General features: G+C 32.8%; 5 protein-coding genes and 1 pseudogene across 18 annotated transcripts; 3 read left to right on the forward strand and 3 right to left on the reverse strand.

Annotated features, from left to right (window-relative positions):
• Window positions 1-21712: 21712 nt before the first annotated feature.
• Window positions 21713-27512, reverse strand: LOC108461607 (probable protein arginine N-methyltransferase 6). Of its 2 annotated transcripts, none has more exons than XM_017761500.2 (13): window positions 27062-27512; window positions 26487-26552; window positions 26114-26182; window positions 25656-25691; window positions 25291-25356; window positions 24187-24255; window positions 23935-24012; window positions 23654-23732; window positions 23390-23484; window positions 22928-23012; window positions 22418-22623; window positions 22141-22259; window positions 21713-22047 (listed from the first exon to the last, which is right to left on the reverse strand). In XM_017761500.2, exons 1-13 carry the CDS (start codon window positions 27317-27319, stop codon window positions 22005-22007), a joined length of 1269 nt encoding a protein of 422 aa, XP_017616989.1. In that variant the 5' UTR covers window positions 27320-27512; the 3' UTR covers window positions 21713-22004. The 2 variants fall into 2 exon arrangements, with proteins under 2 accessions (XP_017616989.1, XP_052880424.1); XM_053024464.1 differs by having other exon boundaries at window positions 25291-25359.
• A 783-nt stretch (window positions 27513-28295) lies between these two features.
• On the reverse strand, window positions 28296-32674 carry LOC108463619 (uncharacterized). Of its 3 annotated transcripts, XM_053023892.1 has the most exons (10): window positions 32153-32674; window positions 30633-30832; window positions 30005-30107; window positions 29828-29893; window positions 29531-29686; window positions 29339-29435; window positions 28883-29023; window positions 28720-28812; window positions 28602-28627; window positions 28296-28452 (listed from the first exon to the last, which is right to left on the reverse strand). In XM_053023892.1, exons 1-7 carry the CDS (start codon window positions 32485-32487, stop codon window positions 28901-28903), a joined length of 1080 nt encoding a protein of 359 aa, XP_052879852.1. In that variant the 5' UTR covers window positions 32488-32674; the 3' UTR covers window positions 28296-28452; window positions 28602-28627; window positions 28720-28812; window positions 28883-28900. The 3 variants fall into 3 exon arrangements, with proteins under 3 accessions (XP_052879852.1, XP_052879850.1, XP_052879849.1); XM_053023890.1 differs by having other exon boundaries at window positions 28296-28627; window positions 28720-28799; XM_053023889.1 differs by having other exon boundaries at window positions 28296-28627.
• Window positions 32675-34794: 2120 nt separating this feature from the next.
• LOC108461999 (14-3-3-like protein) lies at window positions 34795-38807 on the reverse strand (annotated as a pseudogene).
• Window positions 37080-43769, forward strand: LOC108464043 (transcription factor SRM1-like). 11 transcript variants are annotated; one of them, XM_053024136.1, is made up of 4 exons: window positions 37080-37289; window positions 37453-37704; window positions 39070-39490; window positions 43014-43769. In XM_053024136.1, exons 3-4 carry the CDS (start codon window positions 39105-39107, stop codon window positions 43519-43521), a joined length of 894 nt encoding a protein of 297 aa, XP_052880096.1. In that variant the 5' UTR covers window positions 37080-37289; window positions 37453-37704; window positions 39070-39104; the 3' UTR covers window positions 43522-43769. The 11 variants fall into 11 exon arrangements, with proteins under 11 accessions (XP_052880096.1, XP_052880094.1, XP_052880098.1 ...); XM_053024134.1 differs by having other exon boundaries at window positions 37453-37639; XM_017764114.2 differs by lacking the exons at window positions 37080-37289; window positions 37453-37704 and adding exons at window positions 38056-38242; window positions 38737-38842.
• Window positions 43770-50380: 6611 nt separating this feature from the next.
• LOC108463079 (putative GEM-like protein 8) lies at window positions 50381-52081 on the forward strand. Its single transcript, XM_017763022.2, has 4 exons — window positions 50381-50799; window positions 50889-50969; window positions 51054-51328; window positions 51417-52081. Exons 1-4 carry the CDS (start codon window positions 50649-50651, stop codon window positions 51618-51620), a joined length of 711 nt encoding a protein of 236 aa, XP_017618511.1. The 5' UTR covers window positions 50381-50648; the 3' UTR covers window positions 51621-52081.
• A 1604-nt stretch (window positions 52082-53685) lies between these two features.
• On the forward strand, window positions 53686-55534 carry LOC108461705 (GEM-like protein 4). The gene is made up of 4 exons (XM_017761622.2): window positions 53686-54235; window positions 54327-54407; window positions 54508-54782; window positions 54872-55534. The coding sequence occupies exons 1-4, from the start codon at window positions 54085-54087 to the stop codon at window positions 55073-55075; spliced, it is 711 nt and encodes a 236-aa protein (XP_017617111.1). The 5' UTR covers window positions 53686-54084; the 3' UTR covers window positions 55076-55534.
• Window positions 55535-72089: the final 16555 nt, after the last annotated feature.

Here is a 72089-nt window from a genome sequence, read left to right on the forward strand (position 1 = left end):
ACAAAGAAGAACCAAAACTGATATGCTAGAAAAATAAGAAAGAAAGTGTAAGTGGGAATTAAAATAAAAATAAAAAAGAATAAAAGATGGAAGTTGGGAATACGTAAGATAGGCACCATTACCCAAGTTTCCCAATAATTGAACCATTATTACCACCTAAAAGTTGCCTAACTATATTTTTATTTTTTTTTGTGGGCACTGAATTACATTATTTTGGCTTTCTAAATCTCATCCTAACTCATGCACGTGCATTGTTTAAGAAATGAAATTTAGGTTTACAAATTTCTTTTATGCCTAAAATAGACTTCAAGTTTGTATATTCAAATTTTGTTTTTTTTATTTCTAAAAGTTTAATTTTATATTTTTAAAAGTTTAAAATTCAAGTTCAATTATTAATGCTTTAAAAATATTTTATCAAATTTATTGATTTAACATTTTAAAATTAAAAAATATTCACTTAATAGTCATATAAAAAATATATATTGTAATGAACTTGAATTTAGTAGGAATTATTAACCGTGTTTGGCAATTGGACTCAACTTTTTAAATTTGAAAATTAAATGAACTAAATTTCAAATGTATAAAAAGTATTGTGACTTAGAGTATATTTTAACACACACACACACATATATATATATATATATATATATATATATATATGTATAAAAACTAAATGGGAGCAAAGTTTAACATTAGATAGGTAAGGTAAAATGATAAATTTAGTCCTTAATGTTAATTCATTTTGTCACTTTAACCCTTATCCTTTTCTTTTCATCACTTTAACCCTCAACTTTTAATAAAATTTAGCTAAAATGCTTCTTTTATGGACAAAAAATTTGACTAAAATGTTATTTTTTTAACAACACTAACGTGGCAAGCTGCATTGCAGTTCAAACATATTTCATTTGTTATGTGTACAAATTTTAAAAAATTATTATGAGCTTTTTTGGAAACTTTTTGAAAATTTATTTTTTAAAATTTTTTGAAGAATACATTGAATGCCATGTGAGTTGCCACATAAGTGATGTAAAATTCTAGGACAAAGCAACATTTAATCCTTGGACTTGGCAACTTTTTCCACCTTGGTCCTTGAACTTTTTATTTGGCCAACATTAGTCCCAAAACTTGACAGGTTTTCTCGATATGGTCCCTCATTAAAGTGTAATGATATGGCACTCTGAGATTAAACCACATCATCACCTATTTTTTTACAAAAAAAATGTAATTTCTTTATTTTTTTTGTATTTTTTAGCTTTTATATAATTTTTAATTTTAGAAATTTTAACAATTTAGTCAACTTTTCATCAAAAAATACAATTGGACTTAATTTTGAAGGATAATGGCCAAAATGATATAGAAAAAATTGAAGTTCAAAGTCACAATTATTTCATCCTTCCGTTAGGTGATAAAATCATGCTATGAACTTAAAATCATGCTATTAACCAAAGAATATATATATATATATATATATATATATATATATATATATATATATAAAGATTTTAATTTTACTAATGAAATTAAAAATCGTGATGTGTGTTATTTATTTATTTTTCAATTATCAACTAAGGATACAAATAGTTTCTTAATCTCGTGTTTAGAGTTAAAATATCCATTACCAATATATCAAATAATTATATACAATATATAGGAGGATTTATTTACACTAGTGCAAATTTTAACTAGTTTTACACACTTCTATAATTTTTGTAAGAATAAATTTAACAACCAAACTATTATATTTATTAAATATAATTGTGTTTGCCATTGGTGTTATTTTCAGTATCGATTCAATATCTTCATCATATTGATTTAAAATATTACCTTTATTAATATAAATTTAACGTTTGAAAGTTTTTTTCCATAAATTTAATAGTTAGTCCATTTTAATTTATTAAAAATCAAAATGGATTATTTCCATAAATGAAACATGAAATATGTCGATTGAATTGTAAATATTAATCCTACAGGTAGGGGTGAGTAAAATTCGATTCGATTCAAAAAAATCAAAAAAATTTCAAATTTCGAGTTAATCGAATCAAGTTATTCAAGTTATTCGAATTATTCGAGTCAACTCGAATAAGAAATTCCGGATTTCAAGTTCGAGTCGAGTTGAATTGTAATGAACCGAAAGTTACAGTATCGGAAATTGAGTCTTGAGTACTGTTTCCGTGAAATTTATTCATGAATATTTATTAGAAATATTTATGAATTATAGTTGAATGGTTATTTAGTGTTTAATTAAGTGAAGTAGCTTGAATTTAGTTTAAAGGGCTAAATTGCATAAGGAATAAAAGTTTAATTATAGATTAAAGAAGTAAAAGGACTAATCTAGTAATTAGACCCTAAGTGCCATGTGTGTGTTAATATTGAATAACGTGTGTAATAGTTGGTATATATGTGTAATAGCTATAAGATATTTTATGTTATAGCTATTACACATGTTAGTTTTATATTTATTATAGGTTAATAATAGTATAATAAGTAAAATTGATAAAATAGAAAAAGAAGATAGAAAGACTAACAGAGAGCAAACGTGAAAGAAAGAAGAAAGAAAGAAAGAAATAAAAAAGGGAAATTTGAGGATTAAGGCCCTAAAGTTTGATTGGTAAGTTGTTTTAGCTCATTTTCTTATGATTTTTATGTTTATGGATGCCTAATTCAAAGTTCTACATCTATGAGGTTAAAATGAAGAAAAATAGAGAATTTTAGATATTGATTTAGTTGAATAAATTGAGGTTTTATGGGTTAAATTGATAGAAATTGAAGTTAGAAGTGATTAGTTAAAGGAATTTCTAAGTTAGGTTTAAATAGGGACTAAGTTGAATAGAGCTCAAAATTTATGTTTTATAATGAATTTTATGAGTTAGAAATTGTTAATGAGTTGATTAAAAGAGAATATGAAGCTTAAGTTAAAGAAAAAAGATTAGTAATGGAAAAAGGACGAAATTGGAATTTTGTAAAAGTTTGGTAGAAAGTGAAAATGTGTTTTATGAATTAATATATTGATGATTTTTAATTGTATGATTGTTAGTAGCAAACGTAGCACCGGATACGTCATCAAAGAAGGGAAAAGAGAAAGTGAACGAAGATATCGATTAAATTCGATAAATAGTGGTTTGTATTTCTATAAACCGAGCTTAATCGTTATTGCTATATTTGATATTTATATTGTATGAAAATGTGAATGAGGTAAGTATTTTTACCATATTGAAATGAATGTGATTTTGAATACCCTATTAACAGTGTCGGGCTAGTCGGATATAGTTGACATGTCATAGGAATTGGAAGTATTGGGATATTTCGACATTGAGTCGATGAGACACTATGTGTCGACTACTGTTAAAGTTTCGGATTTGTTCCGATGAAGTACTTTGTGTACTATAATGTTAAAGTTCTGGATTTATTCCGATGAAGCACTATGTGCTTATCCCGGAGTGTAGGTTGGATCCGTGTATCCATCAGTGTCCGAGTTTTGTTAATAAGGGTAAATAAAGTAAAGGTTTTTAAAGTACTGATTGATATTAATATTGAATAATAGCAATAATGTGTTTGAATTACCATGTTTTAAAGTTGATTAAGCTATTGTTTATAGAAATACCATTGAGAGTATTCTCAGCGTACGGTTTGTTTCCGTGCGTAGGCTAGGTATGAAAGTATAAGGACTCAGCATACAAGCCGATGCCCAAACTCAAATTGGTGAAGTTTCTATCTTTTTGGAAAATGGCATTGTACCTAGGATGTCTTTTGGTCATTTTGAAAGTATCTAAGTTGTTAAGTGATATTTTGGTATGTTTTGTAAATGTTACCAAAACCTTAAGTATGGTATGTTTTGATATGTTAGTGAAGAGTAATAAGAGGAAGTGTTGGTAAATATTGTAGAGAGAAGAAATGAAGATGTTATAAACTTAGTTATCAACATTTTATACTAAAACAGATTTGGACAGTAGTGGTAGTCCAACTTTGAAAATATACCAAAAATAGTATAAAGTGAATTAGATAATGAATAAAATTTGTAATTGAAGCTTAATGAATCTATTTTATATGGAAGAAATAAAATAGGTAAAAGAGTTGTATTTTATGAGATATTTACGTTTTGGTGAAACAGGGTTAGAACAATTTCTGGATTCCCTGTTCTGACTTTAAAAATTCACCATAAATTGTGTATTAAGAATTAGGACTCAAACTTTATTTGTATGGATTCCTTATTGAGTCTATTTTTAATTGAAAAAATGGAATAGTCATTGGATTTCTGTACAGGAAGAAATTTGATTCGTAGTGCACAAGGGTCAGAGTAGCCGAACCCTGAAACAGGGGAGACTTTTTCTAATAAACTGTACTAATTGGCCTAACCAAAAATTATAGAAAAAAATTAGTAAGTATATATATGAGTTTAGTTTCAGGGAAAATTTACGGAATTAGATTTAGAGTTTCATAACTCGAGATATGATTTTTTTAGCGACCGTAACACAGATGGATAGTTTACTACGAAAACTGTTTAAGTGCTAAGATAAGTTTTGTAATGTCTCCTGCTCGACTCCGGCGACGGTCTCGGGTAGGGGACGTTACATGAATTTTTACAATTCGAATAACTCGAATAATTAGAATAACATATTAGTATAAATACCGTTTTGGCCCTGTCAATTTTGAAAATAAGCAAATTGGTCTCTCTTAACAAAATTACAAAAAATCAAAGTAATTTCCAAGATTTGAAAATAATTTTAAAATTCAAAATATTTATAGAAATTCTAATATTTATATTTTAAAAATTATAAATTTAAAAATTAAAAATATATAAAAATTTAATAAAATAATAATTTTGGAATCTAAATAAGTGATTAATGATTCAAGTTTATCATACTAAAATATCTTCTTATTTTTTATTTTGGTTAAAAAAGTTTTCAAATATATATTGTTTCAAATTTTGTGTTCTAACATGGAAATAGTTATATTGTATAAGATTTTAATTTAACATTATTATTTTTTCTAATTTAACTAAAACGGTTTCACTTGATTCAATCGAACACTCACCCCTAATTCGAGTTATCCAAAAATCCAAAAAAAAAAAAAGAAGATAAAACTACATTGTTTTGATAAAAGTTTATATTTTTCTAAAGTTAAAAGGTAAATGTTTTGATAAATGTTTACCCATTAGTCTTACTTTTCTTCCTCAATCGCCCCACTCTCCTTTTTTTCCTTTACTCAAAATTAATCTAAAAGCTTGTACTTTGTCTACTTGTAAAATAATCAGTCCATGTAAACGGAACATTGAGAATAAATAATAAGATTCGTTAATTTGACTCGACTCGACTCGAAATTTTTTAACTCGATTCAACTTGACTCGATCGAATACTCACCCCTACCTACAGGCAAGGTCTTTGGCCTCTTTAGCTAAATGGAATAATAACAACTTTAGCCCCCAATTAAAAATAATTTAATTTAAATTTTTTTAAATAAAAAATTTAACTTCGACCCAATCTTTTATAATTTTATTTTGATTCGCCCTAATATATATTCAAATAGTTCAATGAGGATGGATAAGATTTTTCTTTTTTTTCATAATAGATGGATATGAATCTTGAGATAGATATTGGCGTATAATGGGTGGTTTAAGGAGGAAGATGACAGGTTTGGGTGGAGATAAACCCTATCCAATATTCTTTTTAAAATTAAAAAAAAACAAAACTTCTTTTTCCCCTATAATGAAGGTTTCTAGAAGAGAATTATATTATTAAATTACACAATAATTGGAATTTTGATTGATTTGCTCTGGGTTTATGAAAATTATAAATGATTCATTGAGAATTGAAAATAATCAAAACTTTTTTCCATAAAAATATAGACATCAATTTTAATTTCATATGAATTTTTAATTTACTCGATATCTCTATCATATTGAAAATTTTAACAAATAATTAGATATTTTAATTTCACTCAAAATTCAGCATGTATGATCTAAGTGAATAAAATGTTAAATATGACAGTTGAATTATTAAGATATTAATCGTACAAAAGATAATCGAAATATACTAATGTAAATGAATCTCTTCTTATATATACAAGAATTGTCTTCCTTAATTAAATAACCTAATTATATTTTTAACCCTTCTTAATAATATTTCAATTAATCCACTTTAACCATTTGATTAAATAAAAATTAATTTTACCCTCTCCAAAAATACTTAATAATTCAAGTTAAATCATTTTAAAACTAAAATCTATTTATTTTTAATTGCATCTTAATTCAATACAAATTTTGACTACTTACCTGCATATATATATATATATAGAGAGAGAGAGAGAGAGAGAGAGAGAGAGAGAGAAATATAATATAGAAGGTTTGAATTTTAGATTGGTGGAATGGTATTAGGTGCAACAACTATTGCTGGAGGTGACTTCATGTCTTGAAATAGTAGGAATGTTAGGCTAGGCTTGCACACGTGATACATGAAAATGATATCCTATCAATTTATTCTTTTAGGTTTTCCAATTCTTGGTATTTGAGTTATACACTTTTTCAATATATTATCAGTAGTTTTTATTTTAAATGTAGTTGGTTAAAGTTATTTGGATAAATAGATTGTTTTTTAAATTTAGGAAAATAAATTATTTTTAGAGTGTGTGTAAAAGTACGTCTAACTCGACATATTTGTAATTTTAATATATTAGTTACCTTGGTTAAATAGTTAAATAATAATGATTTCGTCTTTAAATCTCAAGTTCAATTCCTTTTCGAACATATTTGTAATTTTTATTTTATTTTATTTTTAATATATTAATTCATTTGGTTAAATGTTTAAATAATAATGATTTCATCCTTAAATCTCAGATTCAATTCCTCTTCTAAAAAACACATTTGTAATTTTTATTTTATGTTGTTTCAAGCTTTTTATTTTTAAATAATAAATATATTGTTTTAATTTTTTATTTTTAATTCATCTTTTAATTAATAACTTGTTTATTTATAAAATCAAATTCATCAAATTCAAAATTAACATTAAATTTATTTTATTGGAAAGAGTTAATTGCTATAAATATCCCTAAACTATAGTTCTCATTTTGAATTGGTCCTCAAATTTTAAAACATTCTAATTGCATCTTCAAACTATCAATGTTATATCAATAAGGTCCTTCCATTAGTAAAACCATTAATTAAATCATTAAATGAAACATTAAATCTTATATGACATAATTTAAAATAAAAATTTAAAGAAAAATAAATATTGTAAACATGGATGTAAAAAATTTGGTTTCGTGATTTTAAGCTTTTACGAAATTATTGTTTGCTCTTTTTCAATTTTACTTTATTTTTAGTTTTAATTTTAAAAGTTATGCAGCAACATTCCTTCAAATTTTTATTTTATTATGTCACATAAGATTTTATGTATCATTTAATGGTTAAATTAACGGTTTCAATAACGGAAGGATATGATTAATATAACATTGATAGTTTGATGATTAATATAACATTAATTAGATGTTTGGTGCAATTAACTCTATGAAAAATCATGAAAATTCAAATTTGATAATATTAGAAATTAACTTTCATAAACTCAACACTAAAACTAGAATTAAACACCAAAAAGTTAATATTATTACCTTCAAGAACAAAATGTATAATTTTGTCAAATATAAATATCACATTGAAAAAAATACTACACTAAAAAGTATTAAACTCAAGTACTAAATGAGATATTATTTTTCTATGAAAATGGATGTTAGTTGCGAGATAAAAAAAAATTAATAACTAGCTCCATTTAAAAAAAAAATAGAAGCCATTTTTCTTTTTGTATTCTTGGAAAATAGAGTAGATCGAATAAACATATTTGGTTGAAAATTTTAAAACCACATAGCCATGTGTCAGGCCGTGTCAATTTCACGAATTGCACTCCTAACAGTAGAAAAACGCGATTTTTAAGGTTTTTCGAGCATTCTAATACCTATATATGACAAAAATAAGAATATAGGAGTGAGCCATCATAAAATACTTAAGAAAACAACTCAAAAAACATCATTGAACTATATTCTAAAGCATATTTCCATCATGATTGAAGATAATCGTTTGATTTCTTTGGAGATTATTGTAACAGCCCGTTTTCAGTGAAATTGGAACAGTAGTTCCGGGACCATAAATTGGAGTCAGAAATAAATTTTATTTTAATAATATTGCATGGTCTGCATTATGATAGGAAAGACGTATGAAAATTTTGATAAAATTTTTTTACCGATTTCATGTTTAATTATAGAAAGGACCAAATTGTATAAAATGTAAAAGTTAAATTGTAGTAGCTAAAAGGATTTAATAGCTATAGAATTCAAAATTTGAGGTCCTTATAGGGCAATAGACCATTAAGAGAAGTTAGTAGATATTTATGATGATTCATCCATGGAAAATTAGCAAAAGAAAAGAACTAAATTGGAAAGTTGAAAAATTAATGGATGATAAGTTAATTAATTGAATAAAATAATTTCATATCATCATCTTCCCCAAAATTTCTATAAAAACCCTAGCTAAGAGAGAGAATTTCAAGCAAGCTTAATTTGGTAAGTAATCATGTCCCGTTTTTAGTAATTTTTATATTTTCGAGATCGTAATAACCTAATCTATCTATTTTGGGGATTAATTTGTAAAGTTATCAAAGTATTAAAATTTTTTCATGGATGAGTATGCTGAAATTTTAAAATTTATGGTAGAAAATGAAAGGTTGTTGATAGATAAACAACTTTTGTAAAGGAAATTTTCTTGAATTTATGATTTAGTGACTAAATTGTAAAGATGTAAAATTCATGGAAAATTTCTGAATTTTATGAATTTTATGGGCTTTAAATTTTATATGAAATTTTTTGTTAGGCTTGGAATAAGGATTAAATTGCATGAATTTCATTTTCAAAGCCTAGGGACGAAATTGGAATTAATCAAAAGTATAAGGGCAAAATGGTACTTTTGCCTAAGATGTAAATTGGATTGAATTGGATATAAAATGTGTTAAACTGATGTTAAATTTGTTTATGTAGATCTAGAAAGATCAAATAAGGAGTTAGATCGAGGAAAAGAAAAAGTATCAGATTAGTAGATTTTCGAATACGAACAAGTGTCGAGGTAAGTTCATGTAACTAAATCATGTATATTAATATGTTTGAATTGAATGTTGTATTTGTGTGAATTGTATAAATGTCTTATCTTATGTATGAAATTGATCACATGTCCGATAAAGCCCGATAAGTAATAAGTCCCGTTTGAATAAATAAAATTTGATGGATATAGTATTTCCCATATTGGTTGTGGTCCTGCATATGTTGTGGACACACCATAGCTATAAAGAGCATCCTATTATAAGCCTTCTCGAGCTTCCCGTCACATGGTTCCTGCAAGCATCCCGATCGGTATTGATTCTGCATGTGTTGCGGATATACCACAGCTTTTTGTGAGCGTCCTATAATATGATCGATATTGATCCTGCATGTATTGCAGACATACCGCAACTCTTTATGAGCTCCCTGATATAGGCTCTTTATGAGCTTCTTGATATCGCTCGTTTGAACTTCCTGTTATATGGCTATCCACAGCTCCCTGATAATAACTCTTCGGAGTTACCTGTTAAGCTTAATGAGCTTTTTGTTTTAAACTCTTATGAGTTTCCTATTATAGCCCGGATAAGCTTCCTGTTACATGGCTCACATGAGCATCCTGTTATATGGCTCGAGAGAGTGCTTCCTGATTATGTGCCCTAATGGGTACCCCTGAACATGAGTTGACGAATTATAATTTTGTACACTTCGAGTGTACTACATGAGTACCATCGATATTTTCAAATAAATTCAACGGGAAAATTTCTGACATTTTAACACTCTAAACCCGGCCTAGACGTTATTGCCGAATCTGGTGATGTCACATAAAAGTGCTTTCGAAAACTAAGTCGTTGATAAACCATTTCCCCGTTTAACCAATTTTTGTTATCTTATATTATCTCTAAATCAAGTTATTTGTTTCCAAATCATTATCCATTTATTTACAAGTCGTTATAATTTGCAGAAGCTTTTAAAACGGTTTGCGTAGTGGTGAGTATTTTAAAAGAAAATATTTGTAACTTTTGAAAACCCATGTTTCCCTACCACTGGTGATTATAATTCATAAGCAGCGACAAACAAATCCCAAATTAAGGTAAAAATCCATAAAGGCCTTAATACAGTAAAAATACCCCAAATAATAATACTTAAAATCATAATCAAGTACGAAAGTATATGCGATCGTATAGCCACCTCTGAGTCCATCACTGCACCGATCCACCTATGACTGGGGGTTACTTGTACAGTAAAACACAATGGGTGAGTTTAAGAAAACTCAGTGTGTAATCTTCATGCAGTTATACAGTCAAAATGTAAATGGTAACAGACTGGGCCTAAGCCCTTCACGATATGATGTCGATTTGGGCCTTAGCCTATCACGATCTCGATGTCAGTAGGGTTCGCCCACCACAATAACGAGATATAGTAGCGAGATCTGATTGTACAATATGCAAGTCCTACCCAACCAACCGTTATACACCATCTCCTGTCCAACCCTGCACTCCTATGGGGAATAAATTGCCCATCCATCCCTACACTTACAAATTAACACCGATTGCGGCATTAAACAGTATTTGCAGCAGAGCTGCCAGTATAATAGGCTTAAAGCCATCAGTGATTTGCAGCTAAACTGCTAGTACGGTATACTTCCTCCAATCATATTGTCTCAACCCCATGCAACGTATCATACAATCATGACATGCCATCTCATGGAAACATGCATATAATCAGAATAGTATAACTATTATGCTCAGTATATAGTCACACATATTTTAATGTCACACAGTCAATTAGGGATCTAGGGAAAGCTTACCGACCCTACAGTAGGTCCATAGTCGACTCGGGCGACCCGTGCAACTTTAACAGCCAAAAAGTGAAAATGAGCCCCCAGACCCATGTTGCATACCCACGTGGGCTCACACGCCCGTGTAGCCCACACAGCCCAAAATGGCCTTGGCCGTGTGAATCACACGGCCTGGCCCAATATTCTCGCATTCTCGTGTGGTTCACCCGTATGGGGCCCACACGCCTATGTTTGATCACGCGGCCTACCACACAGACAGTCACACGCTCGTGTGGCGTCGACAATCACCTATTTCGGCTTTTTATCGAATTTTACTTTTAGGGTTGTGTTTACACACCTGAATTCGTTAGAAGTTAACCCACACTCCTGGTACACCAAAACCTAAATTCAACCAAAACATGATTTAATCAAGTACATAATTCGTTAATCAAACAAATCCAAATGACGTTAAGGAATGATCAGCAACTGAAACCCCTTACCCAAAATCAACTGAAACTGCACCCTCAATTTCTTGATGAAGCACCAACCAACCCTTGATCTTCACCTAGCATGAGAGCCACAAAAACCTTTTATTTAAACCCTTAATCGCATTTCACTTAACAATTCAATTAACCCAAGAATATATATATAACCTTTCATTCAGCATCTTATAGAATGAAACAACAAGATACCTACTCACTTACCAAACTGTAGACAAGGTAGAATGCAATTTGGAAATGCAAGCAAGAGCAAATAAAAAAGGGGGTCTGAAAACTGAAAAGAGGCAAAACAAGGAAAAATAGATCAATAGAAAGGGAAGTGCAAAATCAAAATAAACAAAGGGTAACGTAGAATTCACCTATCAATATTCGCTAAGGAGAAGAGCCAAAATTACGCACGGCCGGCTTGAAGGGAAGGGAAGCTAGCGTCAAAAATTGAGAACAGAAAGAGGGAACCGAATTTCTGAAAACAACGGCAGCAAGTGGGGGGAAACAACTAAAACAAAACCGAAAAAGAGCAAAACAGATGGAGAGGAAGTAGTCAGCAAAAATCGAATGACACAAACGGCATCAAAGAACTTGGAATCGTCAACAAAAAAAAAAACAAATAAGAGAAGAAAAACTAAAGAAGAAATTTGGCAGCAATAGGGAGGTTTTAGGGGAAGCAAACGGCATAAAAATTGAAAAATAAGGGAGAAAAAAACTATATCAGCCACCGAAATTTTGAAACAAAAAGAGAGAGAGAGCTGAATTCAATATCCCCCAAATCAAGATAACTTCCCACATCCCATAATTTCCTCCTAAAATCACTCTAACCTTCCTACTACTTAGACTTTTAATGAAACACAAACTCTAGCCGTCCATCTCTGAAAAAATTTAATCCCTTCGCGCATGCAAGGATTAGAACTTCAGACCTCAGGAAACAATAACACGCCACTCATCCCTTAGACCAGCAGGTCCATTCTAACATATTTCACCAACATTTATTTATAAGCCTATTAATTAAAAATAAGGATTCCTTCAATTAAAAACAAAATTTTGCCCACGCTAAAGCTTGAATTTGGGACCTCTCACACACACTCAGAACACATAACCACTAAGGCAGATTATTATTTGTAACAACAACATACGAAAATAATTATAAAGGATTTTTGGGTGTTACAGACATGGTTAAATTGAGCTTAAGGTCATGGAAATGCACATGTTAAACGAAAATATGATATGAAAAGTATATGTATATGAAAGTTATTACATGATGAGCTCATCCTTGATTCTTGGTGTTTACATATAAGACATGACTAATAAGTTTCTTGAGATTATATGTGTTTAGGCCAATTGCCACATTTATCTGGATGAATTTTGTATGCTTATCTTAAATGTAAATGAGTGGTAAGTAAATTTTCTGTTATACGAATTTACTATGCATAATATGATTACTCTATTTTACTTCATTTGTTTTATAGTGCTCAGAAGCTCGTGAAGGTTGGAACTTGGTCAGAGACACATCACACTATCCCTTAGACTCCTCGGTACATAAATCAAGCTAACTTTTGGTGTAATGACATGTATAAGCTAAGTAAGGCATAATGAGGAAATATTTTTGTTATAACTAGCCATTGCAATGGCTAGTGTTAAGCACATTTTGATGCAGTTATATAAGGCATTATCATGCTTGATGTATGTAATGAAATGGTTGAATGATGGAAGTTACATAAATATATTAATGGTTGCATGAATGGGTAAAATATACTCATATGTTTATATGGCCAATTAGGTAAAATCAAATACTTGGTTAAATGGGATGTTATGACATGTATTGAACTTGAAATTGGCTTGAATTGAATGTTCTATTGTGACTTGTATTGGTACAAAAATTGGTCGGATATGTTGATGTCAGGTTGGGTGAGGAATAAGGCGCGGAAATGACCTTATTTTGTCCACATGGGCAAAGACACGGCGTGTGTCTTAGCCGTGTGTGACACACGACCATGCGTACGGGCGTGTGTGGCCGTGTGTCCCCTGCATCTTAAAATTTTGAGAAACAGAATGCTTCAAATTGCTCATACTGTGTAACGACCCGAATTTTACAATTATCAAAAAAGTGTATTTTCGGGTCTCCGTTTCTGAAAAATGGATTCAAAAATATTTATTAGAAATATTTATGAAGTTAATTATGAGGTAAATTAGATTATGGATAGGTGAATTAAGGATAATTAGGAAAAAAGACTAAATTGAATAAGGGGTAAAAGTTGAATTATAGATTAATACAAAGTAAAAAGGACCAAAATGGTAAATATGTCATTTAGCATAGATGAGGCGTCAAACTTAGATAAAATCTAAGATTTTTATTAGATTTTTTTATGTTGAAGGTTTTAAATTAATTTATAAATTATATTAATTATTATTCTATTATGAAATAAGTTAAATAAAGATAAATGTATGGTAGTGATTTATTACAATTGTGTTAGTAGAAATATATACATTTGTGATATTTTTTAGTAAAAGATGTTTATTAGTTAAAATAATTAAATTGTGAGATTTTTGTGTAATGAACAAATTAGATAGTAACACTTGTAATAATGTGAATATATACATTTTATTATATTAGAAGACTTTATTTAGTAAATAAATTGAAAGTATGAAAATTGTATGGTATTGATGGTGTTATGGTATTGATGGTGTACATTTGTATGTATATGATTAATTATATAAAAGATATTTAATGTTATTATATTATAATATAATAAGTTAATTAGTAAAAAGAATAAATATATATATATATATATATATATATATATATTAACATAAAAGAAAAGAAACAAAGAAGGAAAGAACAAAATAACAAACGAGAAAGAAAGAAAAAAAAAAAGGAGAAAAAGAAAAGAAAAGGAAAAACTAGGGATTTGAAGCTTTAAGCTTTAAAAGGTAAGTCAATTAAGTCCTTTTACTTAATTTTGATGTTTTTGAAGTTTTAAAACAAGGTTTTGATGAAATTAAGTTAATATTTTGGAAGTTCATAGGTTTTCAAATATAGTTCATGTTGAACAAATTGATGAATTAGGGGTTTAATTGATAGAATTTTTGTTAGAATTGATTAAAGGATTAAATTGTAAAAGAAGTTATTAGTTTTACATAGTAGGGACTAAATTGTAAGAATTTAAAAATTAGGATTTTATGATGAAATTTAGATAGTTATGTCTAAGTTTGGTTGAAAATTGAGTAGAAACAAAGTATGAATTGAGATAGAAAACTAAGTGAATTTAGTTAAGATTAAAATTGAAATTAAAGTAGAAATTAAATAGAAATTGAATAAGAAATTTAAATATTAAATGCCAATTAGTATTGTATTAATGATTATGAAAATGTAAATTAGTATTGTGTTAATGATTATGAAAATTGTTTTAATTTTCGTAGCTAACGTTGTTCTGGCAAACCTTGGCTTAGGAAGGAAAAGGCAAAGTCAACGAGGGTTAGCTCGGAAATTATGATTTATATTTCTATAATCCGAACTTAATATTTAATACTTGAAATTATTATTTATTATGTATGGTAAGTGCATTGAAATGATTTTTGAATTGGAGTGAACATTGGTTGAAATTGAAAAGTGAATTTAAGTATTAATTATTGTGTTTTGATTAAATGTTATGGTAAGTAATTAAGATTTAAATTATTTGTATTATGTTTTACAATTGAAATGGATTGATTTGGTATGTGATAAATTTATTGAATATATATGGATATATGTGATTGATATGGAAATTGAATATTGAATGTATGTTATATTGAAAATTAGATTGATTGGGAATGTGATGATAAATATGCATATGTAATTATTGTGGAATTTGAATGTATGTTAATAAAAAGTAATTTGAATTGTATTGAATTATTATGTGATTAAATTGAAATGTGTATTGATTGAAAACCCTATTAACAGTATCGGGCTAAATCAGATACAGTTGGCATGCCATAGGATTGGAAGTGTTCAGGGATTTTTCGACCTTGAGTCGATAAGGCACTATAAGTGTCGTACTATTACTTCGACTTTGAGTTGATAAGGCACCTTGTGTGTTGTACTACTACTATTACATCGGTTTAATCTGATGAGGTACTGAGTACCGTACTGTTACTGTTTACTTCGACAAAGCCGATGAGGCACTATGTGCCGTACTGGTGTGTTAGTTGGATCCGTGTATCCGTCAATATCCGAGTCATATTAATAGGGGTAAATAAAGGTACTGAATGACTGACTGTTACTGAATGATATTGATAAATTAATCGATACTGAAAAATATTGACTGAAATTGAGCTTAGAATAAAACGGATTACTGATTGAAATGTGAATTGTTGAATATTATTTATTGACATTAAACATTTAACTGAAACATGATTGAAACACATGAATTATGTAACTCTAAATGGGATATAAGTGAATAATATTATTGTTCAAGTGAATTGTGAACATATTATGGAAAAATTATACGGATTAGTAGATGAAAGAATTGATTGAGTTAAAAAGGATTTATCTAAAAATTGAATAATTATATAATTGTGATTGTTATATGATTTTTAAGTGAATGTTACATTTTCATATTATTAAGTGTTCGAATTATAGAAATACCACTGAGTACATACTCAGTGTACGGTTTGTTTCCGTGCGCAGGACAAGTCAAAGTCAGACCATTGGATCAGCATCCCAGGCCAATCTCGAACTCTAAGTGGAGAAGTATATTATTTATTGGTAATGGCATGTACCTAGGATAACTTATTCATATGAGTGTCATTTTGAATTATGAAAGTAAAGGTGAAATAAGTAAATTTTAAATTTGGTAATGATATATGGTAGAAATTGGCTTAATTAGTATGAATTTGAACTGTTTGAAAATGTATGTTAAATACTTAAAACGATTTATCATATAGGCCTATAAAATATCTAATTTGACATGTTTTGAGTAGGTTTGAATGAGATTTAAAGTAATTGAATGAATGGTTATTGGAATGTTTCGTATATTAAATTGCAGGGCTGGAAAATTTATTGTTTAAGGCTCATTTTGAGTCCACGCGGCCTAGCACACGGTCGTGTGGACTGGCCGTGTGAAAACTGCACCTTAATACTTTCAAGTCGGAGAGTTACACGAGCTCTCAACACGGCCGTGTGACCTAGCCACATAGCCGTGTGATCTAGTGACACGGCCGTGTGAGTCACACGGACAATCCACACGGGTGTGTGGGTACCGTTCATAAGGAAAATTTTAAAATTTTGAGAAAAATTCATAGTGATTTTAAATTAGTCCCGAATTGATTTTACTGTTCATATTGGGCTTTGAAGGCCCATTAAAGGGACGATATGTTAAATTTATGATAAGTGTAAATAATTATTTTAATTAATGACCGTAATTGAACTGTATTGATTGGTAATGCCCCGTATCCTGTTCCGGGGACGGATAAAGGTTAGGGGGTGTTGCATTTAGTAGTATCAGAATTTTGCAAGTTTAGCTGATTCTCGGACTAAATCGAGCTCGAAATTGAGTCTAGAAGTACATGCCATAATTGAGTCGAAATTGAGTCAGGATTGGATGTTGATATATTTGTTTGTGTCTGTTTTATATTTGAAAATGTTAGATGAACATATCAATGGTATTGACTATGAAATTTATATTGGAGACAAAGAGTCTCGTGAATTAAGAGTCGGCAACACTGAGTATTAACTCAATGGGTAATTAATTACTGAATGTTGAATAATGTATTGTTAGAGAAAGAGATAATACATAATTATTTAGAATTATAACTGATGCTCTTCAGAAAGTAGAAGGAACTGTATCTTCTACTAAATCCATCTCTTCTGTTTCTCAATCGATTCCTGAAGTGTTTCAAGGTACAGAGCTTGTCTGAACGAGTAAGTTATCTGTTGTTAATAATCTATAATATAGTGTGGAAGAATTGAGAATTACAGCTGAAAATGATCTTGAAAGAATTGAAATTTGTTTAGAGAATATTTTCAAGGTTGTAAATGAATTGTTTTGTTCACTGATTAAATGTTAGAAATGTATGATATTTCTTTTAAAAGATTCAGCTTACCAGTGGTGGAAAATATTGATTTATGTTGTGATTAAGAAAGGGATATTTAGAAATTTTCTAAAATGAGTTCTGAAAGAAATATGTATCAGTCAGAGATTTCTTGATTAGAAATGTAAAGAATTCCTTAAGCTTGAATAAATTCATATGACTGTAACTGTGTATGAAAGGAATTTGCTTGATTGAATAAATATATCAGAGGGTGTATTCCGACAGAAACTGCAATGTACAAATAGTTTGAAGATGGTTTAAATGAAGACATAAAGCTGGAGAATATAGAATAAAGAATGGAATATGTGTTGGATATGATTCTTTTGATCGTTATCTTAGTGATTACTTGAAGAAATTTGAAAAGATATTATTCAAACTTTAAGACCGAGTAACACAGCTACCAGAGGTAGATCATCCTATAACCCAAAAATACGAGTGATAGTTGAAGTGTGACAAAGGACTTCACTATAAAATCTGGAGAATGAACATCAACTAGGGTATATGTTAATCGAATATAAGAAAATATTTCTCTACTGGAAGTCATTACTGGTACTTCTTCTTTATCGATACTGATAAGATTATTTTAAATTGATCTTAGTTTGACTTATTCCTATGATTACATGGATTCAGTATCTACTAAAAATTTTCCTGTTGAGTTTACTGAATTTTTTGTGGAAGAATCAAATTTTCCGGATCAGTATTTATTAGTTGATAAAATTTGTAGGGACTGTCTGATAATGATACTAGGGTACTGTTTTCTAATTGATTTGATGTTATTACTGTTTGATGTGATTTTGAAAATGGAATGATTAATTTCATACGATGATGTGGTAAATTACAAGCAAAAGTACATTATATTGCAAAGTCGGGATGATGAAATGTTTTGTTTTGAATCAGAAAAGGTTCAATGATTTGTCTATTGTGAATCATGTCAAAACAGAAATGTGCCAGAAAGAGTTATGGTACTTACTTTGCTTATGTATTGGATATTAAAGTATTTAAGTTAAAGTTTAAATCAGTGGCAATAGTATGTTAAAATTCTGATGTGTTTCCAGAAGAGTTACCCGAATTACTGTTGATTAAAGAAGCTGAATTTACTATAGATCTTGTGATTGAAATGATAGTGAAAAATATATCTGAAATCAGAGGTTTTTTGATACTAGTCGGTTATTACCAGAAATTTGAAAAAGGATTTTTGGATGAAACAGTTATTACAGAAAGATGTGGAATTGAACTGATCTGATAAATGTCAGCAAGGTTTTGATTAGTTGAAAGCTCAGTTAACTGAAGCACTAGTTCTGGTTCAGTTTGAAATTCAGTAAAGAAATTTGTGATTTACAGGGATAACAGTGTTTTGATGCAAGAAAGTAAACTAATGGTTTATGTTTTCGGAAAGTTAGAATCACATTAAAGGAATTATTTGATACATGATTTGGAAGTGGTAGCTATTGTCTTGCATTAAAAGATCATGATTTGATAATTCATTATCATCCAAGAAAGACAAATGAAGTTACGTATACTTAGAATTGAAAGTTTTGTTTTGTATCATGAGTCATGTTAATAGGGGTAAATAAAAATACTGAATGACTGATTTCTTTAATGATTAATTGTTACTAAATAATAAAGATCAATTGATTGTTATCGAAAAATACTGACTGTTATTAAAATGGATAAGTATAGAATACTGATTGAGAAGTGAATAGTTGAATATTATTTATTGATATTGAACAGTGAACTGAAGTATGAGTGAGACATATGAATTATGTATCTCTGAACTTATCTATGAATGGAAAATATTATTGTTCAGATGATTTGTGAATTTATTTTGGAAAGCTAATAGGGTTAGTAGATGAGAAAAATTGAGTGAATTATAAAGGATTTATCTTTGTAGTGAACAAATATATAATTGTGATTGTCATATGATTTTTAAGTGTACGTTATATTATTAAGCGTTTAGATTATAGAAATACCACTGAGTTCATACTCAGCGTACGGTTTGTTTCCGTGCGCAGGATAGGTTAAAGTCATACCGTTGAATCAGCATCCCAAGTCGATCCCGAACTCAACGTGGTGAAGTATATTAATTATTGGTAATGGCATGTACCTAAAATGTCTATGTGTGTCATTTTGGATTGTCAAGGTAAGGATGAAATAAGTAAATTTGGATTTGGTAATAGTATATGGTAGGAACTGGTTTATTTGGTAAGAAATTTGAATTATTTGATAATGTATGTGAAATACTTAAAAAGATTCATCATATAAGCACGTAAAATGTCTAATTTGACATGTTTGGAGTAGGTTTGAATGTGATTTAAAGTGATTGAACTGAATTGATTGGTAATGCCTGTAATCTTATTTCAGGGACAAATAAGGGTTAGGAGGTGTTACACACTGTAGAGACACGGGTGTGTGTCTCAACCGTGTGTGTCACACAGTCTAGTATATGGGCATGTGATTTGGCCGTGTGACCCCTGCAGCTAATTTTTGAAAATTAAATTTTCCACAAGGTCTGGCACATGGGTGTGTAGCTGGCCGTGTGACCCAAGTCAGAGAGTTACATGGGCAGGGACATGGGGTGGGATACGGCCGTGTGCCTCACATCAAATGCCCACACAGCCTGGGACATGGGTGTGTCACTTAGCCATGTGAGCCACACGGCCTAGCCACACGGGCATGTATCCCCTGCACTTAAGAAAAATTTTGAGATTTTACGAAAAATTCTCTGAGTTCCCGATTTAGTCCCGACTTATTTCTACAGCATAAATTGGTTCTCGAGGGCCCATTCAAGGAACATTATGATTGAATATGGTTATGAATAGTAAATGATATGTGTAGATTGTTTTTAAATCTGTAAACTCTGGTAATGTTTCGTAATCCTATTCCGATGACGGATATGGGTTAGGGGTGTTACAATTATCATGAGTTTTTTTGTTTCTTTTGGTTATATTGTATTTTGAATGTTTTTATTTGCAAGCATGAACTAATTTTCTAAATACCCAAAGAGATGAACCCTGTGATGAATTTTGTCATTTGATTTCTATTTTATGCAATAAAGACTTAAATATTGTTCTCAATTATATGTGCTTAATTTTTTATTTAATATTTCTAGACTATTGATCCATGTTTGATGTGCTTAAATCAGAGGAGGAATAGACCCTGTTTGAGAGTAAATCTAGTGTAATTGAGTGGAGTTGCATGCAATTTTAGAAATAGGATGACATAAATCTACCGAATTAAAGTCAAATCTAATTAGGGCATCCATAGATCGAGTTAATGCGATAATAAGGGTTTTAATTAGAAAGAAATTTCATTTAATTAACCTAGAGTCAGTTGCTCTTATTCTTGAAGAGAGATTTTAGCATAGTTCAAGGATTTCTACAGATTAAGATAAGTGGAGAAATTGCGTAATTTAGATTGATAGTGACAGATGAAGTCTAGATGAATTCTTTTCTGGGTATTGCTTCGCTTCTTGGTTGTTTACTCGATTATTTTCCTGATTTGTTCTTTGTCGCGTTTGTAGTTAATTAGTTTAGTTAATTTTTAGTTTTAATCAATCACTCAAATTTATTGGTTAAATAATAGAAAGACGGTAATTACTAATATTTTTAATTTATGTGGAAACTATATCTTTACTCACCATAACTATACTATTAATTGATAAATACACTTGCCTTAGTCATATTTTTAATTAGTTTCAAGTGCATCACTAAAACATATGTTTTAGTCATGCAAACCCTCTTTCCTTAATCTTTGAAGGGTGTTTTAAGAAAAACTAATGTTTGTTATATTAAATATATAGATTATATATCAAATATGAACATATTTGAAGGATTAAAAACAAAATCATATGTACTTATATTATACAAAAAATCATTAATTTAATGTCATAAGTTTATCGCGCATTAACTCAAATGAGAAATGCGCGCATTAACTCAAATGAGAAATGCCTAAAAACCATTCTTTATATAAAATGGGTTAATATTTGATATACGGTAATGCACTTTTTTTACTTCACTAACACTTGTTTCAAGTCTAAAATATCAATGTACCAAATATTTTCTCAAGCAATATTTATATTATAAATTTTCTAATAAATCATTATTTCAAACCAACTGATCAATTATTGAAATAGTTTTTCATTATTGTTAATTTCCATAAAATTTCGTTTGTAATGCATTGATATTATTTTTATTCACATTACTTTATCTATTTAATATTTTAATTGATATTATCAATTTTATAATTAATAGATGCTAAGATCCCAACACTAGATTTGCTGGATGACAGCATGTTGTACCAGTTGAATTAAACAACGGGTCCGGGATAAATGCTGAATTTACTACTAGTTCCATAAGGACAAGGAATTTTCAACTAGTCTACAAAATATTGCTACACTAGTATCTCATCTCATGGGTGTTTCAAACAATAATCTTTGCTGCATCAGCAAAGGTAATGTCAAATTTTCATAACTTCCAGTTTGTTGGCCAAGGTAAAACAAATAGCTTCATCTTTGTGCAGCTTTGTATGGTCAATGTTAGTCAAATCACTGTCTGTGCAAGTCTTCAGTAAAAAGTAGTAATACCTCGAACGGATCATCGAAATACCGACTCTTTCACAAAGGATCTGCCACCCGAACTGCAAGAGTGAAGATTAGAAAGTTGATGAGCCACCACCAACACAAGGAAGGCTAATCTTTAGCCTAGAAAAAATATATACGCTGTTACTCACGAATACTGAAGATGGATATTCATAAATCGACGATTTTCTTTGCTTTGAGATAGTGTTACAGAGCCTTCAATAATTTGATCCTGCTCCACCTCTATGGGGTCATACAAGTATATCAATGTCTGCAAAATTTACGTCATAAGCTTTAAAAAGGGTACCTTAAAGAAAGGAAGCAGTACCATCATGCAAATTGGTACAGTTCACAACGGTTCAGAATTTTGTTATGCTCAAATCAATAGCGTATTTCTTAATAGAATCAAACAACTTTTGCATATGATACCTGTTGCCAATGTGTTGGAGGATCCTCTGGTGCTGTTGAGAGTACAAGTGGTTCGTTGAGATTGGTGCGTTTCTTAGTTGGGATATCATCAACAGGATCATCATCTGATATGCCAATGAGTGGGGATTGACTTGGAGTGATTATAGAAGAATTTGCTGGCCCACTGAATTCAACATCAAACCAAAACGCAAATCCATGTAGTGGAGCTGGGAATCAAGGAAGTATGAATACTATGCTCAAAATGAAGACATAGAGGAAATTTACAACGACCATGTAAGCTAATAGCAAGAAACAAAGGCCTATGTGAAATAAAGTAAATGGTGTGTAACAATGGGTAAACTGAAAGATATTAACAAAAGAGGATAAACTGATTACACTACTGCATGATATCTCAATTGTCTGGTCTGCACACACAATGGAAATTCCCAACACAGCATGTGTATGCACACAGACAGAAAGAAGACAGCACATTGCATATGGAAAAAGCAAAGGTATCAATAATGGGTTTACCTCGCATCATTGACTGGAACTTATATCTTGTTGATATAGATTCTAACTCATTGAGTTGGATAGTGTAACAGTCCACATGCTTAACCTGTTTATCGTAATATATTTCAATTCCATTTGATGAGCAATTTTTAGAAATATGTTAAAATGAAAATTGCTTTAGAGCTCACAATTTGGTCATATAACATGGACAAACGCTGTTGGCAAAGAGAATGTCTCAAGCAACAGCCACATGGCATTAATGAGAAATTGTTACATCAAATTTTCAATTTATGAAGAATCTATTAGGTTGCCACATAGACACCAGTGGTGCACTTCCAACTCATGCCTTAGGGATCTAAGGGGAATGTGATGTCTTAGGTAAAGAAGACGTAAAGGATACAATAAAACTAACGGTGGCCTTTCTGATTTCAGAAATCGATAGGGAAAACCAGAGGGGAAAAGCAAGAGAGCTAGAAGACTAACCACATGTGGCCATGTCAAAACATTTTCCCCCGTTATTGTCTCCACACATGGCTCTTCAAACGCACACTGTTTTGCTACCGGCAGCATTGCAGACACTGCAAGAGAAATCAACATTATAATTTCCTATTTCACACATAATCAACAAAGAAACAAGCTACAAGCAAAAGACATGAGAGCTGAAATTTCTAAGCAGGTTTGTAGAAATTTAATTTCACATATATATGCATGAAAAAAAATACAAATCTAACTTAGCATCATACTCACTATCAATTCCATAGACATTGCGCCAAAAATCAATGCTGTCATTGTATCTGTCAGGATGTGTGATGGGTGCCAGGTATAACTGCAGGCAGTAAACAGTGAAAACAATAAATAAGTTTATTTTCATCATGAGAAACATATTCTGCAACACAATAAAACTTCATACGAGTCACAAACCATTAAACAGAGAGGAAAAAGAACAAAGCAGCTCAATTACACTGTCATGGTCAGCAAGTAGCAAAACAAGGTTACAATAGCTGGCATAAAAAAGAAGGGACACAGACCGTTGCAGTGCAAGGAAGAATAAGGCCTCCATGTTTTAGCCATCGATCTCTAGCAGTAATAACACTTCCCAGCATGCTCTGGAAAATTGTAATGAGGGTGATCACATATGCAAGTAAAACAAATGTAAAAAGAATAGGACAAAGAGTCAATTGAATGAATAAAAGATAATGCTCTAATCTCTGAACATGTAAGAGTTCATTGAAATCTTTTAAAAATAAACTTAGCATATGATGTAAGGTTTTAACAATCACCTCATAGAGCAGCGTGTAGCCCATCCACTCTGAAATTATTACATCAACCTGTTCATCAATTTCAACATCCTGTAGAAATTATAACTAGTATAAACTGTCAGACATTCGAAAGGAAATAAATCAGTTCAAGAGAAAGTAACACATTTCTCAGAACAGTGTGAAGCACATAGCTGTCCACCCCCCTCTCCGACCCTACCATCTAGAAGTTTATTAGCAGATCTAGATTGTAAACATAAATGTAGAAACGAAAATTGAGTCTTCGTTATCTTGAATGACCTACATAAATTTAGCCTACAATAGCTGCTAATTTTGTGTCTCCTCCAAACAAAGATACAAATAGCAGTAATATCCACTCATTGTTCAATAATTAATCTATGAATTGATACACCCGGGTGTTGAAACCAAGCCAATGTGAAAGCTGGCAACCCAGCAAACATTACAATGGCCAATGACCAATAGGTACAAGCTTTCACCAATTATTATCCTATGATCCCCATAACTATAATGGTGCTCATATCAAGTATGAGAAAGATGCGACTATTTAACCAAATATATCCACAAAGGCTACCACAATTGCAGTCTTCTACTAATGAGAGCATCTAGAAGGTGTTGTCACAATTTTTCTCATCTATAATGAGATTTAAACACCAGCACCAATGCAAAGCCCTAAAATGGTTTGCAAAAGGTAAAGCACCGACAAAGGTCTCCATCCATTTTGCACACAGCAAAACAAGAATTCCACCTTGATTTTCCAGTGCAGCTAGTGTTCTGTTGACCTCAACAGTAAATGCAGAAGAATCATCTCTAATTCCACGATGTTGAAACCGATTGTGCGGACTTGTGGCTTTAAAGATAAAGAAGTTATTCTCAATGACTTTAAAAAAGTTGAAGAAAGAAAATCTAACCCTAAGTTGGCTTATCCCTCCAACAAAGTCCGAAGTTAAATTCAACTCCTCCATTCCCAACCATTTAAGGAAATACACGTCAATAAGTCTGAGAAGAAATAAAAAATGCTAATATATATAGGTGCTTATTCTTTTTTCTAATATTCTTGCAACCATTTAAGGAGCATAGATATCTACAAGCTTCAGAGGAAAAGCCTACCTCAACTCGCCCGTGCAATACAATGACCGTTTCAGCTAAATTATTTGCTTTCACCACTTCTTTGGCCTGCTTGCAAATAGCAAAGTTGAATACAAACCAAACAGTCAGTTCCATTTTAAACAAGGCAGCCAAAGAAAGGTCTAGAGAAGTAAAGAATATATATAATTCCACAATGTTGATAGATAACTAGCATACAGATTCTAATAGCAGTGTTAACCAGGTATCATAATCTCATTGTAGCAATTAACACAGTAAGAAAATGAAAATGGCAACGAGAGAAGGAAAATGAGCTAAATTAGCACTCTCAAAAGAGAAGGTAAAAATGCCTCAGCTACACGTAGTTAAGCGTTAATGCAACAAAGTACCTGCACTGCAATAGCACTGGCATCCACTGCATAAACCTGAAAATACAAAATTGCTTAAGATATTAGACAGTTGTATTTAGTTGAATCCATAAACATTACAAGAATATAACTTTGAGATAGCAAGAGAATTCCAAAAAATATATATACTAAAGAACAAAATTGCAGTTCTTTCTACATTTGCTCTTGGTCAATAGTTGAATTGAAGCCTCCTTGTCTTCTTTATGGTAAAATTATAAAGTTCACAACGAAAGAAAGATAGAAAAACCTAGAGGAAACCAAAAATAGAAAGTTCAACATAACTTCTAGCAATCCTCTGCACTTACTAAATAATGCGATATTCAGTAATTAGTTCAAAACAGTACACATGATGTGCAAAAAGTTGAGATTGAATCAACTCTCAAAAGCATAACTCTGCTATAAATATGTCAATCATGCGATAAGAACTTCAAAACATATACCCGTTTTGCACCAGCTTGAGCACAAAATATCGAAAGAATGCCTGTGCCACATCCAACATCAACTACAACCTACAAAAATAGTCAAAATAAATAATGAGGAAGAGGAATAAACCAGCTAAATATTATTTGGAGAGAACCCTTAAACCAACTTGGCTGTTTGAGAGCCGCATGCTTTGTATCTATGTTTCTATTAGACATAAATGCATGTCACCCAGAGATGAGATTATAATATCAGTACAGCATAATATCGTGATTAGGTGAAACAGGAATCTTACACAAAATCAAACCAAATATGGTAAAACCAGGTATCATTTGGTTTCAAGAAAGAAGAGAGATTACATATAGTTTTATAACAAGGACAAAATGGCATTACCTTCCCCTGAATAAAACTCTGGTGTTGCATGACTGCATCCCGGTAAGCTTCAGTTCGAACATGATCCTGTATGCTTTTAGAGATAAGGTATGATCAGTGGATTATCATGAATTTCTATTATCATCATTATTTTTTTAAAAAGAAAAATTCTTTAAACATCGAACTATAATTTAAAGAACTCGCCATTGGAACGAGCACAAGTAAAGAAGTGCTAAAACTTTTGATTACAAATGCAAGATTCAACCTTGCTTAAACGAGGTAGCAAAAAATTCATAGATAGTTCATAAATAGTAAAAAGCAACATTTTTTGTAAACAAAGAACGTGAGGACATTGCTAAAACAACTCAAATTTAAATTCCCAATGTTAAGCTCTCATTCCAAGACACGATCTTGGCAATAACCCATTTCCCCTAGTAAATGCAAGCACTAAAATGCTTCCAAAAGACTAAACTCATAAAGCTAGAAGTGGAAGAAATTCCACACAATCCATCAAGAGGCATTAATACCAAAAACAAAATGAACTCAGTTAAGAACAATTACGTAGAAGAGAAAGAACAAGAAAGAAAGAAAAAGACCTTGATCATTTCTTCGTGGATACCAATGTGGGCGTAAGCCTCAAAGTAGGCCACGTCGAAGTCCGTACAAGCGGGAGGAGGTGATTTCAGGTCTTGCTGATCGTCGCTGGCGTCCTTCTTCTGAGGGTGCTGGGATTCAGAAGCCCTAAACACTTCACGTGACCTACGACCTCCCTTCCTCCCACGACCTCCCCCTCGCCTCCCTCCCGAGGTCTGCTGCTGGCGAGGGACATTGCCAACTCCTGTGCTCCCAGACATGTTTTGCTAGTCGCCGGAGAGTAGCAATTGACGGGCAATGTGAGGAGGGAGAAAACCACAACGTTTTTCCTTGTCAAGAACCCAAAGAGGGAAAGCTGGTTTGCGTTACTGTTTGTTAAATGAAAACCGAATGGCGGTTAAGGTTTTGGGGTTTTGCGGTGCGTTTACAACAGCTTATAATCCGATATATAAGGGCAAGGGTTGAGGGGTTCATGGCTACCCGCCCGGTCAGCCCAACTGGTGGACCTTAGCCTTATATTTCTCAAACCGAATTGGTTTCATCCGTCGATTTTATTGTTTAAAAATAATGGAAAATATAGAAATAGCTGATATTAATATTTATATTTATAATTAAATTTAAATAAAAATATTTTATTATCTTTATAGTGAAACAAATCATTTAGACATGTTTGAATTAGTTCAGCTTTAGTTTAGATTTTTAGAATTAAATCTCAATCCAATTCAACTCATAAATAAATCTTAGATAAAAATTTTAACTTTTATATACTTGAATTATTAATTTATATACATAGTCTCTCTACTATATCTCATTTATGACTTTAATCTTTTAAATTGTATTATAGTTCAGCTCAACTTATAAACACCTATAGGGGAAGGGTTTCAACCTTTTGTGTAATTTGAATTATTAATTTATATACATAATCCCTCTACTATATCTATAATTTATGACTTTGATATTTTAAATAGTCCCCCTAGTTGAATGATTTATTAAGTCAATCTGGACTGTGTCTATTTAAATTTTAAAATTTTTGAGTCATTTCAACTTGAGTATAATCGTTTGGAGCTATTTTCAAATTAAGTCATTATGAATTTGGATATTTCAAGTTTTTTTCGAATTTGAATGAATTCAAATTCAAGTTGGTTTTTAATCAATAATTTTACACCTTTGAAAACCATTTTTTTTAGTGCAACAAAAAACCATTTGATTATAATGTGGTGGTGGATTGGTAAAATCTTCTTGACAACCAGAACAATAATAAATTATGAAATACATGAGTTGTTTTCATGTGGTTGAATAAACAAATAAATGGAATGAAATTATTTTACAACTTTGAATCTGCACATTTTGAGTTTCCATACCAGATGGCAACTATGTTGCTTTTATATGGACCCTGCATTTTGACATACACATATGTCAAATGGATCATCAAAATTTTAGACTTGAAAAAACTTTAATGCATTAAAACATCAGTCTACTGTAATTAACAAATGTATGCCAGAAAGATGAAATTTCAAGGACCAGCTTCAATGGTGAAACCACCTTTCGAACAAGCTAAGGCCCTTAACCTGCAATGAGGAAATAGTAATCTGAAGTAGCAGATGGATAGAATAAAAACTCGAAAATGGTCAGCATTGAATGATGGAGTACAAGAACTCACCACGGGTATCGGTAAGAAAGTTTATGAAGCATAAACAATTGCTAGAAAAGAATTTGAATTCTATTGCTGCCTTTTGTGTCCTGCAACATTATACTGAAAGCAGCTCGGTTTACGCAAAAAAATATGAAATAGATGCAAGCAACTTAGAGATGGCTCCTCTTACCACTCATGAAATTAGCAATTAGCGGAACTCGTCATGGTATTCATAGTCATCTTCACTATCATTGAAGATGGCAGTATAAAATACATACGGGTTGTCAATCATCTCAACTAAGCTTAAGCGACCGTCTTTATTCAAATCTGCCTGTAATTAAATTAACAAAAATGTTCAATAACAGAGCTTTCTTTTTTTTGTTCGGTACAAATAAACTTCATTCCTCCAAAAGGAGGGGTAGCAACCTCTATGTCAAGCCTTGGTTGAGAAGGAAGTGAAACTCAAATTTTTCATTCCATTGTCAAAACCTTTGCAGCAACTATGACTCACAAGAAAATTATTCCTTATACAGGAACATTTAATCTAAAACAAACGAACATCGTATTTGCTGAATAAAATGGAACACTAGAGAACTCATGCATACGTACATGCCTAGCAATGTTCAACTATCTGGTGTGTAAATACCTGCGATATGATGTAATCTGCTTGTTGTTTAGCATAGTACCACTCTGATGGATGAAGTTTCCCAATTATTGGTACTAACTCTTCATCTGACAATAATCTGTTAATGATAACCAAAGGAAATGTATTTAACCATCCAAAAGAATAAGTTTCCATTCCAAACATATACCGAACATCAAATGTTCATACAAGCACCTGTCACCATCTTTATCAAGTTGGCTAAACATCCGTTTAGCTGGGGTCTCGGCGTCCATTGAGTAATCAGATGGATCATGGTTTATTACCAAGTCAAATACACCATGAAAAAATTCATCAAAGTTAACCTTCCCATCTTTGTCTGCATCTCTTTCCCTAAGGGAGAAAAAGAAAAAAAAAGGGGGCAAAAGTCATAGTGATTGAAAGGCAATAATAGAAGGAAAAAGAAAAAGATCAAATGAAAAACGGGATAACATGTAAAACAGGGAAAAGGAAAAGGAATAAAACTCAGGTCACCTTACTTCCTTTTTGCATAACCATTGAAGTAGCTTTGGGTTTTTACTGTCAGCTGGGTGCATAAAGCTGGGAAAGAACCAAGCAGAAAAAATAGGGAGATAGCAATAGCAGCAATTGAAAATACCCTTTTCACTGGAAGTATATTTGTAGGAACTTGCTGTATAAGTTGGAACTTACTCATTGAACTCGGTTAAATTCAATACGTGATCACCATCGGCATCTGATGCATAAAAATGTTCTTCTGTCCACCAGCCCATATCATGACCAAAAGATGCGTAGTCTAGATAAAAGAAGCACAAAAAAGTTACCACCTCTAAAATTACTGCTTGGCAAATTAAACAGAAATCAAATACAATATCCAAGTTTTGTACTACAAATCTACAATGATCATTATTGAAAGCAAGATAAGATCCATAAATAGCATAGACTTGTTATAATGGTTTACTCTATGTCTCTATCAAAGGGAACATGGTAAGTACTGACTCGTCCCTCATGGCAGGAAAGAACAGATCATGCATGTCTGTTGTTTTGTTTTAATGTCATTAATCACTATATCTCTCAAAAGTTTTGAGAATCACTTCAAAAAGTGACTTCACAGATTCGTCAAAAGTATCTACAGATCAGTATAAATCCATCTATCAAACAACTGCAAGTATCTACAGATCAGTATAAATCCATCTATCAAACAACTGCAGCCACCTAAGAACTTAGCTTAAAAGCAAAAAAAGGAAAGCCAACACAAAGGACTAGTTTTACAACATGATCTATAATTTAGTAGCATAATGGTAGAGTATAGACCACAGACCATTCTTCACCCAACTGGGAGCTTCGTACTCTGCATATGAAACTAACCCATCATTGTTTATGTCATGAATTTCCATCTCCCTCAAACTCCTGAACCACTCTTCCTTCATAGCCTGCTGCAAATTCCACTCAATCAATTCATTCTCAGTCACAAAACCATCTGCTGGATCGACATCAATCTTGGGAAACAGCAACACCAACCTGTTCATTACATTAAACCTCCACTCTATCAACATCTACCAAAATTTTACTGCCAACATGCGTCAACAAGAATACAAATATAGGTGCAAGGTTTATGTGAACTGCATCATGAAGCAAAGACATAACCGATAACATCAATTTATATTTCCAACCAAATCATCACAATATACTCATTCTAAAAAGCATTCACAAAGGACTTAAGCATACTCACATCTCAATACTTATAATAATGAAGACACCTAACCAGTTTTCTATAAAGCACATGAGGAATAACAAATATATATATCTATATAACCATTAGTAAATAAAATAGGATTCATCATTACCAAGAATAGTAATGATTATATTTGTTACACAAATTCACACTTACATGCAATTGAATCGGATAAATGAACTAATGAAGCATTAATGTGAACAAGTAAACATAGCTAGCTCATAAATAGTAACATTGATAATCAAAAACACATTTTTAACTAAAATTGGCAGCTAAAACACTAACTAAAGCTCCAAAATTTCAACCCTTCGTAAGCAATAATAGTAACAACAATAGTGACAGAAATTTCAATTCTGGCTAAAATAAAAAATCTCAATCCTATCAATCTAAACTTAAACTCGATCCAACTTTATTTGACTGTGATTTTAACTCGTAATGACCCATCCTAAAACAATGTGAACTTGAACTTGAAGTAACATACCCTAAAATGATAAATCTTAAAAACTGACCCTCAAACATAAATAAGCCGTTCTAAAAAACCAAGCCTCAAACATAATAGTAACAACAATAGTGACAAAAAATTCAATTCTGACTAAAACTCAAAAATTCGATCATATCAATCTAATCTGAAACTCTATCCAACTCTATTTGACCATGATTTTAACCCAGTAAAGATCCCGTCCTAAAACTAGGCTAAGCAAGAAAAACCCAAAAATTAAAAACCGATCCAATCCGACTTGTTTGGAGGGTTTATAAAATACGGATTTAAAAATCGTGGTTAACCAAATCGAATTAATAGGAGATTTTCAAAATATCAAAAATCAAACCAAATTATGATAGAAAGTTAAAAACTTATTTTAAAAAATAACAACCGAACTGATATCAACCTACCTAAAACAACTCAACCTGAATTTAAAGTCAGATAACCTAAAAACGAAAAATCCTAAACAACTAAGTCTCAAACATAAATTATCGGAACACACCGAAATGATCCAATTTCAAATTTGACTAAATGATCGGAATATTATAAACTCGAGATTGATCCAATTTGAATTTATCCGATACAAATTCAACCAGGCTGTCTATGTGAATGTAACACCACCAACCTATTGGTAACATTGAACTTGTCCTCGTCATTCAAGTAATCTTCGGTCTCAGGCTGCGATTCTTCAGCGGGTTCGGGGTATTGTAAATAGTCGGGGCGGAAATGCTCCACGTACTGCTTCTCCCACTGTTTGTCTTCACGGAGGCGCTCGATCTTGGCGACGAGTGGATCAAAAGCGACAGGCTCGTGACGGGCGGGATTGATGAAGCTGAAGGAAGAGCGGAGCTTGACGAGGCGGCGGCGGTTGTCGGCAGGGTGTTTCTTAGGGGAATAAGAGATGATGAAAAGGATTAGCAGAGCCAAGGTCATGTACACAATGGCAGAAAGTTCTCCCATTTTCTTGGAGGTCCTTTTAATTTTAGATTTGTTTAATGCTACTATGGATCATTCATTTTAAGCGTTGATTAATACGAAAATTGAGAAATTAATCTTCAATCCTTATATTTCTGAAAACTGAAAAGATAGTTCAGTTGAGTAACATCTACTACTATCAGTTTTTTTTTCTTTTTTCTTCATTTTTAATTTGAGCAAATTAATCTCTATTAAAATATTCAAATAATATACTCCAATCAATCAGAAATGTTAAAGTCTTTCGTTAGTCGTACGTAATTTTGATTGTTTAATCTTTAATATTTATATATTTTATCATTTTAAATTTAATTAAAAATATTTAATAAATTTAACCTCAACATTTACATATTATAGAATAAATTTATTAAATTAAGATCAAGTTAATAGAATGTATAAATTTTAATAGCTAAATTTATTATTATACCAATTAAAATCATATACAATTAATAAAAATATTAACATTGTAATTAATTGTTTTAATTACTTATTTTAAAATTAACAACAATTAACTTACTTTGTTAAAGAGATTTTTACCAATAAGCTGACTTTTCAATTTTCTTTTTATTTATTTTTGAACCATCCATGATTGGATTATTAATTTTTCATATTAATTTTGGATTTAATTCTTCTAGATTTATTTAGACAACTATTTTTATTTTATGATTTTGGAATTTTTGATAAATTTTTTAAAAAATTCTTAACATTTATTTTATAAAATAATTTTTAAGTTAATAAAAATAATCAGTAAGTTTTATATATACATATTTTTTTAAAAGTTATTTTTATTATTTTAAATAATAAAATATTTATTTTACATTAAAAATTAAATTAATTATTAATTAAATAAAAAAATAGAATGCACCTTAGCTTGAATTTGAAACCTTCAGCCACTTTGTATTAGGAACCAAAGATTAACACAAACAAATCAAAATCAATGATTAGAAGTCACAATATAATATCCCTTAGTATGTATGTTGTGAAAATCTGTAAATTATTATTCAAATTTAATCTAATTCAATTTAATAATCTGAGTATACTTAACTAGAATCTGAAAAATTCTTGAACCTCTTCTGCTGTAGAAAAGAAGGCTTTTTTTTCTCTGCCATAAATTAAAATTGTTTACAACCATCATCTTCTCTACACATAAAAAGTTAGGATGAAATAACAAACATCAATCTTCATTACCACAATAGATGGGAGAAATAAAGATGTACGGTAATAAGGATCGGTAATTCTTACGTTGGATGTTAGACAATAATGAAAATTAGTTGTTCTTATATTGCAAATAAACTCAAAAAGTATTTTTAACTAATTATATAGAAAGGCCGTTAGTTTTAGTAAAAAGTAAAAAAAAATGTAATGTTAATAATCATTAGTGGATTAATATAATTTTTAATGATAGTAATCAATTCAAGCAATTATCTTAATTAGAATGAGTAAAATGATAAAAAAAATTAGAGCGACCACAATAAAAACAACATTATTTTATAGTGACCTATGGTGTGATTTACTTTTTAAAATTTAATCCATAATATAAGATGGATTGATATAAGTAACTTTTAGAGGCATGTTTTAGTTTTTAATGAAATTTATTTGTTTATCTAATAAATAATCATTTTGTAATAATTAAAAGTACATAAATTTAAATACATTTAAATACATTTTATTTTTCAATTTAAAAATTCAAGGGATTATAAATTTAATGTGAACGTCAAAGCTCAAACTCAAACCCATAAAGATGATTAATTTAACTTCCTTTAAAGCCCAATTACTTATTTTAAGTCCTAACATCTTAAAGGCAAAATTTAACATGTTAGTCCAAGAAGTTTTGATAAGAGAACTCCAAAGCTATCAAAAGCTCAAGCCATGTCATGACTTTGATTTGGCATTTCAAGAAGCCTACAAACACATACTTTCGATTTGGAACCTATTTGGATTTACTTTAAAAAGTTTGAATGATTCACTTTGAGAGATAAATGGTCTATACGCACACTTTTTTGAATATCAGCCCATTTGAACCTTATCTGGGTCATTTGAAGATTTAGTTGTTTTATTTTTAGTCTAATTTGTTAATAACTCAATTTGTAATAATACCTTTCACTTGATGAAAAGTACTATCAAAGCACATAATTATCAAAATCCAAAGTTATTTAAAATTTCAAATCTTAAAATGTTTTTATAAAAGCATAGAAAGTTTACTACAATTTAGAGCTTTAGAAACAATTTAAAATTATTTAGAAATGGTTCAGGAATAATAAGAGTTATCTAAGACTCAAACAAAGATAGAATACCTTACAAGAGAAGTACCAACACCTGGGAGATGTAATGCGAATCCAAACAATTTTTAGAAAAGTGAATACACAATTAATAGGCTACAATTTATTTTATGTAGTGACACTTGTTGATAATATATTAAATTATGAAAAAATTAAGTACATTAATTCATTACAAGTATAACTAAAACCAAAATTAAACCAGTAATCATCCAATTATAGATAAATTTTGTTTTAGTCTATTAACTATAAAAATAATGTTTTGAATTTTTTATCATCGAAATTAATTGCTTTAATAATAAAATTAGTCCTCAACTTTTATAAATATATTTTTATCAATTTAACCCTAAACTTTTATAAAATATTAAAACATGTAAAAATTTAACAAATATTTATAAATATTTATATTTTAACAATTAAAATATTGAGCAAAATTTCTTGGCAAAATTTTCCACGAACATTTTAACCAAACCATAGCCGCCATCACAATCATTGTTGATCTCCTAAATCTTTCAAGAAGTTGAAAGAAGCTTGTAGTTGTTCTTAAAACTAAAATAGTAGTTATTGTGGTTTGGTGAATGGTGACAATGAAGACCAAGAAATTGAATGTAATTTCAATATCTAAAATTTGCAATCTATTGAGTGTTTGTATGAAAAATGTAAACAAGCTAGCCAAAAGTTTTTGAAACATCAAAGTTCCATTAGATTTATGCCCAGTTAGGGTATTCTCGGCAATTGCTTTCTTGTCATCACCAATCTTAAACTCACCCAAGTACCTATGGTAATCTCTCTTCATTTTCATAAAACAACCTTGGTATCCCTGTTTCTAGTAGTTGGAACAAGGTTCTTATCAAGGAGCTTCAAAATTCCAGTGCATACTTCTGACAACTCGGCCTCGATCTTGAATATGTACTGGAGGATCACAACATCGTGGTTGGCATTGCCATGACCTTCCTCTTTCTGCTCGATGGAGGAGACGATCTTCCATGAAGCGCGACGGACGCACGGTGACGTTCTTGTATGCGACAGAGAGGAGGTTGTGTTCCTTGATAGAGAGTTCGTCGGGGTGGGGGATGGCAGAGGCGGCATTCTCTATGAACTTGACCATCTCCTCATAGCGCTCGACTTGCTCAGTGAGTTTGGCCATGTAGACGTCTTCGCCGCGTGGAGAAGGGGTGCCATGGTTATGAGTGGTGATTTGAGGGACTAACTTTGTTATTAAACCAATGAAAGAGTGCCTCCGTTGGAATTTAACCTCCGGGGTGAAAAAATTAATTTTCAAAATGTTACTAATTAAATAAATTTTTTGTAATTAAGTGATAAAAATAAAATTATTTATAATTGGATGATTATTAATGTAATTTACTTAATCAATTATTACTTCTAATGAAAAGAAAACTAGAATTTTGAAATATTTTAAAGAAAAAAGTTAAGCAAGGACATCAACCTTATGATTAGGGGTGAATTTAGGAGTTGGCACAAGTCTCCATTTCTCTAAAATAATTTTTTTATTTTAATTCTTTAAAATTTTAAATTAAAAAATTATACTTTAATTTTATAAAAATAATAAAATTTTAATTAAATTTTTAAAATTATATTTTAATATCATAAAAATTAAAATTTATTTTCGCCCTAAAATAATTTTTACTTGTCCAACTTACTAATTAAATTGTGTGTGAAAGAGTGGAAAGTGGAAACACAATAAATTGCAATAATTAAAACCATGGGCCAGGGAGCATGTGGTTTGCTAGAATCGTGAATTTTGACTTATTGCCTACGTGGCAAAAAATGGTTGGTTTGTTCTTTCATTATTACATGACAGCTTGCACATTGTATCTAGACAGTCACACTTCTAGTTTATCCCTAAATGTAATAAAAAGGCATAAACCGAAAACATCTGTTTACAATGTTGGATTCCCAAATTAAGCATCCCAAAAGGTCCACTTTACTCGGTCTTTGCCTTTTGCTTCATAAAAGGGTAATATTAAATTAAAAAAGCGTCAAATTGTAATTTTGATCCCTTTATTATACTTAAAATTGATATACTTTAATTTCACGATTTTCTACTTTTACAATTGCAACTTGATTTTATGTTGAATAGGTGTTAAAATTTTTGAACTTTTTGTTCTAAAATAAATGAAAATTTTATTATTTTTCGTTTTTGTTTAGTAATTCAATATATAAATTTTTCTTTTTATCTTTTCTTATCAAATTAAAATTTAGAGACTAAATATCAAATTTAATATTGTAGAAGGACCAAAACCATAATTTAACAAAATAAAATACCCCATTTTAAAAATATATATTTTAGATTAAAAGCTATAAAATAAGGCGAGAAACCCAGATAAAAGAAAAAAAGAGAAAAGACAAGACCAAAAGAGTAACCTTGTTGATAAAATTAAATATTGAAACTTTGTTTTGCTTTTTTTTTTCCTTCCTTAATTTCTTATTCTATCTATCCAACAAGAAGCACCGAGAAAAAGAAAAAAAAGAAAAAGAAAAAGTAAGAGAAAGGTAATGATTTTATAGTCAATGATTATGGATGCTTATAGTATTAGTATGACATCTCTCTACTGATATCTAAATTTGTTAATTTTTTTGGGATTTTTTCCTCTGAAAAAGTGGGGTTTTTTTAATATAAAATATATTTAGTTTCTCTTTGTTATGATATTGGCAGAAATTAATGGCAGATTAGAGTGTAATGTGTATGTTGAGCAACTTGGGATGAAGGGTGTAAGGCTTTTCAATCCCAGCTGTAACAATTTGTAGCAAAGTTATTGCAGGAAGTGATGGGACAATTGACCCATCCTGCAACTTCCTTTGTAGATACTTTCAGGATAACCCATCAACATCATCTATAATTTGTATGTACTAAGCCCTTCGTAAATTTGTCAAATAATTGGTTCTTTTTTTGAGATTTCTTTTTTGGGTATATTTTTTTTCCTTTTTTTGAATTTTATGCTTGTTTGTTGTTAAAATTTTACATGTACTTTAAATAATATAAACTTATTGCAGAAATATTTACACATTTTGGAAAAAAAAAAAAAAAGAAAAAGAAAAATTGGAAAGGTTGATAGTGGATGGAGTAGGATTTGGCTCCATCAAAGGTTAGATTTTTATTTGTTTGGTTGGTTCAAGTGTCAGAATCTTGATATTAGTTGTAGCTTGTCTTTCAATTTTATGGTGATTTCTACAGTGAAACAGCAAGGAATATGAGGTTAGCTTTTTTCTGCTTTAGTCCTGGAATTACTGTGTAGGAATCTTCAATGAGAAAATTAAATTATATATATATTTCTGAAGGAACCCTTGAATTGGGTTTTACTTCTTTTGGCATCGTTGAAAGTTTTTTTTTTTTAAGGAAGTTTGTTTCCTATTTTTGTTATTACCCGAAAATTCTTTTGATTATTGCTTAAAGTTTGATGATTTTTTTTTAGAAGAAAATATAAAACCGTGAAATGAAACTTAAAGTATCCTCATAAATGCAAAATGTACTTTTGGGTGCTTTAATTGATTTTTATTTTCTTGTTTCTTATATAAACTTGAAAGGGAGATCTTTTGAATTCTTTGCTAAGTGCTGTTGATTCTTCTAAGCATGTAATTAGCAAAAGAAAACAAAGAATGAGGAGCTGAAGAATTTGCTGCTATACATATATATATATATTAAGCAGTAGCAGGATAATTTTATGTGGACTCTGGGTTAAACTATATCAAGTAGCCTTTTGGATTTATTGAGTTTTTGTTGGATTTGAAAATAGCAACTTGAATTCTGAATAGCTTTCTGGGTTTTCTTCCTTGTTTGGTTGCATTGTCTCTTTAATATATATATTTCAGAGTCAGAAACCCTAACTACCTTACCATCAAGTTCACTATTCACTAATCTCTAATTTTTAATGTTTTAAATGCCATTTATTATCTTTGATTTTATGGTTTTTTTCTTTGTTGTCTTTTCATTCATCAATAGCTCAACAATTCACAAAAGTCCAGGTTTTGAATGCTGGAGCAAACCAGTATTGAATTCTTCACATACTCCATGGGGGCTTTCTGAATTTTATTGGAATTGATCTATGGTTAAGCTCCCTTGGCATTTTTTGATCTATTTTTGCTTGTTTTGCATACTCTTTTTTGTTTGATATCTCTTCTTCCCCGTAATTTAAGCATTCCATTGTACCTGTTGTCAGTGAAATCCACTACTGAAATAATCTGAGAACTATTCTCGGAAATCCATGATTTTGGATATGCATTACTAGCTTTCCTAATTTGACCGTTTAGTGAATTCAGTTCATTTTTCCTGCAGGTGATACTCTGGATAGTGGATTGAGACAAGCCTAGATGACTGTGGAAGAAGCTGGCAATAGCTCCGAGTGGAGTAGGGGCCAAGATAGGGCATTCGAGAATGCCCTTGCAACCTATCCCGAGGACTCTGCGGATCGGTGGGAGAAAATTGCAGCTGATGTGCCGGGGAAAACTTTGGAAGAGATTAAAGAGCACTATGAGCTTTTAGAGGATGACATTAACCAGATTGAATCTGGTTGTGTGCCTCTCCCTCCGTACGATTCTTCTGATGGTTCAGCCGGCCATGCTGGTGACGAAGGAACTGGTAAAAAAGGAAGCAGCAATTTAGGGCATTATAACAGTGAGTCAAATCAGGGGAGTAAGAGTTCGAGGTCAGATCAGGAACGTCGCAAGGGGATTGCTTGGACAGAGGATGAGCACAGGTAAAAATCAGTTCTTCTGATTTTTGATTTTTTATCTTCAGTTTTTCATTTTGATTGATTGAAGGTCCTTTATAAGCATCTTGATTTTGTTTTGCCCTACGGAACTTTAACACTTACTATTCTCCATGCTTTATTTTTAGCAACTCTGTGCATTTGTTGTGCTTTGGAATCTCATATCTATCCATACTTAGAATCTTTAATTTTATTTAAAAAAAAGAAGAAAGAAAACATCTCCAGGAATTGCTTTCCACCATTAAAGATTCTATTGGTTGCTTATTTTTAGTTAGTTGTCAGGTAGATTAGATCTTCTATGGCATTTTCACTGCTGTGCGTTATGTCTCTCAGTGAGTAGATGGCCATTAGATGAATAATATATTCTGAACTGATGTGAATAATTAAGTGAAAATCGAATTTCAATGTTACCACGTGGAAGATAGATCATTTACTCTTGTATGACACTTGTGGCTGTTATCTGGAGATTAACCATTTAATCTTGTCTGACGTGTGCCAAGCTTTTGGAAACCACCACATAGCCATACTTTTTTACTTAAAACCGGTATTTTAGGTTTTTACTACTTTCTGTTGGCACGTGTTCAACGTGCTTTTCTGGTATGACAGCATATGGTTCCGTTATTAATGTGCTTCCCAAATTTGGTTCTGATGTGGAAGGGACAACTTGAGAAGGTTTATGGTAGAGAATTAACTTTTCACCCGGCTACCGCATAGGAAAAAAACTTACGAAAATAATAATAACCTATGTGATTTATTTCATCAACCAAGTCTCACGAAATGGTGTTTAGGTTATATAGCCGCTTATGGTCTGTTGCACAATTTGAGTTGCATATCTCTTGCACATTATGGAGGAAAACCATGCCTTAACAAGTAAGAACTATTTGAGTGGTGTGTTCAAGTTTTCATCAAATTTAACCATTGGGGTTGTTTTTAGCTCAAGTGTCTGTCAAATCACCGTCTAACTGGATTATGCCTCACATGTGTGGTGGATATTTGCCCTATTTGAGGTGGGTTTGATACAAAATATCTGACTAACTGAAAGTATAAATTTAGTTTGTTTCCCAGTTAGGTTACTAATAATTAGTTGTAAGTAGAAATTCTGCCAATTTTGTATCATCATGATAGTAAGTACCTATAGATATTATAAATATTGGTTTTCACCTCTTTTCCCCTATGTAGATTTAAGTCAAATAGAAATTTCCCTCTTCAGAAATACACATGGATGCAATATAGGATACTTGGCTACACATCCCGGGCATGTATGGTGGGCCAGGCTGAAGGTTAAGGGTCCAAACCTGGAGTTACGTGTGTGGGAGCTATAGAATACACTGCCATGAAAACACTCAGAAAATCATAGCGACTAGAAGTACAAATGAATTAATTGTTGAATTTGAGCTACAGTGAATTATTGGTTAATTGTTAAATTCCTCACTAAAGACTAGGCTTTCCTTACAAGTCCTCTGATTAATTCCCATTCTCAAAACTGAATGATCTAGAGTTGTTGAGTTGATAACTCTGTTCTTTGCGTCTATGAAGTAGTCTGTGTATTTTGACATTTATGATACATATATTCCAGTATGCTACTGTGATGATTTCATTTTATGGTTCCAATATGAGTTATAAATGCCGTGTCCATGCTTAAACTTTAACTTGCACTTTCTTGTAATTTAGTGTTGGTGAATTTTGTATGCACTACAAATGACTTCAATTCCTGTAAAACATTGATATCTGATACCATTGAATAGGCATGGTTTCTTTTTAGCCAGTAACATGCAAGATTACTATGATGATAAATATCAACTTAACATTTTGGTGTCTTAAAGCTTGTGCGTTGTAAATGCATATTTATTGAAAGATTTTTCTTTGTTATATATTTCTTTTAAAAGCATGAAGGCTTGAATTTTTTTGTCTCAGTTATATATATTTGACTGTGCTTAAGTAATTATCAGAATATTTGTTCCGCCCAAAAGGACACATAGCTAAAAAGGAGTACTAAGACGGCTTAACCTTTTCAATGTTTCAGTATCCGTTCTCCTGATCAGTTATTTATCCTTGAATTTGATTGTTACAGAACATATTCTTTTAGCTTTAGTTTGTCTATAAAACCTTCTCGTAGCCTAGAGGAAATGTTCATAACCTGGGATCACTCATACTTAAGAAACTCCATTGGTGAAAGACCCTATATGACAATCTATTTGACATTAAACGTAACAGGGGATTTTCCTTGGAAAGAGTATTGCGTGATTAGTTGCTAATATTGAGAATAGTTGTAATCTTTTCTTAGAGAGGCAGCAATCAAACTTGGTAATCTAAAGAACGTCTGCAGAAAAGGATATGTAGAAGAAAGGATAAACGTAGATTCAAGTGAAAGATGTCAATTTCTCTATCTATTCGGATTGTGGTGTTTGCTGTGATGTTAAAAGCTGTATGGTAAGGATAAGGAGTCTTCCAGAGCCTTATGTCACAAGCCACGTTAGAGCATTGTAGAAGATTGCAAACACTTGAAGAAAACTGATCATAAAGCTGTTCTTGGCTACTTGTTACTTTATGGTGATTGCCTTGATTGATCCATGATAAGGTCTAAATGTCATAAAATTTGAATTAACACGAGGAATCCTGTTAGTGCAACTGTCATAGACTCTGGTTTTATAACTGTTTAAATGACTCTCCAGAGGCATGCCTTAACTTACTTGTCTTATTGGGACTTGTTAGTGTGAAGCGTAGGCCTATTAGCTATAGCTGAGGCATTACTCGGAAGAATCCGAGAGGAAGAAAAGGGTAAGGTTCCATGGTTTAGTATTCGGTGGTTAAAGTTCTTCCCCATTTGGATTAATTTTCAGTAACAGCTAGAATTTCTATAGGATGTGAAAAAGCATGTACTATGATCTAGTTATATGCCCCTTGAAGTAGATCTATTAAGGTATGTTTGAAGGAGACAAATCTGGGTCATATCAGAAAATTGCTATACTATAACCAGATTTGACTTTCCGATACATGATGGTTTCTAGGCTTCTGTTGCTTGAATAACCCCAAGTCACCTTTTTGGCTTGGTTGGCGCTCTGAGTTTGTCAAGTTTGTTTAAACTTTGAAGTGTTTGGGTTTCTAAAATACAGCTGTAATTATGAGCAGCTTGATATAACATTGGGTCATATGTTAAGTTTTTAAACATTGTAATTGTCATCGGCATCTCCTCCATCGCTTATTCTCTCCCTCTCCATCTTGTTGTAATCAATAATGTAGTTTTCTAGTCTTCTTGTTACCGTCTTCTGTTGAAGTCTTGACAATTAATATGATCTTTTTGGGAGTTTTGAGATTTATGCTTCCTGCACATTGAAAAAAAATACTGACATGATTGGTCTCATAAGCAGATTTTTCTTTTAGTTGACAGACGGCTTTAGGAAGGATGGTCTTTATTCTTATTCTGTGAATTTTGAGATGTATTTTGATAGTACGTTTGACCAATAGGGTTTTCATATTATGATTGTAAGGATATCTTTGTCTTGAAAAACAGGTTATTTCTTCTTGGTTTGGATAAATATGGAAAAGGTGACTGGAGAAGCATATCCCGGAACTTTGTGGTCACAAGAACGCCAACACAAGTGGCAAGTCATGCGCAAAAGTATTTCATTCGGTTGAACTCCATGAACAAAGATAGGAGGCGATCTAGCATCCACGATATCACCAGCGTTGGCAATGCAGATATTTCAGCACCTCAAGGGCCAATCACTGGTCAAACAAATGGTGCTGCTGCTGGAGGTTCATCCGGAAAATCAGCCAAACAGCCCCCTCAACATCCTGCTGCACCGGCTGGTGTAGGTGTGTATGGTGCTCCAACTATGGGGCAGCCGATAGGAGGCGGCCCCCTCGTCTCAGCAGTTGGCACACCAGTGAATCTTCCTGCCCCGGCACATATGGCTTATGGAGTGAGAGCTCCTGTACCAGGAGCGGTAGTTCATGGTGCACCGATGAACATGGGTCCTGCGACATACCCAATTCCGCATACATCTGCTCATAGGTAACATGCTGTTTAGCTGCCAAATGTACAAAAGACGGAAGACAACTAGCTTGTGTAGATATCGGGTTATCGGGTTTTCCGATTTAGCCTGAATAAGATTTGCTTATTTGCAAGTACAAGTTTATGTCTGTCATTTGTTTAATCTATAAATAAGCCATAGAGAGAGTATTTACATGTATCAATATATAGGTAACTGTGCAAAAGGAAAATGTTAAATATGGCATGGTTTATGAGTAGGACAGCTTTTTGGCACCTTTTTCTCCTTCTTCTTCTTCTTTTTTTCCCTCATTAATTCTCTGATGCATCATTAGCATTAGAATAGTCAATGCTCAGAAGTTTCATGGAAAAATTGTAATAAAAAAAAAAACCCAAAAATTATTTACCATTAGAGCTGCATATCTAAGAAAATTTCTAATCGATTGGTTTTTCAGTTGATATATTGGCAAGTGGCCAAGAACAAGATAATACATGCTAAATCTTATAAAGAACTGCATATACCAATGATGGTATCTGCTCTCGCGCCTGAGTCCCAAAATGAAGTGTATTATTAAAGAACTGTTGTTGATTTCCATGAGGTAAACATATCATTATACGAGGTTGATAAGCTAAGAAGTTGAACTGAATTATGTTATGCTGCTTGAAGGTGCCTGTGATCTCATACATGTAGGCAAACAATTCCCATACACATAATAGGTGTATCGATTTCTTCCCAAATATATATAAGCATTTTCTGCCAATGAATTTTTTTGCATAAATATTTGTGGGAGACTGAAGCACTGTAGAAAGCTTTTTAAAATTCTGAAAATGACTAAAAAAAGGTGTCATATTACCAACATTTTTTGAAACAGTGAACCAAAAACCTCTGTTAAATTCAGTGAAGGTTAATGATCCAGGCACTTGATGCCATCATGCCATGGGGGGGGGGGGGGGGAATGATACCGATGTGGCCATGATATGGCAGTTGGTGTTTTTGCAGCTAACATCAAAAGCACCAAAGGCAGCCAATTGTATATATTTCTTTAAGCTTTGACCAAAAAACATGCCATGGATTCCTTTACTTTCTATGTGTTTTCTTTTATGTTAAGCAAAGGCTTTATTATAGCCATTGTTTAATGACTGATTTTGGGGGCATTGTAAAAGCAAGTTTAGGCAAATGTTTAATTTGTTTGGCCTACTGCCCATTCATTTCCGCCTCAGATAATTCTATTACTTCATTGTCTTTTCAAAAGAGATTTCTTGAGGTCATAAATAGACACTCTTGGTCATATTTAGAAATATTATAAGTTTTCTTATTAGTTTCTGTATGATACTTTGACTGATGGAAGGGGGGAAAAGGCATAAAAAAGGAAAAGAAAATGAAGATGTTTAAACCATTTTTAGCTGTTTAAAATTATATTACAGAATTACTATTAGCATTAAACTACAAAATAAACCTTGGGTTTAACCCGTTATGTTCATACAGTTGGTCTTAAACGATTTTCAGCAGGTTTGAAACTCGAAACTTAGCATTTGGATTCCCTTCGTCTATCTCCCCAAACTGCACTTCTTTTATTGAAAAAACAAAAACCTTTTTTATTGTAAAATGATATGGACCACCAAGATTACTCCTGTACAATGAAATAGAATTAGATGTTGAAATATGTATATATTTTAAATTTATTTAGGTAGATAAATCTTATTTGGATAGATAAGTTTTATTCATATTTTAGAAATATTTTATTTTATCTTTTAGTAGTTTACTAAAATAAGGGAACTATTTTCTTTTTATGTTTTAGTAGTTTATTAGAATAAAGGAACTATTTTTCCAATTAGGATTAGGACTTTTTTTTCTCTATTTAAGTTCAATTCTTTAGTTAATAAGAGAAGTACAATTTTATTCAAAGCTCTCTTGAAATCTTTCTTGGCATCTGAGCTAGGTTAAAATCTCTAGTAACATCATGGTTAAAACAACTTTCTTGGAGATAAGAAATCTAGCAATCAAACCGTGGAAAAAAGTTCTACAGTTGAAACAACTACCAAGAGTACAATGACTCAAGGGACGAGGCGTCTCACCTTTCTTTTCAATGACATCTCACAAGTTGAATGGCAAGAATTATCTGGAATGGTCGCAATCAGTAAAATTAGCAATTGATGGTAGCGGCAAGCTAGGTCATTTAAATGGAGAAGTTGAGCAACCACGGTGGGTGATCCAAAGATGAGCAAGTGGAGGTCGAGAAAATTCGTGGTAATTGCGTGGCTTATTAATTCCATGGAAGCTTCCATAGGTAAACCTTTTCTTTTTCTCCCAATCGCTAAAGATGTTTGGGACGCTGTGAAAGACACCTATTCAGATTTAGAAAACGCTTCATGATTTTTGAGTTAAAAATAAAAGCGTGGAAAGCTAGGCAAGGGAAAAGAAGTTACTCTTTATTATAATGAGATGATGTCTCTTTGGCAAAAAGCTGGATCGGTGTTATAATGATGAATGGGAGTGTCCGGAGATGGTGTAAAAGCTATGAAAAAGAAGAGAATGAAAGAGCTTATTTGTTAATTTGGTTTAAAAAGAATTTGATGAAGTGAGATCTCGGATCCTAGGGAAAAAATCGCTTCCAAAACTTCGTGAGATTTTTTCTGAGGTTAGAAGAGAGGAGACAAGGAGAAAAGTAATGTTAAAGCCAGGGTTTGAAGCTAATGATGATAATTCTGCTCTTGTAACTATTAAAAATAATGATGATAGTGAAAAAAAGAAAAAACCTTGGTGCGATCACTGCAAAAAATATTGGCACACTTGTGAAACATGTTGGAAGCTCCATGGGAAACCGACAAATGGAAGGAAAAAGAATGGCAATGGTCGTGGTTCACAATCAGGGGATAGCAGAGCTTTCTAAACAACTAATGGAAATTATGAGGGCCAAAGTTCTCTGGAAATGTCTCCATTCACTAAGGAACAATTAGAGCATCTACACAAGTTTTTTCAATCACCACAATTTCGGATGAATTCTTCTATTCCTAACTCATCTAATAATCCTTCTTCCTCTTCTGCCCAATCAGTCTTGATTTTTTACTTTTTTCAGTGTCAAGCCTTGTAAAACAAACACATGGATCGTTGATTCTGGAGCTAGTGATCACATGACTAACAGTCATTTTCTTTTTTCAACTTACACACCTTTGCAGAAACAAAAAGATCAAAGTAGCAGATGGGTCTTTCTCGGCAATAGCCGGAAAGGCAATCATTAAAATTTCATCTTCCTTGGTTTTACATGATGTTTTACATGTGCCAAATCTAGCTTGTAATCTCATATCGGTCGATAAATTATCCGATCCTCAAATTGTCATGTTATATTTGACTCCTCTATGTGTAAGTTTCAGGACATGGTCTCGGGAGGATGATTGACAATGCTAAAGAATTTGGTGGAATTTACTTTCTTGAAGACGACCATCTAAGTCAACCAACAACTACTTTATGTTTAAATTCATTTCGATTTTGATAAGGTTATGATTTGGCATTATAGGCTTGGACATCCTAATTTTTATTATTTAAGATATTTGTTACCTAATCTATTTAAAAATAAAAGTCCTTCTTCATATCATTGTGAATTTTGTGAATTGGCTAAACATCATCGGTCATTCTTTCCACCTCAAAATATAAAGCCTCCAAACCTTTTTCGTTAATTCATAGTGATGTTTGGGGACCTTCAAGAGTCTCGACTTTTTCAGGAAAACGTTGGTTTGTCACATTTATTGATGATCATACTCGACTTTGTTGGGTGTTTTCATTAAAAGATAAGTCCGAAGTTAAAAATGTGTTTCAGTCTTTTTATGCTATGGTGAAAACACAATTTGGTGTGAAAATAGAAGTATTTCGAACTGACAATGGTGGGGAATTTTTTAGCGACCAATTAGGTATTTTCTTAACCAAACATGGAATAGTCCACCAAAGTTCTTGTACAAATACACCACAACAAAATGGGATTGCAGAAAGAAAAAATCGACATCTTTTGGAAGTAACTAGAGCCTTGATGTTCACTAGTCAAGTACCACGTTATCTTTGGGGCGAAGCCTTGTTAACAGATATATATCTTATTAATAGAATGCCCAGTAAAATTCTAAATTATAGAACTCCTTTTAGTCTCTTTAAAGATAACTTTCCTAACTCTAAATTGATTACAGATTTATCCCTCCGAGTTTTTGGGTGTAGTGTTTTTGTTCATCTTCACAACCAAGGTAAACTAGATCCTAGAGCAAAAAAATGTGTCTTTGTTGGTTATGCTTCTAATAAAAAGGGTTACAAATGTTATGATCCAATTGATAGGAAGATTATAGTTACCATGGATGTCACATTTGTTGAAACAAAATCTTATTTTCATTCTAATCTTGAGGAGGAATTATACTAAAGAAGATTCTATAATTGATCAAGAAGAGACTAGGAATATACAACATAGGGATTCTAATAATGGAGAAGGCGAATTTATAATTAACACAAAAATTAATTATGTTAATGTTAATGAAAAAGATGATGAAGGTGTAGAGTCTGATCATGAAAATAAAGAACAAACAAAGGAGTTAATTGTTTACTCAAGAAGAAATCGAAATCAAGAAAGTGGAATCCACCAGATTCATCACCAAGAATCCGACCCGCAAGATCCTGTCAAAAGCCCAGGTAAAGCTCATAATCCAGCCAATGAATTTTCTGATTTAGATATTCCAATTGCCAAAAGAAAAGGTGTTAGAAATATTGTCAAATATCCCATTTCTAACTTTGTATCCTATAAAGCCTTATCTTCGACATTCTCAACCTTTGTTTCGTGTCTCGATACTGTCCAAATACCAAAAAATGTGAAAGATGCTTTACAGGTTCCTAAGTGGAAGGAGGCTATTTTAGAGGAGATGCGTGCTCTTGAAAAAACAGGTACATGGGAAACAATGGACTTACCTGTAAGGAAAAAAACAGTGGGCTGTAAATGGGTGTTCACAACCAAATTCAAACCAGATGGATCTTTAGATAGATACAAAGCCTGGTTGGTAGCAAAAGGGTACACTCAAACATACAGGATAGATTATCTTGAAACATTTGCTCTAGTGGCCAAATTAAATTCCGTCAGAGTTCTTTTATCAATTGCTGTTAATCTTGATTAGTCTTTACAGCAACTAGATGTGAAGAATGCTTTCCTAAATGGAAAACTTGAAGAAGAAGTTTACATGGATCCTCCTCCAGGTTTTGAAGAAAAAATTGGAACTCGAGTATGTAAACTCAAGAAATCTTTATCTGATGCAAGCGGTCTCCTCGAGCTTGGTTTGAACGATTCACTCAAGTTGTTAAAAACAAGGTTACTCATAAGGGCAAACTGATCACACAATGTTCTATCGACATTCACAAAAAGGTAGAATAGCTGTTATTATAGTTTATGTCGATGATATCATTCTTACAGGAGATGATGTGGATGAAATAAGATGTCTCAAGGAGCATCTAGCATTGGAGTTTGAGATCAAAGACTTGGGTCCTTTGAAATACTTTCTTGGAATGGAAGTTGCTCGATCAAAGAAGGGTCTTGTGGTCTCTCAGAAAAAATATGTAATTGATCTTTTAAAAGAGGCTGGGATGAGTGGTTGCCAATGACACACCAATTGATCCAAATGTAAAATTTGAAAATAAAGAAGGTCGATTAGTTGATAAAGGGCCGTACCAAAGATTAGTTGGTAAGTTAATTTACTTATCACATACAAGGCCAGACATAGCTTTTGCAGTAAGCTTAGTGAGTCAATTTATGCACTCCCCAATGGAGGAACATGAAGAAGCAGTGTTTCGAATTCTAAGATACTTGAAGAGTTCACCAGGAAAGGGCTTATTCTTCAAGAAATCCGAACAAAGAGGAATTAAAGCTTATACAGATGCAGATTGGGCAGGCTCAATAATGCATGAAGATCTACATCGGGGATCTGTACATTTGTTTGGGAAACCTTGTGACTTGGTGAAGCAAAAACAAACTGTTGTAGCAAGAAGTAGTCAGAGGCTAAGTTTAGATCAATGGCTCAAGGAATTTGTGAAATGGTTTGGTTAAAAGAATTATGGAAGAGCTGAGAAACCAATAACTTCACCAATGAAGTTGTCTTGTGATAGCAAAGCTACCATTAGTATTGCTCACAACCCAGTCCAACATGTGAGAACTAAACATGTTGAGATTGATAGACACTTTATCAAGGAAAAGATTGAAGAAGGCCAAGTGTGCATGCCGTTTGTTCCTTCAAAACAACAGATTATCGACATACTCACCAAAGGACTCTCTAAGACAAACTTTGATTTTCTTGTAAGCAAGTTGGGCATGATTGATATATATGCACCAACTTGAGGGAGGGTGTTGAAATATGTATATATTTTAAATTTATTTAGGTAGATAAATCTTATTTGGATAGATAAGTTTTATTCATATTCTAGAAATATTTTATTTTATCTTTTAGTAGTTTACTAAAATAAGGGAACTATTTTCTTTTTATGTTTTAGTAGTTTATTAGAATAAGGGAACTATTTTCCCAATTAGGATTAAGACTTTTTTTTTCTATTTAAGTTCAATTCTTTAGTTAATAAGAGAAGTACAATTTTATTCAAAGCTCTCTTGAAATCTTTCACTAGAAGAATTCCCAATAACATTGGATAGAGCTACTCGTTGAGCTTCCTATATCCTGTTTTTTATGTAGTGGATGGCAGTTGATCTCACACGGCTGACATGTCTAACTGCATATTATCAAGTCTTTTTCACCATGCAATATGTTTGGTCATTGAGGTGACTATCTCTCTTATCTTAGTATTACAGCATTTCCACACATCAAAAAGCTACAATGCCACCTCAGAAAGCTTCAAATCCACATCTTCTTACATTCAGATCAAGAGAAAAAGAGGCAACCCATGATGTCAGTTAGGATCTACTCTCATTTTAAACGGATATCTCCACTAATCAGCCTTTATTAGTTTATGCTTTCGACCTTTATTCTTCTTTGATGAGCAATAGGTGACTCATGCAAGCAAAAAGGTTAGATTCAACCACCATAACTATATCCCTTTAAATACCATTTCCCAATTCCAAAGATTCATTCCTCAACCATCACCAAAAATAACTTCTCTTCCTTTGATCATCTTTCCATTTCATTCATAAAAAAATGAAGAACCAAATACTCGAACAAGTCATTGGAGTTCCAATGAAATCAACACTGTATCGAGTTGAGCGAACGCCGAGACGATACTTACCGGATTCTGCTGGTCAGTATCGGATTCCATCATCTGTTGAAGGGTCTAACACATTTAGAAAAGGTAGGTGGCTACATTTTAATCTGTTGTGTCTAGAAATTCATAATGAAGATGTGTTTTTAGTACTAATGACAAAGCTTTGGAAATTGCAGGCAAAAGAAACTTTGTACTTAAAAGGATAAACAATATTGGGAAGAAAGCTGATACTTTCGCACATGGAGTCCGAGAACATGGTATGAAATCAACCACTCTAAAAGTCTAATTATATATATATGCAGGTATGCATGTGAAAACTGAAGTAATTTTTGGAACTGCAGTGAGGGTGGGGCCAAAGATCAGTGAAACTGTGAAGGGAAAGTTGAGTTTGGGGGCAAGAATTCTTCAAGTAGGAGGGGTGGAGAAGATTTTCAAGCAATTGTTTAGTGTTAGAGAAGGAGAGAAGCTGTTGAAGACATGCCAATGCCATTTATCAACAACAGCAGGTCCCATAGCTGGTTTACTTTTTATCTCATCTCAAAAGGTTGCCTTTTGCAGTGATAGATCAATCAAAATCCCTTCTCCTAATGGAGAATTGCTCAGAGTTCATTACAAGGTGCATATATACCATCGTTTTTTTCCCTCTCACTGTATAATTTTGCACCCATCAATTCTCATGTTGTTGTATATCGAATTTGATGCAGGTTTTGATTCCACTTGAGAAAATAAAGGGAGTGAATGAGAGTGAAAACATGAAGAAACCGGCACAAAAGTACATGGAAATTGTGACAGTGGATGATTTTGAGTTCTGGTTTATGGGTTTCTTTAATTACCAGAAAGCTTTCAAGTACCTTCAACAAGCAATCTCCCAAAGACTACTACATGATGTACTACAAGTCACTTTCTAGGTGGCTTACAAATGTTTTTCCATGAGCAAAGATAGGGGGAGATCTATCATCCACAATATCACCAGTGCCGATAATGGAGATATTTCAGCACCCCAAGGGCCGATCACTGGTCAACAAAAGATGCTGCAGCTGGAAGCTCATCTGAAAAAGCAGCCAAACAGCTCCGTTAACATCCTGCTGGACCAGCTGGTGTTGGTGTGTATGGTGCTCCAACTATAGGGCAACCAATAAGAAGCCCCCTCGTATCAGCTGCCATTTGTACAAAGGAGAGTTACCGATTTTCTGATTTAGCCTAAATAAGATTTGCTTATTTGCAAGCACAAGTTTGTGGCTTTCATTTGTTTTATCTCTAAATAAGCCATAGGAATAGTATATTAGTATGTACATATATCTGTATAGGCAACTTTGGAAAACGGAAAATGTTAAATATTGCAGATTAATGGGTAGGGCAGTATTTTTGACCTTTTTGTTCTCATCTATTCTCTGATGCATCCATTAGCACTAGAATAGTCCATGCTCAGAAATTTCATGGTGGAAAAAGTGTAAAACAAAAGAACCCTGACATATTTTGCTGTTATGAGCAGCATATCTAAGAACACTTCAAATCAATCGGTTTTTCAGTTAGTAGGTAGCTTGGCAGGTGGCCGGGAACATGATGAAATAGAATGGAAAAACTTGTAAAAAATGTACTTGTGACGGATATATATTCATATCTACTCTTGCTTTGTTGCCTGAATCCGAGTAACATAGTAAATGCAGCCCAAGAATGAAGTGTTAAATTATTAAGGGTCTGTTGTTGGTTCTTGAAGTAAATATATCATTATATGAGGTTGATTTGCTAAGAAGTTGAACTTAATTATGTTATGCCACAGACTTTGAAGGTGGCTATGATCTCATATATGTAGGCACACAATTCTTATACACATAATAGGTGTAATGAATTCTTCAAAAAAATATATAAGCATTTTCTGCCAATGATTTTTTGCATCAATATTTGTGGGAGAATGAAGTACTGTAGTGAACTCTTAAAGTCCTGAAAATGACGAAAAAGACAAATCTCATATTACCAACTTCTTTGCCACCCTATGGACCAAAACTTTGTTGAACTCAATTGAAGATTTGGACACTTGCCATCATGCCATGTGGGGAGGGGGCCTCATGTGGCCATGATGTTGCAGTTGTTTTTGCAACAAGGATTAAAAATAACGAAGTCATCCTATGGTCTATTTTTTTATGTTTGACAAAAACAAGCCTTTTGATTCCTTCACTTCCTTGTGTTTTCTTTTATGTTAAGCAAAAGCTTTATTATCCATAGTTTAATGACTGATTTTGGGGCATTGGAAAGCTAGTTGAGGCAAATCTTTTATCTGCATGGCCTACTACTGCCCATTCATTTCCACCTCAGATTACAAATTGAAGATGGAAAAGAGTACTAAAAAAAAGCACATTAACAGTTGCTAGGTTAGGTTGCCTCTTTTCTTTGACCAATTTTGATATTTTCATTGCCTTTTCAAAAGAGGTTTCTTCTGGTCATAAATGGACACTCTTGGTCATATTCAGAAGTTCCTTAAGTTTGCTTATCATTTCTATGATCCTTTGACTGATGGATGGAAAAAAATGCATGAAGAAGGCAAAGAAAATGAATTGCTATTAGGCATTAAACTCCAAAGTAAAACTTGGCTTTAGTCTAATTTTTCATGCAATCAATCTTAAAATGTGTTCAGAAAGTCCGGAACTCGAATCTTAGCTTTTGTTTTCCCTTTCTCTATCTCCAAACTGCATTTCTTTTTGTTGAAAAAACAAAATCCCTTTTATTGTAAAATGACATGTAACATCAAGATTTACTCATTTAGATTGAAATAGAACTTGAAAGAATTTCCCAAGAACATTGGAGAGACCTCTTAGTTGAGCTCTCTATAAACTCTTTAAAAAGCAAGATGATAAGTGGATATGAAAGTTGATCTCACATGGCTGACTGCATATTATCACAACTTTTCACCATGCAATTTGTTTGGTCTGTCTGGTGACTCGTTTCCTTTCTTATCCTAGTATTAAAGCAGTAATAGATATCAAAAAGCTACAATTCCACATCAGAAAGTTTCAAATCCACATCCTCTTACATTCAGAACATGAGAAAAAAAAGGGTAATCCATGATGTCTGTTGGGATCTTTTCTCATTTCAAAAGGCTGTCTCAACTAATCAACATTATTTGCTGAACATGTTGGGGGATATCACAGAAGAAGGCATCTTTTCTTTAAATGTTGTATTTTACAAGTCTATGCTCTCTAACTTTATCCTTCTTTGATGAGCAATAGGTGACTCATACATACAAAAAAGTTAGATTCAACCACCATATCTATATCCCTTTAAATACCATTTCCTAATTCCAAAGATTCATTCATTAATCATCACCAAAAACAACATCTCTTCCTTGATCATATTTCCATTTCATCCATAAAAAATATGAAGAACCAGATACTCGAACAAGTCATTGGAGTTCCAATGAAATCAACACTGTATCGAGTTGAGCGAACGCCGAGACGATACTTACCGGATTCAGCTCGTCAGTATCGGATTCCATCATCTGTTGAAGGGTCTAACACATTTAGAAAAGGTAGGTGGCTACATTTTGATCTGTTATGTGTCTAGAAATAAATAATGAAGATGTGTTTTTAGTAATAATGACAAAGCTTTGGAAATTGCAGGCAAAAGAAACTTTGTACTTAAAAGGATAAACAATATTGGGAAGAAAGCTGATACTTTCGCACATGGAGTCCGAGAACATGGTATGAAATCAACCACTCTAAAAGTCTAAATATATATATATATATATATATATATATGCATGTATGTATGTGAAAACTGAAGTAATTTTTGGAACTGCAGTGAGGGTGGGGCCAAAGATCAGTGAAACTGTGAAGGGAAAGTTGAGTTTGGGGGCAAGAATTCTTCAAGTAGGAGGGGTGGAGAAGATTTTCAAGCAATTGTTTAGTGTTAGAGAAGGAGAGAAGTTGTTGAAGGCATGCCAATGCCATTTATCAACAACAGCAGGTCCCATAGCTGGTTTGCTTTTTATCTCATCTCAAAAGGTTGCCTTTTGCAGTGATAGATCAATCAAAATCCCTTCTCCTAATGGAGAATTGCTCAGAGTTCATTACAAGGTTCGTAAAAACCATCTGTTTTTTCCCCTCTCGCTGTATAATTTTGCACCCATCAATTCTCATGTTGCTGTATATCAAATTTGATGCAGGTTTTGATTCCACTTGAGAAAATAAAGCGAGTGAACGAGAGTGAAAACATGAAGAAACCGTCACAAAAGTACATGGAAATTGTGACGGTGGATGATTTTGAGTTCTGGTTTATGGGTTTCTTTAATTACCAGAAAGCTTTCAAGTACCTTCAACAAGCAATCTCCCAAAGACTACTACATGATGTACTACAAGTCACTTTCTAGGTGGCTTACAAATGTTTCTCCATGAGCAAAGATATCAGGAGATCTATCATCCACAATATCACCAGTGCCGACAATGGAGATATTTCAGCACCCCAAGGGCCGATCACTGGTCAACAAAAGATGCTGCAGCTGGAAGCTCATCTGAAAATCAGCCAAACAGCTCCGTTAACATCCTGCTGCATCAGCTGGTGTTGGTGTTATGGTGCTCCAACTATAGGGCAACCAATAAGAAGCCCCCTCGTATCAGCTGCCATTTGTACAAAGGAGAGTTACCGATTTTCTGATTTAGCCTAAATAAGATTTGCTTATTTGCAAGCACAAGTTTGTGGCTTTCATTTGTTTAATCTCTAAATAAGCCGTAGGAATAGTATATTAGTATGTACATATATCTGTATAGGCAACTTTGGAAAACGGAAAATGTTAAATACTGCAGATTAATGGGTAGGGCAGTATTTTTGACCTTTTTGTTCTCATCCATTCTCTGATGCATCCATTAGCACTAGAATAGTCCATGTAAAAGCCCAATTTTGGGACCTAAATACCCACACTAAACCCATTAACCCAAGTCCATTACAGCCCAAATACCCATAGCCCAAACACAAAATTAAAAAAAGAAAAAACCTAAATTAAGAAACCTTATCCCACCGCCTCTAATCATGTCGACAGCAAGTGGCCTCTACTCCACCGCCTCTGCACCTGCAAGCATTAAGTGAAGGAATAGACAGATATTAAGCAAAAATAGAAAAATGTAATAGATATAAAAAGACCGAGTAGAAAACCATTGTGACTCTCTCGGTAATCTTTGATATATATACAAAAAAGTTTCAATCTTTTTTTGAGAAAAAAACAGCAACTCCAGAGATCAAAAGTAAGAATATTGCATCAGATCAAACCCAAAAACCCGAGAAATTAAAACTGAAGGGCCAATGTGACTCTTCTTTTCTTTTTTTGTTTCTACTTCATGGCCAAATCTATTCATTTCACATTCGTATATGCATGAATATGTAATATGAAGAAATAAAAAAGTAAATACATTTTAAAACACAAAAAAAGAGAGAAATTTTTACCTCGATGGCAGTGCACTGCATCGCCGACCTCTGAGACGCCGCGAGGCGGTGGTAGCTCATGGGACTTGACAGGACTTGGACCTGCAGAGAGAGAGTAAAGAAAAGTTTAAATTTTTGTTAGAAACAGACAACAAATGGGTAAAAAAGAGAGCAAGATTTTAACTTACATAGATAATACAAAACGACGTCGTTTTGGTCAGCATCCATAAGCCCCTAAACGACGCCGTTTCGCCTTACCCGACCCGGAACCAATTTGTTCCACAGAAGGGTCCGCGCGTTTTGATAGTTGGGACAACTGCCTATGCGGTCCTTCCGCAATTTTTTCTGTTTTAATCAGGTTTTTCATGTTTTTAAATTTAGCTTTGAAATTTTAATTCTGTTTTAATTTAGTCCTCTTCCTGTTTGAAGGAGGAATATTTGAAATGCGTCGTTTAGAAAGGTTGGATTATTTGCTCCTTTAGGCTCTCCTGTTTGCTCGCGTGTTCAAATCAGTCCCCCTTTCTTTTACTTCTTTTAAATTCGCCCCATAAATCCCATTTTCAATTCAATTTCATCCCTTTTCTTAATTTTTCTCATTATTCTATCTTAATTCTCATATTATTAATACTACTATATTTTATTACTGTTATCATATTTATATTTATTTATTAGCATCTCATTATGGTCATTCTTGCTTAATATTTATATATATATATATGTTATGTCGTATTATTAATAGCTTAATATTATTGTTTTTTATTAATGTATTTGTATGTATATATATATATATATATATATATATATTCATTTAGTGTATATATATTGTACTACGCATATATGTATTAGCATTATTACATATATTTGTTCCTTTTAAGTATTATATAAAGATGTATATACGTATATTTTATATACATTATGTGTATATTTTAATATATTATCGTATATTTTGTTTTGTATATTATATATATATTATGTATATGCTTTTAATATTATTATATACTTATTTTTATTTTTATCTTCATTTTTAATGTATTATATGGTACTATTAATTATTTTTCTTTTCTCTTTTGCATTATTATTTCTAATATATATGTGTATTGTATATTCCTTTACATATATTATATATATATCGTTAGTATTACCAGTTACATGTATTTATCCCATTTCATGTACACATTATACACATTCAATATTATCATATATTTAAATTCAATATATATTCATATAACGTTTCTTTATTTTTATCATTATCTCTGTATTGCTACTATTATTATTACACCTTCCATCATCATCACTATTGTATCATTATTTTTAACATTTTATATATAATTATCTATACGCCATTGCTTTTATACTAACTAACGATATATATAAATATACATATTTTTTATGTATTTATTTTGCTTATGTATATCATTACTCACATTATCATCGTTTAATCATCGTATATCTATATCTTTGTAAATTCTTTCAAACCTCAAATCATTCATTATTTGTATCATCCTTATTATTTCTAACGTATATATATACTATGTAATTTTATTATATTACTTGTACATTTTATATACCATGCATATGTGTCTTTTAATATCGTACTATTATTGTTATGTATATATATTTTATATTTCTTATTACTTCTATTATTACGTAGGTACCTTGATACGTATATGTATGCGCTTTTATATTATTATTACCGCTATCATTATCATTTTATTTCGCCATCTTTATATTCATTTATTCGTTAATTTACTTATGTATTCGATCATTTCATTTTTCTCACGCATTTGTTTATATTTACGTATTACTAACCTTGCTTCTACGTCATCTTTTCATAATTACTCGTTATTATCACTCATTATTATACGTTATTATTAATATCATAATCTGCTTTTATGTATTACTATAAATTACATTATGTTTTTACTTAATGCCTTAAAATAATTCTTTCATAAAAATGATATTCCGTATTTGGTAATTCGAGATAATCGTGCCCTAACTTACTGGGTTTCGATTTTTCTCGTTTAACCTAAATAATAGACTACTCTTTTAAATCGCAATACGAGCTTTGAAAAATACTTATTCTCGAAGATACGAGGTGTTGTGCCCTAACTCACTGGGTATGACATTTTGTTATCTCGAAATAAGATTTTTGCAAGTAAAGGCAATATTCGGCGTTTGGAAATTCGAGGAGACGTGCCCTAACTTACTGGGTTTCGATTTTCCTCGTTCACCCTGACTAACCAAATATCCTTTCGAAATACACGAATTTTTAAATAAAGGCAAGCTTGTTCTCAAGTTTGAGATGCCGTGTCCTAACTTACTGGACATGGTGTTTTATTACTTCGAGACAAGAAGGTCTTTAACATTTGAGCATTTTTTGCAAAAAGGGATCGTATTTCAAAGTCTTTCAAGTTTTCAAGTTTTCAACAACAAAGACACTAATTAATCAACTAGGTACCAATTTTGGGCGTTGCGAGGGTGCTAATCCTTCCTCGTGCGTAACCGACTCCCGAACTCATTTTCTAATTTTCGTAGACCAAAAGTTATCGTTTTAGTAAATCTTAACTTTTATTAAAATGATTAATTTAAGGTGACCCTACCACACCTCATCAAAAAGGGTTGGTGGCGACTCTCAGTTTTTCGTTTTCATTTTCAAATCCAAGTCGATTTCCGTTTTTCAAAAAAAAAATGGTTACGACAGTCCATGCTCAGAAATTTCATGGTGGAAAAAGTGTAAAACAAAAGAACCCTGACATATTTTGCTGTTATGAGTAGCATATCTAAGAATACTTCAAATCAATCAGTTTTTCAGATAGTACGTAGCTTGGCAGGTGGCCAGGAACATGATGAAAAACATGGAAAAACTTGTAAAAAATTGAATGTACTTGTGACGGATATATATTCATATCTCTCTTGCTTTGTTTCCTGAATCCGAGTAACATAGTAAATGCAGCCCAAGTGTTCAACAGAGTATTTAATAAATTTTTTTCTTTTATTAATTAAATAACTGAATTTAAGTAGAGAAAATAGTCCTAACTTAATTGGTAAAATAATTTTTTTATTCTAATAAACTACTAAAAGATAAGGAAAATAATTTTTTATTTTAATAAACTATTCAAAATAAAATAAAATATTCCTAGAATATTTCAAATGATTTATTCTAGGATTTATCTACCTAAATAATTGTAAAATATATCCCAAGCTCAAGTTGGTGCATATATATCAATCATGCGCAACTTGCTTACAAGAAATCAAAACTTATCTTAGAGAGCCCTTTGGTGAGTATGTCAGCAATCCGTTATTTTGAAGTATCAAACGACATGCACACTTGGCTTTCTTCAATCTTCTCATTGATAAAGTGTCTATCAATCTTAACATGTTTAGTTCTGTCATGTTGGATTGGGTTATGAGCAATACTAATGACAACTTTGCTATCACAGTACAACTTTATTGGTGAAGTTATTAGTTTCTTCAGCTCTTCCATAATTCATTTTAACCACATCATTTCACAAATTCCTTGAGCCATTGATCTAAACTCAACCTCTACACTACTTCTTGCTACAACATTTTGTTTTTTGCTTTGCCAAGTCATAAGGTTTCCCCAAACAAATGTACAGTATCCTGATGTAGATCTTCTATCTGTTATTGAGCTTGCCTAGTCTGCATCTGTATAAACTTCAATTCCTCTTTTGATGTGGTCGTTGAGAGCAGAAAAAATATCCTATCCCTATAAAATATTGAAAATAATAAAAATAATAGTATAACGGGAGTAGGGTGAAATCCTCATTTGCACAATTGCTTATTCCTCGAAATCCTAGGCAGAATTGTGCCCAAGAAAACCTGCGTACCAGGAAAAGAAATAATAATAAAAATAGAATTAAAAGTTTTGATCTGGAAAAATAAAATAAAAACATAATTAAAAGTTCTGATTGGGATTTCGAAAATTAAAAATAATAGAAATAAATAAAGTTGAGGAAAAGGTGTTCTTATAGAGAGATTCCAGCCTTCGGTTGTCTTGAAACGCCTTGGGTTAAATCCTCGGTTTTTAGGTGATCCTTTTCAAACAGAATAAGCTAGTTATAGTGGAAGAGGACGCCTACGACCACCAGCTCCAAGAATTTGGACTTCCAGTTTAGCGGAACCTGACTCTAACCAACAATCGCTTCTGTGGGATCATCTTATGCTAGATCATCACTTCTCAATGGCGAATCCCACGCCATTTTATCTCTTGGGCTCGCCAACCTTTGACGCAGTAAGCTAACGAGCCAACTGTGCAACCTTCCCAAAACATACAAAGCGGCCGCCTTTGCACATGTTGAAAAAATCACCTTTTATGGGACATGGACGGATGCGTCAGCCTCGTAATGCGGAGAAGCAATGAATATTCATCGAGAAGGCTAAGTATGGATTTTAAGCCTCAAGAACCCTTTTGGGGAAATTTTGACAACTTTCGGCTAGATAGATTTAGTGGCTCATGATTTTTGGGAAAAAAACAAATAAATATAATGGGATAAATATAATGGGAATGGAATTTTTATTGAAAGAAAATATGGAAAGAACAGAAAGACTAGATTTGGGGGGAGAGAGTGTTTACAGCAAAAAATCGACAAAATTTGTAGTACTAAGAAACCTAGCCTATTCCTAATTAAATTCTAAAAAATAAATACAAATAAATAAAGATAATTAAAGATAATTAAATATAAATGAAAATAAATTTTAAAATTAAATCTAAATAATAATCCTTAATAATTATCCTAATATAATTAAACATTAAATAGAGTCTTGTGCTATAAAATCTCTTCTTTTGCACTTTTGCCCTTATGTCTTCCATACTTGCATTTTTGACACCATCTTTTTCCCTATGTCGCATGTTGGCCCATTGTATCTTCAAATTTGCACTTTTTGCCCTTAAATTTCCTTTTGCCTCCAAATTAGTCCCTAAAAGATAAAAGACCATAAATAGCTTAAATTAGTAGGGTCATACTCAAAATAAACATGCAATTAGCATAAAAAATATGTCGTTCTAGAGTATTATCAAATTCCCCCTGTTTAGCCCATGCTTGCCTTCAAGTATGGTTCCTACCCACTGTGAAGTTTAGAAATTGCCATGAAAGAAGTACCACTCCAAAGTTTTATAAAAATTAGTCAAAATGCATATGAAAAATAAAGAGAACCCTTAGCTTTCTTTAAGTAAAATTGAAAAAGTATTCCAATTACCACACAAAAAAATTAAGATCGACTTGGATTAATTCATGAAAATTAGGTAATTTATCAAACCTATCAAGACACCCTATTTGTTTCTACCTTTAGTCCCCACATTTTATCAATACACCTCTTTATTTATTTATTGTTGCTTAAGAATATATTGAACTTTTTGACGTGAAGAGAGATGACAGCCAAGCACCCCACCCCGGTTACTCAGCCCAACATACTCCTAATTTTTATTTTTCTTAAGAACATATCGAACCTTTTGACGCAAAGAGAGATGACAGCCAAGCACCTCACCCTGGTTACTCAGTCCAACACATCCTTAAAAATTAATTCCGGTTAGCAGAGTTTTACCTAACACGTCACACAACCTTTTGACTCGAAATAGGATGACAACCCAAGCACCCTACTCCGGTTACTCAGCTAGTCACGTCTTAAGCTTCACTCATAAGCACGGAAACATTATTATTATTAAACGAAATTTTAATTTTGGAGGACTTAGGAGCAACAATCAAGTGTCAAAAATAAGTTTCAGAAACCACCTTAATAGTCATGAACATATTTTAAGCATGCAATTATATTAAGTGTCCTCTTTTCATTTAGACTTAATCAAATTTACTAAAAGCAAAATAGGGTTAACTCTATTAATAATAACTATTTAGCCTAAAAGAAATAAAACAATGGAGATGTAGGCAAAATCATAACTAACTTAGTAGACAAAAAGCATGCATGTGGGTCAAACAGTGGACAAGTCGTGGTCAAATTTTTGGGCATGAAAAGAGGCAAAATATTCTTAAAAAAAATTATATGGGCAGCAACAACCAAAGCAGCAGCAACAACAAAAAAATAGCATCTAAAATGACAGAAATAATAAGGAATGCCTCCCCCTACTTAAAACACATAGTCATCGATGTGGAATAAATAAATAAATAGGCAGAAGAAAAGTTTAGAAGAACTCCTCGTGTAGTTACTATCGTTCGCGCATAATGGTAATGAGTTCGGCTAGCTTCTGGACAAAAGTGTCGAGTCGAGCCTTGATGCGCTTTAAGCGTTGCTCAACGGTTATCGAAGGTTGGGCTTGAGTGGGTACTTCGTGCTGATTTTGCTGTCGAAAGACTCGTTCAGCCGGTACGGAACGAATGCCTGGAAGAACAAAACAGAAGGAAGATGGAGTGCGAAGAAGCAGTCCCATCGAGTCGAGGCATCGAGCATCCAAAGGATCAGCCTAACAAGCAATATGCAATTCTGAAATAGGAGCATTTGAACCATGCAGAGAAAATAATAGTTGTGTAATAAATGAGCCTAAAATTAGAGGACGCTTTGTATTTATAACATGTTCGAATTGAAGCGCATACCAATAGCCCAAATTTACCGGGCGACTAGTATACATACACCATAATAAAAATAATTCTGTCTTCGAGACGGTAGCCAGAGCATCTCGACGGCTTGAAAAATTGTAAGCCAAATAACAGTGTATGTAACATAAGGTAGGGTTACGAAACCATAAATCCTTTGATATTTTTGGGCTATACATGGATTCGACATTATCAGTTAACAAAGCAAAAGCCTTGAAAGCCATAAAATCTGCAGGAAAAGTACATAGACTATTTTTATAATCAGTAGACATGGTATAGTCCTCAGTCACAAAAGATAATGCAATATTAAAATCAGTAAGGGGCAAACTATGCATGGTATCAAGTAACTAAAATCTGACAACACCAAGTGTATCCAATGATATTTGACCGTGTCGCTGAAAATGAAATGTAGAATAGAATTCCAAAACTAGCTTATAATAGACACAATGAGCAATATCAAAATTTCCAACTCAACCAATATTGCGAAAATAAGTAGTAACAGTAGTTTCAATACGCAAAGCATCCAAAACAGGTAATGATAAACATTTGCAAGGCACGAGTGGTTTATGGCATAAACGATCATACCTATTTCAGCTAGTAGTAGTATCAAATGCTAAGTTACTGTGTAAATGGCACTTGAGTGGTAAAACATTTGCTCGAGATCGGTAAGTTTAGCCACGAGTGGGCAGTGGTTGCTGGTCGTCGTGAATATCAGAGGTGCGGGCGTGAGTATGCTGTTTAGTACTGGTGGAGTCAGAGTTGATGGAGGAATCGGTGCTCGACAACGTTGGTTGGGCCAAGGGGCGTGTTGGCCATTATTGGTGCTGGAGTCACGATGATTCGGATGCCGAACTTCGTGCTTGCGTTGGTGGTGAAAGGCAAAGAATTGGTGATGCGGCATGTAGAGGAGAGAGCAACGGGGTCGGTATGGCTCGTGATGGAGAAGGAGAGTGCGCTGGTGTTGCGTGAAGCGAAGAAGGTGGCGCGGTCGACATGAGCAACTGAGAGGAGGACGAAGAGGAGAAGGAAAAGGAGTTGTGTGGGGGAGAGGAGTCATGCAGAAGAGATTGCGATGAGGATGACTCACCGTCGGCCAAATCAACGCGTTGGGGTGCTAAAATAGCGCCAGCGACTATTGACGGTGAATGACGGCTCTGCGACAGCGCGGCTATGGGTTATCACCATGGCGTGCGGCGGTCAGCGATGGAAAGGTTGGGTGGAGAGGTATCGACGGTTAAAGAGAAAAGAAATGAGGAAATTTGGTAAAAAAATTTTAGGTTTTGGGGTTTTATATGGCTGAAAGGAGGTGTTTGGCTACAGGTTTTGGGGAGTCTAGGGCAGGAACTCACTATTCTTGGATGGAATAATGATGGAATAGAGGTTGTTTGGCTATAGTTTTTTTGATATTCTGGGGCATGAACGTGCTATTCCTGGCTGTAATAAGGATAATTAAAGGCTGTTTGGCTGCAGGTTTTTTTGTTTCCCTCTTTCTTTTTCTCCTTATTGTTTCTTCGATTTACCTAGACAAAAGAAGAGAATTTTATCCAAAAATAAATTAATAAATTAATAAAATAAAGTAAAATAAAATTAATAAAATTAAAAAAAATAAACATTGAGTTGCCTCCCAACAAGCGCTTGTTTAATGTCGTTAGCTCGACGCCGTGAATGGTTATATGGTGGTTTTAGATGAATCTTTTCAACTGGGTAGGCTTGAAAATTCTGGTAAAACGGATTCAACCGTTGGCCACTAATTAGGAACCGCTTTCCTAATTCTTCACTTTCTATTTCAATCGCACCATTTGTAAATACTTTGGTCACAATAAAATGTCCTTGCCATCGAGATTGAAGCTTACCTGGAATAGCTTTAATACGGAGTTATAAAGCAAAACTTTTTGTCCTATCGAAAAATTCTTCTGAGCTATTTTCTTATCATGAAACAATTTTGTCTTGTCTTTATAAATGCAAGCATTATCGTAGGCATCATTACGAATTTTCTCTAATTCTTGAATGTTTAATTTCCTTGCCTTCCCTGCAGGTTCTAACTCCATGTTACATTGTCGAACAACCCAATAAGCTTTATGTTCCAATTCAATTGGAAGATGATAAGCTTTTCCAAAAATAAGCCGATATGAGGTCATGCCAATTGGTCCTTTATACGCCGTTCGATAAGCAGTAAGTGCGTCATTAAGCCGAAGACTTCAATCCTTTCGGTTGGGTCGAACTGTTTTCTCCAAAATAGTCTTGATCTCCCTGTTCGAAACCTCTGCTAGGCCATTCATTTGGGGATGGTAGGTTGTCGCTAAACGATGATGAACTCCGTATTTTGACAATAGTGCCTCCATAACTTTGTTGCAAAAGTAGGTGCCATGATCACTAATCAGACCTCAAAGTGTGCCAAACCTAAAAAAATAGTTCGTTTTAGAAACTCTACAACAATTTTAGTATTATCATTACTAGTAGGCTTTGCTTCTATCCACTTAGAAACATAGTCTCCTATAAGAATTATATATATGTTTCTAAATAAGAAAATAAATGGGCCTATGAAATTAATGCCCCATACATTAAAAATCTCACATACATGAATTGGGGATTAGGGCATTTGATTTTGTTTAGTGATGTTACCTGTGTGTTGGCATTTATCGCAAGACTTATAGAAATTATATGCTTCTCGAAAAATTGTAGGCCAATATAGCCTATACTCCAATACCTTGTGAGTAGTCCATTTAGGGCCAAAGTGACCTTCGCAAGCTTCTGTATGATAAAAAGTAAGGATAGAGGTTACCTTGGTTTCTGGAACACATCGTCTTATTATCTTATCTGAACAGTATTTCCCCAAGTATAGGTCGTCCCAAATGTAATATCGAGCTTTCCGTCTAAGTTTGTCCTTCACAGAACGTGCTAACTCAGTAGGCAACGAACCTGTGGTTAAGAGATTTACTATATCCGCATACTATGGGTAATGAGCCTCGGTCAAAAATAAGTTATCATCAGGGAACTCATCCTTTATAGGAGTGTCATCATTTGGTATTTTTAGCTTACTGAAGTGGCCAGCTGCCAAGTTTTCGTATCCCTTTTTGTCATGAATCTCTATGTCAAAGTCTTGGAGTAGCAAAATCTATTTAATATGCCTTAGTTTTTCTTCCTTCTTTGTGATCGAGTACCTGAGAGCTGCATGATTAAAAAAAATAATCACCTTAGATCCTAATAAATATGACCAAAATTTATCCAAAGCAAATACAACAACTAAAAGTTCTTTTTCTGTGGTGGTGTAGTTACTTTGTGCAACATCTAGAGTTTTTGAGGCGTAACAAATGACATGAGGCTCTTTGTCTATCTTTTTCCCTAACACCACCCCCACATTACGTTCGCTTGTATTGCACATAATTTCAAAGGGGTAGTTCCAATCTAGTACTTGTACTATAGGAGTGGACACCAACTTTTGCTTGAGTGTATCAAATGCCTCCTTACATTTTGGGTCAAACTCAAATTTCTTATCTTTCTGCAATAACTCGCACAACGGTTCAACTACTTTGGAGAAGTTCTTTATAAAACGCCTATAAAATCCTGCATGACCAAGGAAAGAACATATCTCCTTTACAGTAGAGGGATATGACAAAGAATTTAATGTCAGTTTTGGCCTTATCGACCTCAATTCCCTTAGCTGAAACTATATGACCTAGAATTAAACCTTTGTTTACCATAAAATGACACTTTTCATAATTCAAGACAAAATTAAATTCTATGCACCTATTTAAAATTATCGTGAGGTTTTTTAGGCATTCGTCAAAATAATATCCATACACAGTAAAATCAACCATGAAAAATTTGATAATTTTTTTCACATATTCAAAAAATATACTCATCATGCATCTCTGGAAGGTGACCGGTGCGTTACAAAGTCCAAATGGCATCCTTCTGTACGCAAATGTGCCGAATAGGCACGTAAAAGTGATCTTTTCCTGGTCCTCTGGTGCAACTAGGATTTGGAAGAAACTTGAGTATCCATTAAGACAACAAAAGTGAGTTTTGCCAGCTAATCGCTCAAGCATTTGATCTATAAAAGGAAGAGGGAAATGATCTTTTCTAGTGTAAGAATTTAACTTCCTATAATCAATGCAGACACGCCACCCATTTTGCACTTGAGTTGGTACCAAGTCTCTTTCAACATTTTTCTTTACTGTCACGTCCGTTTTCTTGGGCACGATTTGTACAGGACTACCCATCTGCTGTCTGAAATGGGGTAGATTATGTCAGCATCCAGCAACTTGATTATCTCTTTTTTTACTACCTCCATCATATTCGGATTCAACTGTCTTTGTGCCTCTCATCTTGGTTTAGTGTTTTCCTCCAAGTAGATTCTGTGTGTGCATGTCAAAGGGCTTATCCCTTTTAAATTGACAATGGTCCAGCCAATCGCCTTCTTATGATTTTGTAGTTCTTCTTCGAGCTTAGAGAGTTTATTTGAAACTATAATCGGTAGGGTATTACCTTTCCCCAAAAATGCATACTTAAGATGTTCAGGAATCAACTTTAATTCCAAATTTGGAGCATGCACAACAAAAGGTAAAAGTTTAGTGTTTGATGGAGACAATAACTTATTAACATATTCATAATCATCAACTATTAGTTCAGATTTATATTCATAAATGGACTCCAAAGTCTCTTCTACTAAAGAGTCAATTATATCGACATGGTTTACGCTCAATATTTCGGTTGGGTAACTAATAGCATCGTAAACATTGAACTTCACCATCTCCCCATCAAATTCCATTGTAAGGGTTTCACTTCGAACTTCAATTTTGGTGCTAGCGGTACTAAGGAAGAGTCGGCCCAATAAGAGGTCTGAAGATCTAGGAGCGCTATCCTCTTCTATTTTTATCACATAAAAATCTGTAGGAAAAATAAGTTCGTTAACTTTTACCAATACGTCCTCGAAGACTCCTTCGGGATGCACAATGGACCTATCTGCCAACTGAATGATAACACTTGTTTTTGTCAAAAAGCTTTAAGTGATTCATACATAGAATAATGCATAACATTTATTGAGGCCTCTAAATCAAACATAGCCTTCTTAATTCCCAAATGGCCTATCTTGCATGGTATTGCAAACATGCTCTTATCTTTACATTTCGCTGGTATCTTCTGCTGTAATACTGTAGATATATTTTCACCAACATTTACCTTTTCATTACCTGTTAATTTTCGTTTGTTGGCGTAGAGTTCTTTAAGGAACTTGGCATACCGCGAAATTTGTCTAATGGCATCTAACAATGGTATATTGATCTCGATATTTCTGAATGTTTCGAGGATTTCCTTGTCTTCTTTGCCCTTTTGACATTGGTTTAATCGTCCTGGAAATAGAGGTTGAATTTTCGAAAATGGGGGTTTTGCTCAGACCTATTCGTCGTTATCAAGATTTTCCTAGGTGATTTCTTGGCCAAGATTCTTGCTAGGAATTAGTTCCAGTACCTTTCCATTTCACAGCTTCACTGCATTCACGTTTTTTCTAGGGGTTTGGTTCTGTTTGTGACTGTAGCTTCCCTTGAGAACTTATTTTCTCAATTGATATGGTCAATTCTCTTATAGATGCCTCGATTTTTTGTTAAAAATCAAGTATATTAGCTGCTAATTTATTGACCAAAGTTTCTAGAGAATTACCTGAATCTCATGGCTGTTGTGGAACTCGATTTTGGTATGGCTGGTTATATCGTGGATTGGCCCCATAATTTAAGTTAGGGTGATCCCTCCATTCTGGGTTGTAAGTGTTAGCGTAAGGGTCGTATCGCCTTTATGGTGGCCCAAGGAAATTTCCCAGAGCATCTAAGTCAGCTATAGTATCATCATACAAGCTGGGACATGCATCAGTTGTATGTTCAGGTGTAGCACATATTCCGCATACTCGGGCTGGTTTGGCTTTTTCTAGAACAAGAGAACTCACGATATTAGTAAGTCTATCAAGTTTATCTTCTAAGGTTGAATTACTTAGCTAGTGAACCCTTCTAGGGGGTTCAGGATTGGCTCGGAATTGCTAAGTATTTGCAGCCATCGTGAAGATCAAGTCTCTTGCTTGTTGGGGAGTTATGTTGACCAACGCTCCTCCACTAGCGGCGTCTACCATGTTCATCTATATGGGTTTCAAGCCTTCATAAAAATATTAGAGAAGAGATTGTTCTATAATACCGTGTTGTGGACAGCTTGTACACAGCTTCTTGAATCGCTCCTAATAGTCGTAAAGAGACTCTACTTCTTTTTGCCTTATTCCAACGATTTCTCTTCTTAACTCAGTTGCTCGTGATGCTGGAAAAAACCTGTTGAGAAATAAACGAGAAAGATTAGCCCAAGTTGTAATATATCCAGGAGGTAAGTAAAATAGCCATTCCCTAGCTGAGTTTGCTAAGGAAAAAGAAAGCACGCAGTTTAATTTGATCCTCAGTTACCCCTGAGATTTCATGCTAAGACAAACCATATGAAACTATTTCAGATGTTTGTAGGGATTTTCGTTTTGCAACCCACGAAAAGTTGGCAGAAGTTGGATTAAACCTGACTTTAATTCAAAATCAGTATCTATAGTAGGATACGCAATGCACAATGGCGATTGTTTTGCCGAAGCTTCGGCTAGTCGAATTATTTGAGCCATAGGTTGATGTGGTAAATTAGGGTTTTTGTTAACCCTAGTGTTAAGTACTTCTTCTGATGAGTCGACTTCTATTTTTTCACTTTCAAATGTTGGAGTAGGGTTTTCGTTAACCTTAGACTCTGCTTCATCGTAGATTCTGATTTTTGACGGTGGATTACTTTGAGTTCCAACCACCGCTGACTGTTTTTTCCTTAGCTTTGTTTCCTTGCGGTTGGCTCTCGGAGTCTTCTCTATCTCCGAATCAAACGCAAGAGTACCTGGAGCAGATCTGGTCAAAAAAAACAAAGAATAAGATTAGTACGTTATCGATCCCCGGCAACGGCGCCAAAATTTGATGTGGTCGTTGAGAGCATCAAAAATATCCTATCCCTATAAAATATTGAAAATAATAAAAAATAATAGTATAAGGGAAGTAGGGTCAAATCCTCAGGGACCGGATTTGCACAATTTCTTGTTCCTCGAAATCCTAGTCAGAATCGTGCCCAAGAAAACCTACGTGCCTGGAAAAGAAATAATAATAAAAACTTAATTAAAAGTTTTGATTTGGAAAAATAAAATAAAATAAAAATAGAATTAAAAGTTCTGACTGAGATTTCGAAATTAAAAATAATAGAAATAAATAAAGTTGAGGAAAATGTGTTCTTATAGAGAAATTCCAGCCTCTGGTTGTCTCAATTAGCCTTGGGTTAAATCCTCGGCTTTTAAGTGATCCTTTTCAAACAGAATAAGCCAGTTATAGTGGAAGAGGACGCCTACGACCACCAGCTCCAAGAATTTGGACTTACAATTTAGCGGAACCTGACTCTAGCCAACAATCGCTTCTGTGGGATCATCTTATGCTAGATCATCACTTCTCAATGGCGAATCCCACGCCATTTTATCTCTTGGGATCTCCAACTTCTGAGCAGTAAGCTAATGAATCGATTGTGCAAGCTTCCCAAAACATACAAAGCGGCTGATGAGCATATTAATTTACATGATTCTTGTGTTTAATTTGGTTTATTTCTGAATTAGTCCCTGCTTAATTAGTGTTTTTATGATTTAAGTTTGTCAGGGATACAATTGGTCAAAAACGAGCAAAAATGGGCCAAATTGAAAGACAAATCATTGAATCGGGGCCAAATCAAAAGGATGGAGAAAGCCAAGGATTTATTATAATTTTGACTTTGTAAAAAGCTAAAAATAGAAAGATTTTATTTTGTTTATTTTTATTTTATTTTATTTTTATTTTATTAATTTAGGTTAAGCTATTTTTAGTAAACCCCATGTATATAAATAGGGGCTTTTAGTTCTTAGAAAATCATCTTTTAATTTGTATTCCTATTTTTACTTGGAATAGAATTACTCTCTCTTTTGTTTTTCCCTTTTCAATTTGGAGTTGGAATATCATTTTTTTCTCTTCAATTTGACGTTTTATTTTGCAGCATTGTCTCCAATTTTTGTTTTTTTTCCATAATTGGGCCAATTGCTCTACAAGTCTTTTCCATTCATTTCTTCACCATAATCCCCAAATTTCTCTCCAAGCTCACAAAGCATGAACAATTTCATGCTTAACTAAATTCTATCTTAGCTTTAGGCCGATGTTCTTTTCGGTCGAGAATTGTGAGATTCGCACTCGCACCTAAAATCCTTCCAATCGGTATTCACCTTTTTCCTAAGTATCGGGATAATCCAATCATCCTTTATAGTTGAATTCGATTTCAAGTCAAAGTGCACGTTGGTTTGGAGTCGTGTTTGCTTACAGTTGGAGATTCGAGTCAGCCGTGCTGTATTCGAATTTTCGAGAACAAATTGAGGAAGAGGTGATTGGGTTTAAACGACCTACACAGTTGAGGCTGTTAATTTGAGTTGGGTTCTTCAGAACGCAAGGCTGCCGGAATCTTGAATCGAGAACATGTGTATCTCAGTTAGATAATCGGTAAGGGTTGGTTTCCAGGTCGTACCAAAACCAGCTACTAGAGGAAGAATTGATGGTTAGGGCATTCTTAACTGCTATAACTAGCTTATCGATTGGAGGAGAAGATTAATTTTTGAGGATCGATTCTCAACACGGAATTGATCGAGTCTAAGGCTAAGGCTTATTTTATCTGTTGCAAAATTCTGAATTTATTTTCTAATTTATTTAATTAATTGTTTATGCTATTTCAGTTATCTATTTTCTAAACATTTCAAAAATCCCCAATTTACTTTTATTTCAAATTTTTCATGTACGATTGGAGTCGTGGGCACGACTATTGCCACGACCTTTGACTCGACAGACAATCTGATCATATGCTATACACGGAAGTCGATTATCACATCTAATCCTTGTGGACTCGACCCTACTACCACTCTACTACTAATTAGAGCTATTTTGTAGGAATTATTTTTGGTGGATTCGAAGCCCATCAGCGGCCGCCTTTGCACATGTTGAAAAGATCACCTTTTAAGGGACATGGACGGACGCGTCAGCCTTGTAATACATAGAAGCGATGAATATTCATCGAAAAGGCTAAGTACGGATTCTAAGTCTTAAGAACCCTTTTTGGGAAATTTTGACAACCTTCAGCTAGATAGATTTAGTGGCTCATGATTTTTGGGGAAAAACAAATAAATATAATGGGAATGAAATTTTTATTGAAAGAAAATATGGAAAGAACAAAAAGACTAAATTTATGGGGGAGAGAGTGTTTACAGCAAAAGATCGACAAAATTTGTGTCACTTCATCCCCTATTTATAGTTCTAAGAAACCTAGCTATTCCTAATTAAATTCTAAAAGATAAATACA

Source organism: Gossypium arboreum, chromosome 13 (genome assembly GCF_025698485.1).
Source record: "Gossypium arboreum isolate Shixiya-1 chromosome 13, ASM2569848v2, whole genome shotgun sequence".
NCBI lineage: Eukaryota > Viridiplantae > Streptophyta > Magnoliopsida > Malvales > Malvaceae > Gossypium > Gossypium arboreum.

Bases quoted from the DNA above. Each gene is read 5' to 3' on its own strand.
- LOC108461607 (XM_053024464.1), bottom strand. From the start codon at position 27,319: ATGTCTGGGAGCACAGGAGTTGGCAATGTCCCTCGCCAGCAGCAGACC. The intron at 26,183-26,486 runs GTAATGCCATTT...CTATTTTTGTAG, and splicing joins AGAGTTTTATTCAGGGGAAG to GTTGTAGTTGATGTTGGATG. The intron at 22,048-22,140 runs GTGAGTAACAGC...TCACTCTTGCAG, and splicing joins AATATCCATCTTCAGTATTC to TTCGGGTGGCAGATCCTTTG.
- LOC108463619 (XM_053023890.1), bottom strand. From the start codon at position 32,487: ATGGGAGAACTTTCTGCCATTGTGTACATGACCTTGGCTCTGCTAATC. The intron at 30,833-32,152 runs GTTGGTGGTGTT...TGTAATGAACAG, and splicing joins AAGTTCAATGTTACCAATAG to GTTGGTGTTGCTGTTTCCCA. The intron at 29,024-29,338 runs GTATTTACACAC...ATTTAATTACAG, and splicing joins CAGATTACATCATATCGCAG to GCAGATTTGAATAAAGACGG.
- LOC108464043 (XM_053024136.1), top strand. From the start codon at position 39,105: ATGACTGTGGAAGAAGCTGGCAATAGCTCCGAGTGGAGTAGGGGCCAA. The intron at 39,491-43,013 runs GTAAAAATCAGT...CTTGAAAAACAG, and splicing joins TGGACAGAGGATGAGCACAG to GTTATTTCTTCTTGGTTTGG.
- LOC108463079 (XM_017763022.2), top strand. From the start codon at position 50,649: ATGAAGAACCAAATACTCGAACAAGTCATTGGAGTTCCAATGAAATCA. The intron at 50,800-50,888 runs GTAGGTGGCTAC...TGGAAATTGCAG, and splicing joins GTCTAACACATTTAGAAAAG to GCAAAAGAAACTTTGTACTT. The intron at 50,970-51,053 runs GTATGAAATCAA...TTGGAACTGCAG, and splicing joins ACATGGAGTCCGAGAACATG to TGAGGGTGGGGCCAAAGATC.
- LOC108461705 (XM_017761622.2), top strand. From the start codon at position 54,085: ATGAAGAACCAGATACTCGAACAAGTCATTGGAGTTCCAATGAAATCA. The intron at 54,236-54,326 runs GTAGGTGGCTAC...TGGAAATTGCAG, and splicing joins GTCTAACACATTTAGAAAAG to GCAAAAGAAACTTTGTACTT. The intron at 54,408-54,507 runs GTATGAAATCAA...TTGGAACTGCAG, and splicing joins ACATGGAGTCCGAGAACATG to TGAGGGTGGGGCCAAAGATC.